This window comes from Coffea arabica, chromosome 1e, assembly GCF_036785885.1.
Source record: "Coffea arabica cultivar ET-39 chromosome 1e, Coffea Arabica ET-39 HiFi, whole genome shotgun sequence".
Lineage (NCBI taxonomy): Eukaryota > Viridiplantae > Streptophyta > Magnoliopsida > Gentianales > Rubiaceae > Coffea > Coffea arabica.
The window spans coordinates 39,450,165-39,512,051 of NC_092311.1; the positions used below are offsets into that span (position 1 = coordinate 39,450,165).

Below are 61,887 nucleotides of genomic sequence, written 5' to 3' on the forward strand. Positions count from 1 at the left end.
CCTATTGGTTGTCACAGAACCACCTCAATAGAGCCAGTGGCTGATACCATATCACTAACTGTGTAATCTGGTAAGAAATATTAACCCCTTGACCCCTTTTTGTTGCCTTTTGCATAGTATTTTTTGCTTTAGAATCTGTTTTGAACTACTTGATGCTTAATTGTTATGGCAATGTTTCAAATTTGTAATTGACATGAACTTAAGTTATTTTAGACTTTAGATTGACTACTTTGAATGTAGAAACTTGGATTTAATAGAGGGATTGTACCAATCAAATTTGTATTGTGAATTTGTGATTTCTACATCTATTTCAAATGTAGATCTAGTTGTGAAATTTTCTGAAAAATTTGTTAACAGGTTGAAACTTGGTTGTTAATAGATTCAAGTGTTCGAGCACGAGTCTCGAGCTCACTCGAGATCATTAAGCTTGGCTCGCTTTTGCAACTTGAGTTTGAATTCAAATTCAAGCTTAAAGCTGAGTTTGACGAGTCGATGTTGAACATTTTTTGAAGCTCGAACTACTAATCGAGTAAGCTCGAGCCTAGCTCGATAAAGGTTCGAGTCGAGTTCGATCATTAGATACTCAGGATTGGCTCGACTCCATTAAAAGCACTAACCTTGACGGCAAATTAAACCGGAACATTGTTTTTTCAAGTGAACTAGATAAGGAGATGAAATTTGATAAACTGATGTAATAATCATGTAAAAGATGTATATTTAGCCACTAATTCAGAGCTTTTCTTACTAAAATATGTTTGCCTATTGGCTACAATAATCTGTTAGCTATCAATGTTATTGTCTTTCCCTTTATCTTTCCTTTTAGCTTTATTTTGTTAGATGGAGTACAACCACCAACAATTTACTATTGTTTAAAGCAATGATCCATAGCATACATGAAGTATGCATCGTAACTTTATTATTAACCACAATTAGTCCATAGCATACATAAAGGTGGCAAACTTCATAGGAATGAAAAACTTTACAATTCATGCTTGGGGATACCCAAGAAATCTGGTAGTGACAGAACTAGGACCAAACCTGTTTCAGTTTCAACTGAAAAGAGAAGAGGACAGAGCAAAAATCATGAAGGGAGGTCCATGGATAATAGACAACCAGATCCTAGTTATGAAGCAGTGGAATGCAGGGTACGAACGGAACCTTAACCACTTCAGGTTTGCATACCTATGGATACAAATTTGGAACCTCCTCGTTCATTGGATGTGCAGAGCAGTTGGATTTAAACTTGAAAAAAATTTAACTCAGTGAGGGAAGTGATAATCCCAATAGGAGAGGGGAAAATGGTAGACTTATGAAGATATTAGGTGAAGTGGATGTTTTCCAATCGTTAGTGAGAGGAACTTCAGTGAAACTGGATTGAGAGAATACATGGGTAGAATTTAGATATGAACGGTGTCCGAATTTCTACTATAATTGTGGGATTATAGGACATGGGGATAAATCTTGTAATGGAGGAAGTGGGGATGGACAAAATAATAGGGAAGGACAGTTTGGAGTATGGCTGCGAGCGGGAGATATAATGACATCCCCTTTGAAAGCTTGGAAAAGACCTAGCAAAGAAGATGTTCAGAGTCAAGTTGTAGCAATAAAGGTCAAAAGCGTGGCAGAAACAACAGCAAAGAAACAATATAGCCAAAGCCCAAGCACCAATGATCCAATGACGAGTAAAGGAAGGGATATATAAGAAGAACAAAGACAAAGACCAGAGAATGATTGAGAATGAGATAAGGTGGATGGAAATTCTAAGAGAAAACATTGATTAGAACATCGTGAAGGAGAAGAAGGAAAAAGATAAAGGAAGAAGTGAAGCCAAAGTCCACAGTGATGGGGAGGAAACAAGAGGGGAAATGAAAGAACTAGTAGGACAGGAAGAAAGCAAGGAAGTGTAGAGGACAACCAAGCAGCAGACATGGTCATAGAAGAAAACTCAGGTAATGAAATGATAAATAAGAATGGCTCTATTTGGATTTAGACTTTTTTGAGAAGCAATTTTTTCATCTACAATGCTATAGTAATACACAAACAAAAACAACTCCAAAAACACCATATCCATACAATATGTCAAAAATAACTCCAAATATATAACAAAATACACCACTACCCATCACTTTTCACCACCACGCCCACCACCTTACCGCCATCACCCCTACACCCACGACCCTCTCTCATCTCTTCTCTCTCTCCGCCCATCTTTCCTCCCTTACTCCTCTTCATTCTCATTTTTTCTTCCTCCTTTTTCTCCTTCTTCTTCCTCCTTTCTTCTTTCCCTTTCCCCGCTCCCTAATTTCCTTTTCCTCAACTAATCGCAACCTTCCTAGTCACAATCAAATCTGATCGCGACCAAGATGGTCATGGTTAGAGTGGTAGGTAAAGTCGCAGCCACCACCCGTGAGCGGGAGAGGGGTTTGGGGTTGGAGGGAAGGAAGAGAAGGGAGAAAGAAGAGGAAAGAGGGAGGAGGAGGAGAAGGAGAAGGAGGAGGAAATAGAGGGGAGGAGGAGAGGAAGAGAAAAAAGAAAGGGGGAGGAACAGGGAGGGGATAGTGGTGGATTGTGTAAATTTAAAAAAAAATATCCCAAAAAAATTATAAATTATAAAAAATACTCAAAAATATATTTTGAAAATACCTTTAAAAACAATCCAAAAAACATCTATAGTAAAAGTTTTTCATATATACAGTTACAGTAAAGTTTTTGAAAAACACTCCTAAAAACAGTTAATCCAAATAGAGCCAACGTTGTTGGAACTGCGGAATCTCAAAGGAATGGAAAAGAGGAATAGCATCGCCTAGCACCTGAGAACAATAGCATGAAAGGAGACAAGAAATAAGGCAGGAGAGTGTTAAGAACCAGCTGTGCTTCCCTACAGGACATTGCCAATAGAGAAAGTACAAGGAGGCAAGGAGGGAAGAAAGTTTCCTACGTATCAACAAGGTCCTGACCCAATGGAGAAGGATACAATGGATGTTCCAAAGCAGAAAGTTCTACCATTCACAGTACAGGAGAATTGGAGGCTAACCCCTTGGCGTCTCCATTGTTTAAGTGAAGGTTGAAGTATGGAATTGTTGAGATGCAAGAGACCCCTTGACAATTTCCCAATTAAAAGAGGTTTTGAACCTCCACTCTCCTAACATAGTTTTTTTGAGTAAGACAAAAAATCAGGAAAAGTTCATGAAACAAGTACAAGAAAGAATCAAATTTGATAATAGTTTTTGTGGTGCACTTAAAGGGGAGAGCAGGTGGCCAAGCCCTATTTTGGAGGATGAAGTAAATTTGCATGAAGTGAATGTAACAGATTGATATATAGAAGCGAGAGTAATAGACCAGAGGGATAATAGTCATTGGTAGTTGATAGGTTTTTATGCAACTACAGAGAAAAGTTTTAGGAAAGAACAGTGGAAGTATACTGAGAATAAGAAGAGGGATTGGGGTGAGACCTGGGTTTTAGTGGGGGATTTTAATGACATATGTTCCAATGGAGAAAAATGAGGAGGAAGAGAGAGGCCAGAGGGAAGTTTAAGGCATTTCAATTCCTTTATTAAAGGGAATGACCTAGTTGAAGTAGTTTTCATAGGAGTTCCTTGGACATGGTGCAATTCCGGGAAGGGGGTGGGTGAAGTAAGGGAAAGGTTGGATAGGTGTTTGGGAAGTGTGAGTTGGGTTCAAAAATTTGATAAAGCAACATGTGAACATGTGGAAAAGGAAGCTTCTGATCACTGTCTTTTGATATTGGATATGAATCCACATAACAGAAAAGTGACACGAAGGTTTTACTTTGATCAAAGATGGGCCAAGGACAAAGGAACAGATGAAGTGATAATAAAAGCCTGGGAATGGAACAAGCTGGCTCACGGATGTTCAAAGTGGTAAAAAGCATAAAGAAATGCAGAATTGCTTTGCTTGAATGGAACAAGAAAGTGAAGGGCAACACAAAAGCAAAGATCCAGGAACAAAAAGAGAAACTGAAAGCAGTGAAAGCAGGAAGTGACCCAGGCAGTAGAGGGGACATAGCAAACCTGAAAATGCAACTTAGCAGAGCATATAACGAGAAGGAACTATTCTGGAGTTAGAAGTCAAGGAGTAGATGGCTTAAAGAAAGTGACAAGAACACAACGTTTTTCCACATAAGTGTAATGACCAAGAGAAAAAGGAACAAAATCGGCTTGTTACAAAAATTGAATGGGGACTGGTGTAGAAATGAGTAGGAAATTGAAAAAGAATTGTGTAATCACTATAGGGAACTTTTCACTCCTACAAAGCCTGGAGAATTTGATGAGATTCTACAAAGAATACCTTGCACTATTTCCAGTCTGATGAATGAGTAGTTAATTAAACAAGTAGAAGAGACGGAAATTCAACAAGCTTTGTTCTCTATGTTCCCAAACAAAGCCCCAGGTGTAGATGGTATGTCTCCCTTGTTTTTCCAAAACTATTGGCCCATCATTAAAGTTGATGTTATCAAAGCCATTAGCAGTTTTTTTCATAGTAGAAATTTGCTTAAATATGTCAATGAGACCATCATATCTCTAATTCCAAAAATTGATAATCCAGTGAAGTTAATCAATTTCAGACCTATTAGCCTGTGTACAGTGCTGTATAAAGTCATATAAAAAATACTGGCTAATAGACTGAAAAGGGAATTAAAGCACTGTATTAGTTCCTCTCAATCTGCTTTTATCCCAAGGAGACAAATTCTGGATAACGTTTTTATTGCTCATGAAATTTTACATTTCCTGAAAAATAAGAGAAAAGGTAAGGTAGGCTTCATGACCTTAAAACTTGACATGTCTAAAGCCTATGATAGGATAGAATGGAGATTTCTTGGGAGACTGATGATGCATATGGGATTTTGTCCCACTTTTGTTAAATGAATCATGGTTTGTATTTCCACTGTTTCTTATTCCTTTAACCTGAATGGACAATAAGTAGGACATGTCACTCCTACAAGATGGCTACGTCAAGGTGACCTCCTATCCCTATATTTGTTCATTATATGTGCCAAAGGGCTGTCTAACTTACTCAAGAAAGCTGTGGAAGCAAAAGAAATCACTAGCATAAAAATTTGTAAAGATAGCCCCATGGTCTCTCACTTGTTCTTTGCAGACGATTCTCTTTTGTGTTGCAAAGCAAGCAAGCAGGAAGCTATGAAGGTGAAGGAAATCCTTGAACAATATGGACAAGCTTCTGGATAAGCTATTAATTTTGACAAATCAGCAATGTGTTTCAGCAGGACCACTCCAAGCCAGTCAAGATTGGAGATAAGTGAAGCGTTGGACAACATGAGGGAGGCGTCCAGTGGAAATACTTAGGCCTGCCAATGAATATAGGGAGGTCAAAGAACCAGGTATTCGGATATCTTAAGAATAAAATCACTAGCAAGACGCAAGGGTAGAAGCAGAAGACTCTAAGTCAAGGAGGGAAAGAGGTCCTGATCAAATATGTGCTCATAGCAATGCCAACATATATTATGTCTTGCTTTAAATTATCCAAAGAACTGTGTAAGGAAATCTGTTCTAGAATTGCTAGATTCTGGTGAGGGAATAGAGATAAGAACAACAAGATTCACTAGGTTAGTTGGAGAAAGCTCTTATATGTCAAAGGGAAAGGGGACTGGGCTTTAGAGATTTGGAAGCTTTCAATTTGGCTCTGCTTGCAAAGCAAATTTGGAGATTTCTTACAGCTCCAAATTTGTTAGTAAGTAGAGTATTGAAAGCTAAATATATGAAAGAGGTTAGGTGGCTAGAGAAGAAACCTTCCAACTCTGTTTCTTGGTGTTGAAAAAGCATCGATAATGGTGGTGAACTACTACGAGAAGGACTATGGAAAAGAGTGGGAGGTGGAAGGACAGTGGAAATCTGGCAGGATAAATGGGTCATTGGAGCAGAAAATGGAAAAGTCTTAGCAACAAAACCTGTCCACTGTCAGCAGAGGAATGTCAATGAGTTGATTGAGGGAAGGAAGTGGAACATAGATTGTCTATAGCAATGGTTCAGTGAACATGATATTGAACGCATTGTTAGTAAACCCCTTAGTTTATACAGCAAAAGAGATAGACTTTTCTAGAAACACACCAAATTTGGGATGTACACAGTAAAATCAGGATACACTATGGCAAAAGTGGAGGTAGTTCCCCAAAACAGAACGAAGGAATCAAGAGCAGAAACTAGTTGGCAAATCAGAAAACATACTGTATGGAAGAAGTTGTGGAGCCTTAACTTGAAGATGAGGCTGAAACACTTTTTGTGGAGGAGCTTGCAGAACAGCTTACCAGTGAATGAATCCATATATAGAAGAATAGGAAAGGGAAACAGTATATACAACTGCTATGGAGAGGCAGCTGAAACCACTGAGCATATATTTTTCTTCTACACAAAAGCCAAAATGATATGGAAAATAGCGCTTGTCCGGTGGGAGGGAATAACTGAACTACAAAGTAACCTATGGAGATGATGGAAAGTAGTGATGTAATCAGCCAATAAGGACCAAGGACAAGACAGAATCAACCTCACATTAAACATTCTATGGCATATCTGGAAGGCACGAAACAATATGGTATTCCACTGGGAAAACAAGAAGGCAAAGCAGATTGTTGATAAAGCACAGTAGGAATGGATCGAGTATGAAAATGAAACAATGGCAAATGCAGGAAACAAGGCCACTCCAGAAGTTGGCAGGCAATCAAAATAAATACAGATGCAGTAATATCAGCCAAAATGGTAAGAACAAGTTTGGGGATCAAAACCAGGAACTGGTCGGGAAAGATTGTGAAAGTAAAAGGAATATCTGAACGCAAGAGAGGAGTAGCAAGCAAAGAAGAAGCACTAACAATTAGAAGTGCTCTAGTAATGGCAAAGAATGCAGGTTGGACTAATATTGAAGTCCAAATAGATTGCAAAGGTGTAGTGGACGAAATCAACACAGGCAATGTTCAAGACAACAGCATAGAAATAGTCCTGGAGGACATTGGTAACCTTAGACAGGATTTTGAGTGTTGCAAATTCTCTTTTGTTCCTAGAGCTGGAAATGGTTGTAGCCATAGCCTGGCACAATTTGGCGGTCAAACTAGTTAAAGATATCGAATAGGAAAATAACTTCCCAACATGGTTGATAGATCTAGCAAGAAAAGATATGGGGATAGTTACCTCTTTTTGTAATTAGCTCTTGTATTATCAAGTGTTAATAGATATAAAAATGTTGACGTTTGTTGGAAAAAAAATTAGTCCATTGACTGTTGTGTTTCTAATCAGCATTTCATTGACTAAATCATGTTATTTATTAGGCTTAAATTAGAATTTTTTTTTGGCTAATAAACCATTTGGCATTAGATAATAGTTCCAATCTTGTAAGTTTTTAACATTGGTTTGAGCTTTTAAGTGTTCATTGTACTTTCTTTTTTCTTTTTTTCCCTTCAAAGTTGCTTGAAATTTTGTTAAGTTGATTTTTTTTTATTTTTGGTTTCTTTTCTTTTTTTGGATTGGGATGAAACATTTTTTACTTGAAAATGTTGCTTGAAATTTTCTTAATTTTCTTAAGTTTATTGAACATTTTTAATGATGACGTTGAAGTTAATTGTAAGCTGCACCTTATCTTGATAATGAAGACATTTAGAGATTAGGATTCTCGGCATACACTAAAGTTGGCAGAGTTAGCAATATGATGATGAAAATTTTTTAAGCTTATATATAAGTTGGCAATTTGATTATGATAGTTATTTCTTGGAATTGCTTGAACATTTTGAAGATTGTTTGTGGAAATTATGATACAATATTTATTTAGTTATTGTGTTTAGTTGATTTTTTTTGGATTAGGAATTTGTAATCAATTTTTGATTCGTTTACTTCTTGTATTTAGTTGATTTTTTGGACAAGGAAGTTGTGATCAATTTTCGAGTTGTTTGTGTAAATTATGGTTATGTGTTGGTGTTTACCATTTCGGATCTTAGGGATCTTTGGATTTTTTAACCATATAACGTTATTCGCCAAAAAGAAAAATGACACAAAACCGGTGAACCGGTCGGCTGAACCGATCAAACCAGAAAAATTATAAATCGACCACATCTCCGGTTCACTTAGCCATTCGATTTTAAAACACTGATTTTATTACTATTTTTCATGTATTTTGAACGAATTAAATATAATTATTATTTAAAATTTTGTGGTATACTTTTTAATGAACTATTACTTTTTAATGTTGTGTATATTAAATTTACTTTACAATTTGATAATTATAGTAATTATATTAAAGAAATTAAAGAGTAATAAACGAGTTTGAATTAAACCTCAATTAGGCTAAAAATCGAAATATTTTATAAATTAAATATGAGTATCATATTTATCTACCCATATCTCATGGCCAAAGGTTAAAAGTGTTACTATTAATTAGATGAAATAGGTACATTAAACAAATGTTAATGCCAAACCCAATAAATGTACGGTCTGTAAATCAGAGTATCAGAAAAGTTAACCGATCAAAGCATTTGGCCTTTCACTTCACTCCACTTCACTTCCTTTGTCTTTCTGCAAAAAGCGGTTCTTTTTTCGTTTTCGATTTTGATCATATTCTCCATTGCCAAAACCTTCATCAAAATTAGAAAGCTTCGATTTTTATAGTGTAAGTATACCTCTGATCTTCTTCTCTTTCAACTTTCACTTGGGTTTTTCTGAAATTCTTTGGGTGAAGATGGTAATGTTTTGTTCTCTGGCTTCAATGGCATCTGCTTTCTGAGTTTTTCTTCCTTTTCTTTTAATTTTTTCTGGCTTGTTTTTGTTTGTGCCAAATTTGCAATGCAGTCAGTAATCACTAATAGGAAAAAATGTTTGTAACTTTAATCTACTATCTACGGAAAATTCTCTGCCTTCTTTTTTTGGTTTCATTTTATCTCTATGTTGCTGCGGAAGCCTGAAAATGAGCAAAGAAATTTGGGGAAACTCTTTAAATATCATGCATGTTGATGGTTTTCGTTTTCTTTTTGAGGAGTTTAACTTGTGGGGCTTATGGTTGTCTGGGAAAGTAAAGCCGAAGACCTTGCATTGTTGCTTGTCCTAAGAAAAATGAGGCTGCTGTATTTTATTTTAAGGTTTTTTTTAGCAGGTATTTTGATAATGTAAACTTGTTGCTTTGGGCTAGGAAAAGAAGGTACGGTTTTAGGACCCCTTTTGAGGAAAAAGAGAATGCAAGACCAAGAAGCAAAAGAATAGAATAAAATAGCAACGGCTTCGGTTTCTTAGGACCTTCTTGAAAAAATGAACAATGCACAACCTGCGATCCTCAAAAGTTAATAAAATAGAACAGAGTCGGAAAATTTTGCTCCTAAATGTGTTTTCGAAGAGCTATATTTCAATATAAGTAGATGGAAATAGAAGGAAAATTTTGGTAAAAAAAAATTAGAGGGAAAAAAGATTTTGTTCTGACTACTGGTTGAAAGATTTGATTATAATAATTTGATTTTCAACTCTGCCCTGTGTTTTGTTAGTAGGAAGACCATATTTTGCCCAATTTGGCTGATTCTACTTCTGGTTGTGACATTAGAAATTTAATCATTGTGAATGCAGAATTTGACGTGCGCTTTTCTGATTTCTTTCTGCTTTGAATTATAACAGATTTTGATTCTAATGGATGTGCCTGACGCCAGAAAAGATCCAGGAATTGGGAGCAGCAAAGATAAGTTATCAGACGAAACTTTACTGATGGATATTGATGACATTGACTTTGATGATTTCGATGATATGCTGAATTCTGTCACCCTACAAGAATTGGGTGAAGATTTTTTGAAGAAATTTTGCAAGAAGGCAGCAACTGCCTTCTTTGAACAGTATGGTCTAATTAGTCATCAGATTAATTCATACAACAATTTTGTCAAGTATGGGATCCAACAAATGTTTGACTCTGTTGGAGAGATTGTGGTTGAGCCAGGGTTTGACCCTTCCAAGAGAGGTGACGGCGAATGGAAATATGCCTCCATAAAGTTTGGCAAGGTCATCCTTGATAAGCCAGACTTTTGGACAGGCGACAAGTTCTTTGGAGATGGTGGAAAAGAGTACCTGAAGTTTCTTCCTTGTCATGCTAGGCTTCAGAGCATGACTTATTCCGCTAGGATAAAAGTGGAGACTCATGTTCAGGTTAGTCATTCACTTGGGTGTTATAATTTAATTAACTCGGATCTAAATGTGGTGTGTAGAATTTCATTTCCTCTAGTTTACGCTGTTGATCTTCCATTTCATATGTGTTGGTAGAAGTTGGTACATGTATCTTGTCATTGATGCATATCAACTAATATTTGCACCAAATTTCCAATTTGTGCCTGTTGGGTGCCATCTCAAGCTTTAATTTGAAGAATATTCTTAATATGGTTTGTAAAATTTCTTGTAAAGCAATTTCATTTTCTAATACTCTACATGTCTTTGATCCCTAGTGGTGACAGGAAATTGGAAATGGTAATTTTAACTCTTAATAGATCTTGCCATGCTAAGTGCCTAGTAACGCTTTGGTAGAGTCTCTTTGTTGATTTACTCATAAATTTTGAAGATTAAATAGCTCATAGTCCCTCACCTGTACTATGAAGAACGCAAATCTGCAGTGATTATGAAATGGCAAGGAGTTCTGGAAATAATTTATTTTTCCTTTGCTTATCTGTCTGATGACATCATTGCAGGAGTCACTTTCATTTTGTTGTGGTTTTCAATAAATGATTGATTTAAATTTTCTGCTTGTTTTGGTTTTCTTCCATGATGTTAATTTATTAATACCTAAAAGAAGATTAGTAGCTTAGACAGTGTCAGTATGACTTTTATTTACACAAGCATTCTGTATACAAATTACTTCTAAACTGAGACTATTAGTTGACTCTGCAAAGATACTAAAATGGTTCCATTCCTACTACTTCACCACAAAATTGGCAGAGGCCATTCGTCTTCAACAATAACCTTTCTTTTTATTGTAGCTCTTTGACTTTGATGTGTTTTGAATTTGGTAATCACTTAGGTTTACACCAAGAAGCTTCTAGCAAGTGACAAGGCAAAAACTGGAAGGGCAGTACATATAGAGAATGAGTGTGAGAAGGAGGAGAAGAGAGAGGTCATAATAGGGAGGCTTCCTGTTATGGTGAGATCCGACTTATGTTGGATGAATGGAGTTGAAAAGGATGATTGCGAATTTGACCATGGTGGTTACTTTATTATAAAGGGTGCTGAAAAGGTGAGTAGCATTCTCTGCTTTTCCTGTCCAGTATAGTGTTTCTAACAGTCTATGCCACTCTTTTAAATATGTAATAGTTGTCCTGCTCGACCAACTAGTTAGATCTCTGAATTTATTGCACCGAAAAATCTCACTACGAAGGAGCATGAATAGATGAAAATGGAGAAATGACAACGATCTATAGTAAATGGATCCTTTAAACTTGTAAAGGGCTGGAACAACGATCTATAGTACGGAATAGAAAGCTAGTTATCCTCATTATATAGTTGGCATTAGAAATTATAGTGAAAGATGAAGTCTTGCCACAAAAAGTATTACTAGCATGCTAAGATGTACTTGCTCTTTACTCGGACAGGGCTTGTTGTTTGAGGCCATGTGTATGTTTTGTCCTCCTAAATCTTGCTGTTCTTTGTTGACTGTTGTTCAATTTCTTCTGGGACAAAAGATTACCCCTACTGATTCCTTGTGTTTCATCTTTACTTTATCTGTTAGTCTCATGCGTTTGAGATTCTTTTGCAGAGTAAACAGAGAATACTTTTAAGTCAGTTGTGAAATCTAAAAGCTTTTCTTTTTGAGATCTTAGTAATTTCCAGTACAATGATTAGCCTTTTGTTTTGCATCATTGACCAATGTAGAGCAAAACCAACAACAACCATCTTTCCATTGAGCATTTTGGGCGAGTCTTTGAATAAAATTTCATTGCTCAAGGCCATTTTCAGCAGTTGTTTGTAGATATTTGGGTACTAGATGTCCTAAAATATTTTCTTTTAGACATTTGTTGCACAGGAGCAAATTTGCTTGACAAGACTTTGGCTCTCATGTGTCCCGTGCTGGACTGTTTCTTACCGTCCGGTTGCAAGAAGGAAGAGAGTCTATCTGAAGCTAGTTGATGAATCAAAATTTGCAAATCTCATCGGAGGACAAAGGGTTCTTTCTGTTTATTTTGTCATTGCCGAAATGCCTGTATGGATACTATTTTTCGCCCTTGGTGCATCTTCTGATAGAGAGGTGGTAGATTTGATTGATCTGAACATTGAAGACACCAAGATTGCTAATATACTAACTGGCTCGATTTATTATGCTGATACTAAATTTGAGGATGCTGATCTTAAATGTAAAGGAGGCTTCCGTAAAGGCAGGAATGCTCTAGACTATGTTCAGATGCTTCTGAATAACTGCAAATACCCTCCTGCTGAGTCCGTGGAAGAATGCATCAGCAATCTACTGTTTCCAAATTTAACTGGATTCAAACAGAAAGCCTGCTTCCTTGGGTATATGGTGAAGTGTCTGTTGGAAGCCTATACTGGGCGAAGAAAAGTTGACAACCGGGATGACTTCAGAAACAAGAGATTGGAGTTGGCTTCTGAGCTACTGGAGAGGGAGCTGAAAGTACACCTCAAGCATGTTGAGAGGTGTATGGTTAAGGCTATGCAAAGAGATCTCTATGGAGATCGTAGCCTGCAGAGCATTGAACATTATCTGGATGCATCAATCATTTCAAATGGTCTCTCAAGGGCATTTTCAACGGGAGCATGGTCCCATCCTTATAAGAAGGAAAGGGTTTCTGGAGTTGTAGCATCCCTTCGGCGAACAAATCCATTGCAGATGACTGCTGACATGAGGAAAACACGGCAGCAGGTTTCATACATCGGAAAAGTTGGTGATGCTAGATATCCGTGAGAACCAGAACTCATCTAAGATTTTTCCTTATGAATTACTTTCAGCTTCTCATCTAGTAGAAAGCATAAATGCGTGCTAAAATGTTTCTAAAACTTATAATTTGATTCAGACTCTGGCTAAGCTAATCTTTATGCACGCTGGTAGAGAGTTACTTTTATTCAATTGCTAATAGTTTTCTTGCATACTTTTATTAACATTCTAAAGCCATGCACTATTTCTATTTTCTTCTTTCTGCCTGTCCACTCTCAGGGCATCTGTAATTTCTTGCTTTGATCTGAGTTATTAATTTTAAAAATGGTTAAAACTGATGACGCAGGCACTGTTCACACTGGGGAAAGATATGCTTCCTCTCTACTCCAGATGGAGAAAATTGTGGGTTGGTTAAAAACTTGGCCAGCTTGGGTCTTGTCAGCACAAAAGTGTTGGAACCTCTTATTGAAAGATTGCTCAATTGTGGTCTGAAACAATTGGTAGATCATGCTTCATCATTGGTACATGGAGAGCACAAGATATTTTTGGATGGGGATTGGATTGGAACATGCAAGGATTCTGCTTTTTTTGTAGCAGAATTAAGGAGTAAGCGTCGGAACAAGGAGATCCCACCACAGGTAATTTCCATAGTCTAAGCTTGTTTCAGAATATTTTGGGATGCTGATAGAACAATAATGTAGACTGTTTATATGATATGCAATTGTTTCAATTTCCCTCGAGAACCTTTCATGCCACTATCTGAGCAAAAATATATTGATCCTTTGTCTTGCCTTATAATCTTACTTCTTTTTAAACAACAGATAGCTACCTAGGTAGAAATGCTAGATACTCTTAGATATTATCGCTTGATTTATGTGTTGATGCAATTACTGTCTTTCTGCTCCATTTCCCTTGTTTTGGTCAATAGTTGCTTCATCTGACCAAAGACGAAAAACATATGTATACTAATCTGAAGTATGTATACTTGTAGTCATAATAAGTCTTCTTTTCGGTCTGAATCATCTCATAGTGACAAGCCATTTAATGTTATTGAGCTTTACAATGTGCTAAGCAGCCTTTTTCTCCGCTGTCAACATAATTATACCTATTTTACTTTCATGTTGTCTGATGGTTTTTTGTTTATGTTGTAGTGTTTTTGGATTTAGACTAAGTTGTTAAGTGAACTTCATTTTATCCTTTGAATAAAGCGGGCCTAGTTTCAGTAGCCTTCTTTAGTGGCTATTTGCATGCTTTGACTGCCCACAAATCTCTCTAGTGTTTATCCTGGACTGAGCTGTTGTTTTTTATTTTCTTGCAGGTGGAAATTAAAAGAGATGAACATCATGGAGAAATTCGTATATTTTCTGATGCTGGAAGGGTTCTTCGTCCTCTCCTAGTAGTTGAGAATCTGAAAAAGATCAAAGATTTGAAAGGGGAAAACTATTCATTTCAGTCTCTTTTGGACAAAGGAATAATTGAACTTATTGGACCTGAAGAGGAAGAAGATTGTCCAACTGCTTGGGCAATTGACTATCTGTATACTGGAAACAGAGAGAACCCTTCCATGAAATACACACATTGTGAACTGGACATGTCATTTTTACTTGGTCTAAGCTGTGGAATAATCCCATATGCAAACCACGATCACGCACGAAGGGTCCTGTACCAATCTGAGAAGCACTCTCAGCAGGCCATTGGGTTTTCCACCACAAACCCAAGTATCAGGGTTGATACAAATATTCATCAATTGTATTATCCCCAGAGGCCATTGTTCTGTACAATGCTTTCAGATTGTCTGTGGAAGCCTGCCTATCCTCGTCATAGAGGAATGTTGCCACGACCTGAATACTATAATGGACAATGTGCTATAGTGGCAGTCAATGTTCACCTTGGTTACAATCAGGAGGATTCCTTGGTGATGAATCGTGCTTCACTAGAGCGTGGCATGTTCCGCTCCGAGCATATAAGAAGCTACAAGTCAGACATAGATGAGAAGCATAACTTAGGAAAGAAGCATAAGTCTGAGGACGAGGTAAAGTTTGGAAAGATGCCAAGTAAAATCGGGCGCGTTGACAGCCTTGATGATGATGGTTTCCCATTCATCGGTGCTAGCCTTCAAACTGGTGATATAGTCATCGGTAAGTATTCAGAATCTGGGGCTGATCATAGTGTGAAACTGAAGCACACTGAAAGAGGCATGGTTCAGAAGGTTGTACTGTCAGCTGATGATGATGGCAAGAACTTTGCTGTGGTATCTCTGAGGCAGGTATATAATATTTAGGTCTATCCATATTTGGTGTCATCCATATTTGGTCCATCCATATTCGGTGTCATGCCAAGAAAAGAAACAAAAAGTTGGTGGTTTAAGTGTTTGATACACAATGTCGGAGAGCATTGCCTTAGCAGCATTCCCTAGATTTCACTGTCAGCAAGCCTGTCACATGGCTTAGTACTTTTTCTCATGGCACTAGAGCTGCAGATGATGAGACTCAATGCCTTTAGGGGAGTATATAGAAGCTAGAGTAGAACTGAAATCGCTCTTTTATCATCCGTAGGGACTGTCCCTCATGAGCTTGTTTATTTCCTCTTTCTATGATCATATATATATATATATATATATATATATATATATATATATTGGTAAGTTCTATGATCATATAATTCATAATTGGTAATAAAGTAGTGGAAGATTTGTCTTTTAACACTTATTTTTTCCACTTTAACTTTGCTTGTTGGTTAGCTTCTCGACTGTTGAATTTTGAATTGCAGACGTTGGAATCAAATCATCATTTCCCTTGTATGTTTTAAATGCTTTTGAAATATATAGGGCTGGAAGACTGTGTATGATACTATATTAGCAGATGTAATTTGGTTTCGAGTTACAAAATACTCTTTTTCTCAATGATCATGTTTTAGTTTTGCATTTATAATTTGCTTTTAGGCTAAGAATGAGTACGGTTTTCAGGTTCGTTCTCCATGTCTGGGTGACAAATTTTCAAGCATGCATGGACAGAAGGGTGTTCTGGGTTTCCTGGAATCCCAGGAGAATTTTCCGTTTACTGCACAAGGGATAGTTCCAGATATTGTGATTAATCCACATGCATTTCCTTCAAGGCAAACTCCTGGACAACTGTTAGAGGCTGCTTTGGCTAAGGGAATTGCTCTAGGAGGTGTGCAGAAATATGCCACACCTTTTTCTGCTTTATCTGTTGATGCTGTAACAGACCAACTCCACAGGTAATTTATCAGCAATATAAGAAAGTTATGCACGATCATTTGCACCCTGTATTTACTTTACTCTTGGTGCGCTGTGGCCTGTTCTGAGTTGCTTTTAATATTGCACATGGCAGGCTTGGATTTTCAAGGTGGGGAAATGAAAGAGTGTACAGTGGTCGAACAGGTGAAATGATTCATTCCATGGTTTTCATGGGTCCAACGTTCTATCAGCGCCTTATTCATATGGCTGAAGATAAAGTCAAATTTCGAAATACTGGACCCGTCCATCCACTCACTCGTCAGCCGGTGGCAGACAGGAAGCGATTTGGTGGGATAAAATTTGGTGAGATGGAGCGAGATTGCCTTATAGCCCATGGTGCTGCATCCAATCTGCATGAACGCCTCTTCACTCTCAGCGATTCCTCAGAGATGCATATCTGTCGCAAATGCAAGAGTATGGCAAACGTAATCCAAAGGTCAGTGTTTGGTGGGCGGAAGATTCGTGGCCCTTTTTGCCGGTTCTGTGAGTCTGCTGAAGACATTGTTAAGGTGAATGTGCCTTACGGCGCCAAGTTGCTCAGCCAGGAGCTTTTCAGCATGGGCATATCTCTGAAGTTTGATGCCGAGTTGTGTTGAGCTCTATCCATTGTCTTCTAGGTCCTGTAAAAGTTCACGAATTTCTGTAAATTTTTCAGTTTCAGATCAAGGGTAAGGTGCAATATCACAGCTTTTGGATGAAAAATTTTGTACATAGACTGAGAGAAGTACTTCCTCTCCCAAGCACAAGCAAGCACTCATGTTCTGATTTAGAAAAATTGGTAGTAAAACAAAAAAGGTGCAGTCCGGATAAGCAATTTCCTTCTGTAATTGCTAGTCTGCAGTTGTGCTATTATATGCCTGGCTCATTTATCAAACCCTGTGCATTTGGTAGGTTTAGTTTCAGTGCATCTGTTGCTTACATGGTGGTTATAATGTAATATGGGATTGAACTTGGTGATGATCAGTGTCTATGATCACTGGTTGAAGACGTTAACAAAGAGCCACCTCTAACCTGTATTGTCTTTTACTTCTAATAATGATTTAACATCTTTCTGGTTTGATTATGTCAAATTTAAACACCTATCTTCCTGGTTTAATTATGTGAATCATAAACCCCAGCTTCAATCTTTATTACGCAGGAAGATTTCGTTGGTAGGGTAATCTGAGAGGGCATAAGATTCACGTATTTGTTAGTTGGCTGATGGATTCATTGCTCGAGACTTGAGTACCTTTGTCCAATCTTTGCCTTTCCTCATTCATATGAAACGTGAGCATCGTTTGCCTAGCTCATTCAAGCCAACACAAGTATGAAACTCATAGCAGAATGAAATTTGAGTCACTTGGAGAAAAGGAGCTGCTATTTTTTTTTTTTTTTAATCCTGAGCTTATCTATGTATATTCAACATGATTTGTTAATTTATATAATTTAGTTTCTTACCTAGTTAAACATACTCGGAGGAAAACCACTAGACGAAACAAAGATTACCACAAATTGTATATTTTCTCTCTTCGCTTTTATAAAGTCTCCATTATAGATACTAATTCTATGAGTCCCGTGCTGCGTTTCTCATGCAAAGCCACTCAAATAGGGCTAATTGCTCAGATTATAGGTGTGTAAAAAAAAAAGTCCACCAAATGTAGCTCTGTCAAATATGATGTCCTAAACTAGAGCTACCGTGCTTAGTAGCAATCAAAAAAAAATATATTTTTTTTTATCAGGTCAAGGCTGACAAGAATGAAATGAGAAATGAGAAAAGGGCGGACATTTTCTGAATCTTCTCCTTTTTTAATAATCACGAATGTGATTTTTACACCAAATCTAGCCGTTCATTTGAACGACTAGAATCAAACTTTAATTTATTTTACAAAAACCCCCTGCCATGACCCGCCAGCACGGCAGGGAACAACTTTTTTGAAAAAAAAATCGTCAACGGCTGCCACAATTGACCTGCCATTTTTTTGGAAAAAATAGTCAAATGTGACAGCCTTTGACCTGACAGATTCTTCAAGTGCAGGTTTTTTTTTTTTTTTTTTTTTTTGAATTGGTAGAATGGCTACTATGTTTAGGGATGGCAACGGGGGTGGGCACCTGCCCGCGGGGGGTCATTGGGGCGGGGCGGGGGAATTTTTTCCCCCGTTTAGAAATGGGGCGGGGGGTCGGTTGAAAAAATATATATATATATATATATGTACATAATTATATATATAATGATATTATCAATTATACTACTAATTATACATGTCTATTAATAAAAATTATTAATTATTTATACTAAATTTATTGATACATTTATGTTAAATTCCTAACCACACTTAATACAATAATACTTTTTTCTAGAAAAACACAATATTAATTTAGTGATTGTATTTGTATCAAAAATGAAAACTTGATTATTTTAGTTATATTTGTTTTATCATATTAGATTGTATTCAAATAACCTTTGTTTAATTATTTTTATGAGTTTCAATTGTGAAGTTACAATGAATAATAATTTAGTGATATGTTGATATTTTAGTACTTGATTATTTGTTCAAATTTAATTATAATGAAATTATATAATAAAATTTTTTAACCCCATGGGTGCCCCCGGGGGGAAGCGGGGTGGGGTGGGGGATGGGGCTGGGGCGGGTGGAATTAAAATGCAACGGGGCGGGGGTTGGGGGAGGTCTCACCTGCCCCACCCCCACCCCATTGCCACCCCTAACTATGTTGACTGTGTACGGTAGCCATCTAGCTTTTTTTTTTAAAAAAAAAATTGACCTGCCGTGGCCCGTCAGCACGGCAGGTATAGATTTGTACCTCCTCCCTGTCAGAGCTAATTTTGCCGAACTTTTTTTTTTTCCACATATAATATGAGGAATTAGAGCTCAAAAAAACTTCCGAGGAATCAAATAGAGCAAAAGTTGTGACTGAAACTACATTAGAAATTAGTCAAAAAGATATGTACTTGCAAGAAAAGTCCCATCCTCTTTGTTTAACTAGTAATAGTTCAGTACTTTGCATGTCTTTAGTTTTTAGATTCAGGATCAAAAGATTTTAAGGGGAAACAATTCTGTTCAAAATTCAACCTATTGGGATGTCAAAGCTCCAACTACTTTTTTCTATTAATTTGGGCAAAACACACTTTACTCCCTAGTGGTTTGGCGATTTTTCACATTACCTCCTATAGTTTCAAAAGCTATACATAACTCTCTTATAGTTTAGATTAAAATGTCAGAATGATGAAAATGATTATTTATAACGGAACCCATGAAAATGTCAAAATTACCCTTATTTAAAAACTAAAATGGCTAAATTGACAAAAATATATAAGCATGATATGCATGACACTCTAATTCTGTATGTTTAATGTTTTACTATATAACTCCCTATGATTTAGTATTTTACTATATAAACCCCTTATAACTTTAAAAATATATACATAACCCCCCATGGTTAATAAATAAATATTAACTTTACATAGGGGTACTTTTGACATTTTAGTTGACTCCATTATGTAATCCAAATTCCGTCATTTTGACACTTTAATCCAAACCGTGAGGGGGTTATGTATAGTTTCTGAAACCATATGGGGGTTATGTGAAAAAGCGCTAAATCAAACTGTATTTTGCCCATTAATTTTCTATTAAGGTACTAATCATGTTCCTGACCATTTCTTTTAAAAAATTTTTACCTTAGATATTTATGTATGGCTTCAAAGTTACAAATTTTTCCCAAATTTTGATGAATATATTTAGGCACAAGTATTAATTAGTAATAGCAGAGCTTTGAGATAGTGGGAGAAGACTTTTGAGATTCATTCTGCATAAGAACTTGTGGATTCATTGTTAAATATTGGTGATACATTGGTTATAGTTGATTTTTTATTCCCCTGGTTGTGGAGATTGCAAGGCTTTGCATCCCATCTTCGTCGACTGCAATGGAGATGTTCTTCCTCTGCTGCGGCTAGACCTTCTTCTGTGGAGTCAAGAGGCTGGTTTCCTTTTACTCCATAAATACTACTGAGTAGACAAGAATGCCCCTCTAATTCCTCATGGATCGTGCGCGATATTGTTTTCTGTCATTCTTAACTATTGGAATTGATAGAAGAACCAACTTTTGGCACTTTGGGAATCAAAAGTTTACATCTAATTATTGGAGGCTAAAAGTTCATCCGGACAAAAGTTCGAGCGCCCTTGGGACTTTTTGCCCATTCTAAAATTATCCCTAATTTTTAGTGTACAGCTATAATGGAAACAATGGTAAATTCAACTCAAGACCCTTAAACTATAGATATACTCCTAAAATTATCCTTCACATTTTAGTTCTTAAACTTCAAATATGGATGCTTTACCCCTAGAACTTGAAATTTATCCCGCTCTAATTCTTAAATTTGAGCACACTTGCTTACTATTCCATTAGTTTCGACAGTTTCTTAAGATGTATTTCATATTGTAGCGAGTGATATGTCCAAATCAAATTTAAGAACTATAATGGGATGGATTTCATACTTTACGGGGTAAAGTGTCCAAAACAAAATTTAATAACTAAATGGGAGCGCGTCAATATTTAAATAGTCTAAAGTGGTATTCAGCCGGGAGAACAAGCATGTTTCGAATCATGCCTTTATTCTTTGGCTAGCTTGCAGTATATGGCTAATTACAAATAATTAGCTGCTTGCTTGGGTGACGGAAGTAAATTTTGTCTGTCGTTAGCCTTTGGAGGCAGTAGAAAAAAATTAGCTAGCTTGTTTGAAGGCAGTAGAAAAAATGAAAGAAAATAAGTGGTGAAAATGAACAAATGAAAACAGGGCCAAAGGCCGTTTGTCTGGAGGCAGCAATACCTTCCTTTTTATAGCAGCACACGTAAATGTAAATAGGACATCTCAACTCCTAAGTCAGCCATGAAACTTAAATGGTAATAAGGAAAACATTAGCCACCAACTAGCTAGCTATAGCTTAGCATCAAGGAAAATGTACAACCGACTCACAGTTAATCATGCATTGAGTCTAGACACGAGATGACCAAATTCAAAAACCAATTACATTTAACCAATCAAATAAGCTTGATTTCAATTATGTCAACACTCATTTAGTGATTTGGTTGGGAGAACTGCCTTTTCTGCCTCAAATGTACTACTATATATTTGGAGTAGGAACAAGAAGCAATTTCAAGAAATGGTCCTGCCTCCTGAATTGGTGAATTATCAGATACGACTTAGAGACCTTAGAGAAAATACTATTTGAGTGGAGAAACCTAGCAGCAAATTCATTCAGCAACCGCTTGTTAGCTTCTGAACCAGAGCTGCCAGGTTCTATGTTTGGAGCTATATATGTTTCTGTTTGTAATGTATTCTGTCTTGTACACAGTTTTCTTTCCTTTGTATAGGTTGTAAATTGTAACCCTCAAGTATTCTTGCTTGAAGATCAGTAAAATTATGAGAGTTTACAAACCATGCTTTGAACCATGCTCTGAACAAATTAAGTTCATTCGATAGACCATTGTGGATGAAACCATGCTTTAATTTATGGTTCTGTCAAGTGTCAAGAACTGATCATTTATGGATAATCAGGTCAATTGGCTAGCTGTTCTAACTTGAATGGTGGATGAAAGTTAAATGCCCTGGAGTTGGTTTTGTACGATTCTGTGCTCCTTTTTCTTTACAAATCAAAGTCTACCAAGTACGTGAAATGTCCTACAATCTTATCATCAATTACAATTCATTCCTTTGCCCCAAAAAAGAAAAAAAAAAAAAGGGCAAATTATACTTTACCCCCTTATAGTTTAGTATTTTATTACATAACCTCCTTATGGTTTCAAAAGCTATACATAACCCCTTTATGGTTTGGATTAAAATGTCAAAGTGACAGAATTTGCAATCTATAACGGAGTCAACTAAAATATAAAAAATACCCTTATGTAAAGTTAAAAATTATTTATTAATCACAGAGGGGTCATGTATATATATTGAAAATCGTAAGGAGGTTATATAGTAAAACACTAAACTATAGAGAGTTATATGGTAAAATATAAAACTATACGGGGTTAGAGTGTCATGCATATTATGTTTATATATTTTGGTCACTTAAGTCATTTTAGTTTTTAAATAAAGGTAATTTCGACATTTTTATAGGTTCTATTACGGATGATCATTTCCGTCACTTTGATCCAACTTATGAGGGGGCTATATAAAATTTTTAAAACTACCAGAGGGTTATGTAAAAATTAGCTTTACCATAGGGGAGTAAAGTATAATTTGCCCAAAAAATATGTGACTCGTTTGAAATATTACTTTTAATGTAAAAATAAGTCATCAACAATAAAAGTATGTAAGAAGCAATTTCTCACAGTTCAATTGAGGGCCATATGTACTCCACATGTAATATTCCTGTTTCAATTTTCCACTGCATAAATGGTTGATTCATTGACGGCCTGGAATTCTTTAGCATCGGATTTATACTTATGCCATGAAGTCCAGTACAGATAGTTAACAAAGTTCAAAAAACTTAAGATGGCTAAGAACCAGTAAAACAGCTCCAACTTATTGTGGTTCAAATCTGGTGCCTCTAACCATCCCTTGTTTGCTTGGAGTAACTTTCTTGGCAATGGCAATTACTAAGTTGACGACCACAGTACTCAAGAAGTATCCAAATGAGAGTGATAAAGTTGCCGAAGAAGTTGCCAGAGATCTCATCCATTTTGGAGCCTCTCTGTAAAAGAATTCCGCCAGTCCAACCAAAGCAAATATGTCGCCAACTCCGAAGATTGCATACTGGAAAGAAAGCCAGAAAGGACTGATTGGCTTCAGTGGATCCTTCAATGCTTGATGCCTTCTCTTTACCTCAATGAGTCCTGCAATACCCATTGAGATGGACGAGAGCACAAGACCGATGCCTACGCGTTGAAGCTGAGTGATGCCTGTTGGATGACCGGTAAATTTTCTAGCTAGCGGGACGAATAAAAACTCGTAGATTGGGAGAAGAATAGCCATGAAAACCAAGGGAATCACTGGAATTGAAGCTGATGGGAACTTTAGAGATCCAATGCGAGTATTCATGGAGTATCCTTGAAGAACTGAATATGTCTGCAACTGTGCCGAGCATGTATTCATTGTAACTGTGCTAAGAAGTATTGGAAGCATCCTGATGAGAATTTTGAATTCTTCAACTTGTGTTACTGTGCATACTTTCCAGGGTTCTGGAGTCTCCCCTTCTTGAACTGTAGCAGCTTTGTTTAGGAACCTGTTAAATAGTTGGAATTATCAAGAACGTAATCTAAGACAAGTTATTTCTAGACTTTCCCTTGTTGCAATACCAAATTGATTTCTCTTTCCGAGTCATATCAATCTGATATGCAGAGATGGTGCAGGAAATATTTCAACCATCATATCTAATGCAATTGAAAGACTTGTAATGGTTGTACTACCTGAATTGGCTAGTGTGTCCAATTGCATCTCTGTCATCTGTCTCATATAACTCTTTGGGGTTTACGGGTATCGATAAATTTCTGTTTCGGGTTGCAGCCATGGTTCGCCATCTCGGCCAAGTCTGATACAACTCGGCCGAATCATAATCAGAACGGAAGGGATCCCCGAATCGTGGATAATTTCATATCCGCAGTGACTTGTTCTGACTCAGTCGAAATTGGCCGATTCGAATCTGTAATGTATGGAATAGGCCAAAATATCCAAGTCCACTTAGAGTCGACTCGAATATTTTTTCAAATTGTGTCTTTTTTGGTATTTTCTATTTTTAATAATTTTTTTCAAATTTTTTTCAAAGTTTTATATTCTATAATGTGCGTATCACCTGATATCCAACCGATATGCTGCAACCGTGACCCGCAACTGCGAACCATGGTTGCAGCAACTATAACCTGGAATACACGAACATAAAGGATCAGAACATGTGACAAGGTAAATAAACTATTAAGGGCTTAAATGGAAAAGAAACTCTAGAGAAAAACCTGAGATGTCTTGACAAGAGGGCTGGTGTTTTGTGCTGCCAAGCGGTAGAAAGGTTTTCCAAGTGCAAGAACCACAAAACCAATAGAAGCAGCAATCAAATTTATCAAAAATGCCCAGTGCCAGGCTTTATTCAAGGCTACCAAAATCACAGCAGTAACTCCGATTACTGATCCAATAGTTATACTAAACTGATGCAAGTGCCTTTGCTTCCTTTGGATCTTTCTGATCAAATTGATCAGCGCCAAGTGCGGTAATTGATCCTTTGACTCCACCAGCACCTACAGCCAAAAGGAATATGGTACAATAGAACATGACAGCTTCATCATCCTTCAGACAGCTTGATTTATAGCAAGGATCAGGCTGCAACTTAGCTGAATATGCTTGGACAAAAAGCAAAAGATAACCCTGTAGGACAATTAGACATTACATCAGTGAAGAGGAGGAAATGTGGGAAGAAAATTAAGCTGGAATGAGTTCATGTTCAAGTGTATATTACCAGTACTTCCAGGATGCCAAATGATAAGCATGTGTAGAGTCTATTGAAGTAAGTGTCTGATATGAAGCCTCCAAATACTGTGAGCAAGAAAGTTGATCCCATGAAATTTGTCAGGGTGTTGGTAGAAGCGGTCAGATCAAATTGCATCACAAAGTGGAAGTAGAGGGCTAATGATGCCACGTTCGCCACGAATCCAATGTTGTCAAGAGTTGAGAAAACTAACACAGGAAATAGAAACCATTACAACTATTTTCACATATTTACCTACATGTCTAAATTGGAGAAGCAAATTTTGATTTTCTCAGATCAAAATTGTAACATTTCATCTTTATCAGGAAAATTGACAGATTTCACTGCCACATTGGCCATAAAGATACAAATAAGACGCTTACCATATATAAACATGGAAGCTCTGAATCCGCCTTTTTGCTTTGTGGATGAACTCACTGAGCTGTGAACTTCCTCTGCATCCTGCAATATTGAGGGAGGAAAAGATCGATATTAAAGAGTGGTATTGAACTAAAAAAGCAAGAGTTTAGAATTCGTAATCTTACTTTGTTCACTCAGCAGCCATACCATCTTTCAAGTGCTACTGTACTTTTCACTTGTCAATGAAACTGGAAGAATACAAATGTCTCCTGAATTTGCTTCTCAATTAACTGATCTGTACATATGGGAGCCTGCTAGAATTTAGATTTGAGAAGTGCATCAACCTCAACTATTATTTTTAGTTCTTTTCGCTTTCGATCTCTTGCTGCCTTCCTTAATTATTCTTATTGTTCTGTTGATTCCACTTTAGACCAACGAAAAAAGGTACAAGATTCTTGAAACTCAAAACACTATCAAATGAATCATTTCTTAAATGCCAAAAACCAAATAGAAAAAATACTAAGAATTAATATCAAGAAAGTCACGGGAAATTGACATCAGTTAAGCTTCCAAACGTTCAACTAGGCTGCAGTCTGCTTTTTGTCTTATTCTTTCAGTTATTGCATTAAATTTTCAAACTCACTGAATTCAAAGAAAATGAGTTTAGTGAAAGCAACAAAATTTTAATTAATCAAGTACCTATATTTGTTGATGGAATTTAATTCTTTATGCTTAGGTCTGACCAAGAGGAAAAATTCAAAGTAGTAACAAACTTTATTGTCAATAGATGGCCCGGAAAATGGAAAGACATGGGAAAGGATTGACTAAACTTACGAATTATTCTTTATCTTTTTTAAGGGTCTCATTTAATTTCGACTTTACATCCTTAATGTCAATTTAGATGGTTTACATTCTAAACTAATCAAAATTTTCCAAATAGTTGCAATGTCTTTTCATTGTCAATGAAAGTAAACCAAAGAATTTGCTTTCACTCCTTTTTTTTTTTTGAGATTAAAGAATAATGTCCTTTTTCTCGACATCAAAAAGATCAATGTCCTTTTTTCAGCATCAAATAATTGCAATTTGTCAAGAATAATCATTTGTAAGTTATGTTAATTTGGAATGAATCAATAACTTCAGGATGCAAAATATACTGAAGAGAAAAGTTTGAGGTGAAATCTGCCAAGAATAATAACATTGAAATGCGAAATTGGTCCTTTTTAATTCCTCTCCAAGTTAAGATACTCAAACAGAAAAACTCTGACTATAGACGACAAAAATTATATAATTAGTTCATTTGACGTGGAGACAAACTACTAAGAGGTAGATATAGATTTTGGATCTACACTCTTTTGTTCACATAACTAAAGGGTTTTGCTAATAAAGTAAAGAAAAAACAGAAATGATAGAGATGTTGTAATTTGGAAAGTAAATACACTATTCTTAGACACTGGTTTTTCCAAAAATATATCGTTATTCCATCTGTGTATCCCTATATTCCAAGTATTTCTACTCTTGATTTGTAGACAGTTTCACAAATCTTTAAAATTTCAAGAGATATAATATGGACTAATTTTTAAGTTATTCAAAATTTTTTCCTTTTTCTTTCAAACCAAATATGTAACGTTATTTGTCTACGCCACTCTACAACAATTTTTATTAAAAACACATTTTTAAATTGGACCACTACTTATTCATAGTTGTCACTCTCTACCAAGACATTTCCTTTCTTTGTCATATTTGCTATGTAACTAATATTAGGTCGTCCCTTGTGATCCCTCCCAACCACTAAGGTTCGTCATGAAATTGCAACTTGAATGCTTCGAATGCTACAGGTTCTTTATATGATGGTGAATACTGGTTTATGTTAAACAAATTAGATGACAATTTAAAATTTAGAGGAGGGTTTTGTAATTTGTCCTTTCTTCTTTGTGCAAGTAATTGGTCCTTGGATTCAGTCAAAAGAATGATAAAAGGGACAACAAAGACCTGGTATGGGTTTGGAAACTCTTCTCTTTGAGTTGACCAAGTTAAAATTTACACTTCAAAAATCTACAGGCCATCTTTTTTAATGAGAGAATGGTTGAGAAATATAGAGTCCAATTAGTCCTTTTTTATCTGTTGTCTAAGTTAAGATACTCAAATTGTAAAACAGATTAACTCTTAAAATATTCAAGCTAAGATGCTCTAAAAAGAAGAACTCTGAAGGCTAAATTCCACCTTGGACCATTAGACTATAGTTGTCTTCCCACTTTATTTTTTAAATTTCAATTTTGGGCATTTTATCTCCTAAAGTATGAAATACGATCTATGAAATTGTCAAAGCTAATGGAATAGGAGCAAGTGATGCTCAAAATTTAATGACTACAGTGGGATGGATTTCTTACTTTCAGAGGTAAAATGTCTAAATTTGAAATTTAAGGATTAAAGTGAGACAGATTTCATATTTTAGAAGGTAAAGCGTCCAAAATTTATATTTAAAAAATAAAGTGCAAGTGCCTCTATAGTTTAAGGGTCCAACTCTGAAAATAGAGGACAAAAATTGTATTAAAGAATTTGTCTTAGTAGTTCATGTGACATGAAGACAAGCCATTAAAAGAGATATAAATATTTTGGTTATGGACTCCTTTTTTTCATTTAACCAAAGATTTTTGTTAATCAAGCAAAACCTGTAAATTCATGTGCCTTTTGCTTATGAAGAGACAAATAAAAGGTTTGAATATAGTTCTCAAGACCAACTTGCTGAGGAAATTAGTTAACTAGAAAATCACTAGTTCGATTTTCAAGTTCTCCCTCTTCCCTTGGTCATAAAAAAGACATGAATATTAACTCTTTTTTATATCAATTCTCAATTTCTCCCTTTTTCTTTCAAACCAAATATATAGGTGAATTGTCTGGGCAACGAGGCTGTTTTTGGATTACAACTTTTCAAGAATTTTTGAGAAAAAATTACTGTAACACTTTTTAGGATATAATGTATGTGAGATAAAAAAATGTATTCCACGTGGCTTAGAAATGTGTGTCTTAGCGTTGAAAAGGTAGAAAATAAATTGCATTCTGAATATCATTCCAAGTGTAAGGGACTTAAAAAAAAAAAAAAGAATCACTTTGAACAATTTTCTTCTGATAAGACCTACCCAAAAAAATTTTCTTCTGATAAGAATAAGGTGAATATGAGTTTGTCGACTCAACAATGATTGTGATGGCATTGCCGTCTCGAACTTCATGTTTTCTTTTATGCATTATATATATATATATAAGTAGTATCTTCTTCTTATTGAAAGTAACCAACCTCTTATTTTTTTATAGACGTTCTGAATCTATAGTATAGTAATATTGGAAGTTAGTTAAGGATTTTTTTATTTTGGTAGAAAGTTAATAATGTTGACAGTGAAGGAAAGTGTAAATCATATGCTTCTTCTTAAATATTGGTCAAAAGTCTGGCACAAGTAAAAGAAAGATTAAGTTGGCCCAAGTCAAATAATTTCTCCTATGGTGCATAAAATACCAAAAAACAGGCCACAATTTTTCTGAAAGGGGCTGTTTAGCAGCTTTGAAAGATTAAAGCCGTCAGCATGGGACCGAAAAAGGAGACAAAAAAAATTGGTCTTATTAGTTCCTACTGTTACTCCAAATCACATTCTTGCCTACATTTCTTTAAGTAAGCATCTCAATTGTATTATAGGATTATATATATTATTTGTCTTGGGACGTATCTCCTTTCTCATCATCATACCTTCTAGCAATGTGCTGTTTATTTATTTTCTTACAATATTTTTGTAACTACATGTCCAAGTTTCATTATTGCAGAAGTTTGTACGATGGGCTGTTTCAACTTTGATAGCCATAACAGCCTAAATCAAAAGAAAAACAAAGCAACTCAATCAAAGCAAACATAAAAAGGTGTCAACTAATTAGGGAGTCCTGTCATCTTTTGCCCATCTACTTCAAATTTTAAATTGCTACTTCAACAATAAGAAGTATCAAATTCTGACCCTTCAATCCATCTTCACTGTTAAAGCTGATGGATCTAAGGGTGAAATTTGACAGATCTAATGGTGGAAATGGATCGAAAGTGTAAATTTGACACTTTTTATCATCAAAGAGCCATTTTGAGATTTAATATAAATGAGGGACCAAAAGTTGACAATTGAAATAATTTAAGGCTCCTTACGTAATGTTCCAACATAAAAATTGGCTGGCACATTGAAACACAATCATAGGGAACATTTAATCAAAGTCCCATAAAATTCTAAAGTTATCTGCTAGAATAGTAAAAAAAATTAGCAAAATTTAATTTAGCAGAGGAAAGCACTGAGAAGTTCTTCAAAGATAGTTAAGACTCTAGAAATTAGAGATTTTGGATTTAAATCTTCCTGTCCACCTCCTTACTTCTTAAATTCCGCCTCTTTCTTACTAAAACTTTTTTTTTTAAAAGAGTTTTTCACAGATATGGCATGACTACTACAAGCAATGCTAAATATAGCAACAACAAATCCATCATTGAATGTTGAAAATTTCAAAAGGCCAATACACAATTGAAAAATAGAAATACGCATAATAACTAGGGATGACAACGAGGTGCCCATCCAACAGGGAGTAATGGAGTGGCGATCGGGGTAGGGCCGAGTGAGCATTGTAGACAATGGAATTTTAATTAAATTCCAAAAACTACCATTGGTCTATAAAATATTTTTATCCAATCGGATATTGCCATATGGCATGTACACTTGTAAAGTTTGGTTATTAAATAACCAATTATATTCCTCCACGTGTCAAGTTGAGGTGTTCCAAACCAATTCAAATCGCAGGGGTATCTTCACCAACCAAATCATATCATATCACATATCTATTGGATAAATATCTAAGTATTTATTTCTTATTAAAGGGATAATATTTAGAGTTATTTAATCCAAGTATATCTCTTATATACTGCAATGGCCTGGCCAGTAAAATGGCGCCACGTCACTTGTCCCCACAGGCTTGGCCAATCGGGAAATTACCTATCTCTTTATTGATAAATATAAAATGAAGAGATAATATTTGACTGGCACAGTCCTAATATGACTGCACGTCTTGCAAGGCAAGTAAAGTGGTACACAGGTTTTCAACCTCCACCTCTTGCTACAACTATAAATAGAGGTCTCTCAACCAAGTTAAGGGGACACACAGAGATATCAAGAAACATCTCATACACTCAAGTATTGAAGCTTCAAGCTACGAAGGTCTGGGTCTCAAAGCTCCTCAAGTCTTCCGCATATCAAGGCTTGAGCCTTCAAGTATTTTCAAATCCTTCAAATCTTCCATATCAAGATTTGAAGGAGTCGGTGGTTGATCCAAGAACAAGCTGCGAAGCCCTTGGATTGGTGTTCGAGGAGAAGAATCGAAGGAAACTCTCCATAAGTTCGAGAAACTTCCAGAGATTGTACCTACATATTTTTCTAAGTTTATATAGTATATATTTGTCGTGTATTTCTTTTTCTTGTCGTTTTGCAGACTTGAAATTTTATCGCTTACAAATTTTTGGCACGCCCGGTGGGACCATCTCTGCCTTCCATCTCTTCTCCTTGAATATTCAACTACGTCTATCACCAATGGCACCAAAGAGCAACAAAATCGTGATTGCACGTTCCAAGGCTACTGATGCTAAGCCTGTTCAGGAAGCTGCACACAATACCCGCGTTATTGGCCCCGTGACAAGGAGTATGACGAGGGCCTCCACCCAAAGTAGCATGGAACCCTCGGCGCCAACTCCCGTCTTCGGGTCAACATCACAAATGAGCTATTCCTCCACGATGGGGGTCCAAGACGTTTTCACCTCGATCGAGAAGGCTCTTGCCATGCTCGAATTTGGATCCGAACCCAAATTTTATAAGCATGACGATGATTCATCAAGCACTGGATCAGCCTCTTCACATGAAACTCTTCATTCAAGATTTTGTATTGAAGATTCTGCTGCTTCTTCTGCTGCAATGCCTGCCATGATGACAAATACTTTGAGTCTCGAAGAACAAGTTTCGAACATGTCCAAGATGATGGAGACGATGATGAAACACATCAAGGACCAAGATGCTCTTATCGCTCAACTGCTCACCCAAAAGGACCACGCTCCTGAAGGAATCCATATGAATTCTAAGGAGAACCAAGAGCGTGAAAATCTCTCATCTAAAGGTAAAGACAAGGTGAAGGAAGTACACGTGACCGCCGAGGGAACTATCCCCGTAGAACAGTTGAAGGAACTTGTTGAAGGCGTGATCAAAGACAAAAATGGGGGTAGTTCAAGATCGAGTTTTACCTACTCCAAACCTTACACTGCTAGAATTGACAATCTAGCAATGCCTGCTGGATATCAACCGCCTAAGTTTCAACAATTCGATGGGAAAGGCAGTCCAAAACAACATGTGGCCCATTTTGTTGAAACCTGCAATAACGCTGGAACCTATGGTGACCTGCTAGTCAAACAGTTCGTCCGATCCTTGAAGGGCAACGCGTTTGATTGGTACACTGATCTCACTCCGGGGTCCATCGATAGTTGGGAACAGTTGGAACAAGAGTTCTTGAATCGCTTCTACAGCACTAGAAGAACCGTCAGTATGCTGGAGTTGACTAACACTCGTCAATGGAAGGATGAACCTGTGGTCAACTACATTGATAGGTGGAGGAGTCTGAGTCTCAACTGCAAGGACAGGCTGTCTGAACCCTCTGCCATAGAAATGTGCATTCGAGGAATGCATTGGAGCCTAAGTTACATTTTGCAGGGTATACGCCCAAACACATTTGAAGAATTAGCTACTCGTGCTCATGACATGGAGTTAAGCATCACGGCCAATGCAACTGATGGGCTTCCTATCCAAATTCCGCGAGTACAGCCACCTCGGCAAAACAATGAAAGACAAGAAAATAGAAAAGGGGGCAAGCCTCCTTCAAGATTCAATAATAAGGAGTCCATGGCAATAAACACAGCTCCCATGAAAATTGCTACCAAAGTGAGTCGAAAGATCACTGAGAAATTAGATTCCTCCCAGAATAGATCAGTAAGAAGACCCACTTTAAAAGAGATGCAAGAAAGGGAGTACCCTTTCCTTGAGTCCGACTTACAAGGAATGTTTGATGATCTTTTCAAGGAGAAGCTCCTTGAACTTCCCGACATGAAGCGTCCGGAGGAAGCCGGTCAAGTCAATGATCCGAATTATTGCTGTTATCACCGCTTGATTGGTCACCCTCTCACTAAATGCTTTGTCTTTAAGGACAAAATTATGGAATTAGCCCGCCAAGGAAAAATCCTTCTTGAGGAGGATAAAGTATCGGCAAACCAAACAACAATAATGTTTGGATCTGTGTGTTGCCCGATAGAAGTTCTACCCACATCAAGCAGTGCTCTGTCTGTACAAACGGAGTTTGAAAAATCGTCAATTGAAAATGTTATTGAAGATGACAACGAAGGATGGACTTTAGTCACTCGAAAGAGGACTTGCAAGCCAAAAATAAAGAAGTACATCTTTTCGAAAAGCATTCATTCGACAAAGTCGAAAGTGACGATGAAACGACGAAATGCGACAAAGAAACAAAAGGGAGTCGCCACAACACCAATTTCGTCAGATTTTCAGCTTCTTCAAGAGGTTCGACAGCCCGTGACTTTGAGAGAATTTATACCCAAGGGGTATTTAAGTGACGATACTGATAATTTCACTTCTTGTAATGTCGTCAAAGCTGAAAATCCTCAAGTCACACAAATTGGCACTGAATTTGAGAAAAAAACTCAAAGTCGATGAAAAACCACCGGTGGATTGTGTAACGACCATCATTTTTTATGATGACGATTTAACTGTTGAGTTCAAAACCCACAATCGATCTTTGTTTGTTAGTGCATATGTACGAGAACAAAAGATGAATCGGATACTCATTGATGGGGGATCTGCCGTCAATATCATGTCCGTACGTGCTATGAAGGAGTTAGGAATCTCAAGTGATGAACTCTCCCAGAGCCGCCTCATGATCCAAGGATTTAACCAAGGGAGGCAAAGAGCAATTGGCCTCATAAGGCTTGAATTGCTCGTTGGTGAGCTGTCTTCAAGTGCGTTATTTCATATCATTGAAGCCAAAACCTCTTATAACATGCTCTTGGGAAGGCCCTGGATTCACGAGAATGAAATTATACCATCTACTCTGCATCAATGTTTCAAGTATTGTCGAGACGGTATTGTTAAGAAAGTCACTGCGGACGACAAACCGTTCACGGAAGCCGAAACTCACTTTGCCGACGCCAAATTTTATCTTCACAAAGAAGCAAAAAGAAAGGAATCGGTAAGGGAAGAAAGTCAAGATTCCAAAGTACCCATTTTGCGGTATACTCCAAGATCAAAGAGAGAAGAAGGTCAGTCTTCTTTTATCAGAAATGACACATTAAATGTTCCGCTCACCAAGATAGAGCCTGTCAAAATTGAGAAGGTGAGCTTGCAAGGGTTTGTCCGTCCCAAAGAAGAACCGGCAGTGGAACATTACTCGCTACCAACTAATCGGACTCAAGAAGGTTTTGATCCAAACGCCTATAGACTTCTTGCTAAGGCGGGTTATAACCCAAATGAGAAGAATACATTGGGCAAACTCCCTCCTGAAGTGACTGGCGAGAAGACTCACGGATTGACACCTACGCAGAAAATGTTGAAAGAAAAGGGCTATAATGTTGAAAGTTCATCGATGGGTCTTGGTTATCAACCGTCCTCTCCTGTTCGTATAATGATCAAAAGAGCGAGTTGTAATTATGTGAACGAAGAAATGGAGGTCACAAGCCGAAAGAGATCTGTGTTCGATAGGTTGGGAAATAAGTCAAAGCGTACTTCTGTGTTTGACAGACTTGGCCCGCAGCCGAAAAATTTGAAGTCACCTGTCTATGAAAGATTAGGCAGTAAAAAGCAAGAGTACCAGGTTGCCAAGGAAGAAAGTCTTACTCCAATAAAGAAGAACAGACCAAGAAAACGAGTCTCCAATTTCTTCGTGCACTATGCAGACTTATTCAATGTAAGAATTGAAACCATTTTTGAAGAACAGAGTCAAGAAAGTACGGCTTCCTGTCACCATATTACGATCAGTGATCCCGAAGAAGAAGAAGAAGATGCAGATGACGCTCCCCCTGAACTTGAACAAGGGGTAAAAAATACGGTCGATGAGCTAAAAGAGATTAACCTTGGCACAAGCGACGATCCTCGCCCAATTTACATAAACTCTTGTATGACTCCTGAAAAAGAAAAAGAGTATGTTGATTTGCTGCTCGAGTTCAGGGACGTTTTTGCCTGGAATTACTCAGAAATGCCTGGTTTGGATCCAAGGGTCGCCGTTCATAATTTGTCTGTCAAGCGAGGAACAAAGCCTGTCAAGCAAACTCAAAGGCGCTTTCGACCCGAATTGATTCCTCTGATAGAAAATGAGAAAAATCGATTGATTGAAACCGGATTCATACGAGAAGTAAAATATCCAACATGGATTTCAAGCATCGTCCCTGTAAGGAAGAAGAATGGGCAAATTCGAGTTTGTGTTGACTTTCGAGACTTAAACGAGGCTTGCCCCAAAGATGATTTTCCTCTCCCCATCACAGAATTAACGGTAGATGCTACAACCGGGCATGAAGCACTATCTTTTCTTGATGGATCGTCTGGCTACAATCAAATACGCATGGCGCCCGAGGATGAGGAGCTAACTGCCTTCCGCACCCCCAAGGGAATTTATTGCTATAAAGTAATGCCGTTTGGCTTGAAAAATGCTGGAGCAACATATCAAAGGGCAATGCAAAGAATTTTTGACGATATGCTCCATAAAAATGTGGAGTGCTATGTCGATGATCTTGTGGTGAAATCAAAGAAGCGGGAAGATCATATTCAAGACCTTCGAAAAGTTTTCCAACGCCTTCGGAGATACCAACTGAAGATGAATCCTTTGAAGTGAGTCACTTCTGGCAAGTTTCTCGGTTTCATCGTTCATCAGCGAGGAATAGAAGTCGATCGATCTAAAATTGATGCCATTGTGAATATGCCTGAACCGCGAAATATTCATGAATTGAAGAGTCTTCAAGGGAAGTTGGCTTATATCCGCAGGTTTATCTCTAATTTGGCCGGACGATGCCAACCCTTCAGTCGACTGATGAAGAAAGGGGTGCCCTTCGAATGGGATGAATCGTGTAGGAATGCCTTTACAAGCATCAAAATGTATCTCATGAATCCTCCAGTTTTGGCTGCACCCATCCCAAGAAAACCATTGATTCTTTATATTTCCGCTCAAGAACGGTCGGTTGGGGCCTTACTTGCTCAAGAAAATGATGAAGGTAAGGAGAATGCGCTGTATTACTTGAGTCGGATGATGACACCTAATGAGTTGAATTACTCTCCCATTGAGAAGCTGTGTTTGGCACTTATATTTGTCATTCAGAAGTTAAAACATTATTTTCAAGCACACACTATTCGACTCATATCTAAGTCTAATCCCATTAAATATGTGATGGCAAAACCTGTACTGTCTGATCGGCTCGCGAGATGGTACCTCCAGTTTCAACAATTTGAAATTATTTATGTACCTGCGAAAGCTGTCAAAGGACAAATATTGGCAGACTTTGTAGCCGATCATCCACTACCTGCCGAGTGGGAGTTGACTGATGAACTTCCCGATGAAGAAGTGTTTATGGTCGAATCGTCGTGGTCAATGTATTTCGATGGAGCTGCCCACCGTGATGGAGCTGGCGCGGGAGTTGTCTTTTATACTCCTGAAGCAGATATATTGCCATACTCTTTCACTTTAACGCGCCGGTGTTCCAACAATGTGGCTGAATATCAGGCGTTGATTCTCGGTCTTGAAACGGCTGTGGACATGAAGCAGTTGCATCTTAGAGTCTATGGTGATTCAAAATTGGTGGTAAATCAACTTCTTGGTGTTTATGATGTCAAGAAACCCAAATTGATCCCATATTATAAGTATGCAAGACAACTCATGGGATATCTGGGTAATGTCACTATAGAACATATCCCTAGAAATTTCAACCAACAAGCTGATTCTTTGGCAAGGGTGGCGTCCATGATCACTCTACCTTCTCATCGAAATCAGATTTCAATATGTCAAAATTGGGTCATACCTCCGATGTTTGATGAATGTGAGGATGGAGAGGAAGAAAATGCTTATCATATTTTTGTCCATGAGATCGAAAAGGAGGATTGGCGTCACTTCATCATTGATTACCTTAATCATGGGAAGTTACCAGAAGATCCTAAGAAAAGGGTTGATATACGTCGTCGAGCACCACGTTTCATTTACTACAAAGGGACGCTTTACCGAAGGTCATTCGATGGGGTGTTTCTACGATGTCTTGGAGAAGATGAGGCCATGCAGGCAATGGAGGAGGCTCACTCTGGGATATGTGGTGCTCACCAATCTGGCCCGAAATTACACTTTCGCATTAAAAGAATGGGATACTACTGGCCAACAATGGTGAAGGACTGTATCGATTTTGCTAGAAGATGTCAAGCTTGTCAATTCCATGGAAATTTCATCCGTCAACCTCCTGAACCATTGCATCCAACTGTAGCTTCTTGGCCGTTCGATGCTTGGGGTTTGGATATAGTTGGACCGCTTCCAAAATCTTCAGGAGGACACATTTTTATTTTGGCAGCGACGGATTATTTCTCAAAGTGGGCCGAAGCGGTTCCTTTAAGAGAGGTCAAAAAGGAGAATGTAGTAGATTTTATCCGCTCGCACATCATTTATCGATATGGAGTCCCGCGTTATATCATCACCGATAATGGTAAACCTTTTTGCAATGTAGCAATGAACAAACTTTGCGAAAAGTTTCATTTCAAACAATACAATTCTTCCATGTACTACGCTGCTGCAAACGGACTCGCTGAAGCATTCAACAAGACCTTATGTAATCTGTTGAAGAAAATCGTGGATAAATCGAAAAGGGATTGGCATCTTCGAATTGGAGAAGCACTTTGGGCATACAGAACTACTTTTCGAACTCCCATACAAGCAACCCCATATGCGCTTGTTTACGGTGTTGAAGCTGTTCTTCCACTTGAGTGTCAAATACCTTCGCTAAGAATTGCAATTCAAGAAGGGTTCAGTGGAGAAGATAATGTTCGTCTTCGCCTTGAGGAATTAGAAGCACTCGACGAAAAGAGATTGGAAACTCAGCAACGGATTGAGTGCTATCAGGCTCGCCTTTCAAAGGCATTCAATAAGCACGTTCGACCCCGCTCTTTCCAAATCGGAGAGTTAGTACTCGCCGTTCGGAGACCAATCATTCTCACTCATGGCGGACAAAGAAAGTTTACTCCTAAGTGGGATGGTCCATATGTCATTCGAGAAATATATACAAATGGCTCATACAAGTTGGTTGCTGAAGATGGATTAATGGTTGGCCCCATCAATGGCAAGTACCTAAAAAGGTACTATGCATAATCGGAACCGCGCGATGCTCCTGGCCCGCATGAGCTAAAACTGTGGATGGCAACCACCAATAGTGTAGTATGTGGTTAAACTGCTGAAACACTCCACCAAGTCTAAGGTGGTAAATAAATAGATACTCCTGGCCCGCATGAGATTAAAATGTGAACGGCAGGAACTACGTGTGACTTGATTCCCTTGTTGGGATACGTAGGCAGCTTGGAGGGCATCCTCTAAGTTCAGTTACACCGCTCCAAATCAAATCCTTGTCCTTTACAAAAAAAAATGAAAAAGAATTTTCTCTTTCCAAAAAAAAAAAAAAAAAAAGAATAAAATGCTCCATTTGAGTTCTTTTCTCTTAAAAAAAAAAAAAACAACAACAACAACAACAAGAGATAAGAAATGAAAAGCATTTTATTATTCAAAAGAAAAAAACTCATTACATGAAAAAAAAAATGAGTGATAAAATAATTCAAGGAAAAGAAGAACATGGTGGAAAGTCTAAATATCAAATTTGTATTCCACTACAGCTACTTTATATGATTCAAGTGCAGATTTCATGTCTTCAAATTCCTTCATTGCTTCATCAGTCATGATGCTAGTATTTTCAATGGAAGATAACTCATCATGCGCTTGGGTTATTTCAGCCTGGATCTCCTTGAAGGTCTCATGCTTTTGATCGATAGTCGAACTGATTTCCAGGCCTTGTTTCTCCAAACTGATGAGTTCCTGTTGCAGAACCTTCTTCCTGTCTTCAATGGACTGCAACTTTTCTTCAAGACTTTGCAAGTGACAAGTTAGTCCTTCTTCCTTTGCCTTAACTCTCTCGAGTTGGACGGTCGCGTTGGAAAGGAGTTCTGCATGTGTTTCTTTGCTCATCCTTTCCCACGATGAGGATGCCAGAACATCATATGCCTTCGCTTTGACAAATAATTCCATCAAGTGATCTTTTAAAGGGAGGCCATTGGTAGGATCCGTTCTTGTGATTTCTGCAATGATTTCCTCTGCACACTCTTTTAAAGAAGAGATCTGCTCAGTTGGAGTGTCAAGAATCTGTTCGCGAAAATCCATCCACAAACTCTGCAAGTACTTCCTTCGATGCTCCTGGATCAATTTTTGACCATGAAATTCTGAAACCAATGCTACCTTAGGTTTTTTTCGAATTTCGTGCAAATTAGTCAGCTCCTTCTTTGACAAAGCACCTCCACTGGGGGCAAGTTGCTTTGGGATGCTGATAACAACTTCGTCACCTTCCTTGTTTGAAATTATAGCATCAGTCTTAAGTTCAAGTGGTGAATTGGTACCAACATCTTCTTGGTGGAATTCAAGAAGTAGGGGCTGAAAAAAAAAAGTGTTATGAAGGTTTAAAAAAAAAAAAAAAAAAGGAAGATATGATTACCTTAAGCGGCGACACTCCAACCGACGGTGGTGAAAAGGAAATTTCCTCCAAATCAGGAGATGTCCTTTTCTTCGACCGGTTCCAATGACGGTCTTGGCTACTACTGCCACTCGCCAACGAATGGGCTCCTCTTTGGGTAGATTCGATGCCCTGAGCTTGAGTTCCTTCTTGTTCTATAGCCTCGAGAGAATCACGGTCGTCTATCGTTTCAATTTCGACGTCTCCTTCTGTGTGAGTCACTGATGAAGATTTTGAAACCTTGGGCGGCATCTTCTTTACTGGAATCACTGGTTGCGCCTCTTTGATGGCCTGTCGAGAGTCCTTGGAAGACTTATTTCTTGTAACAACGTTTTCCAAGGGGCTGCTAATGGTTTTGTTCTTCCGCAAGGTGGATGAGGTAAGACCCGTTACAATCTCTATAACTCCATTAGGATGCACTGACTCGTTGGCGGAGGTAACCTTACCCTTCTTCACTGATTGCTGAGGGATCTTAACGGTGAATTTTAAGGGAGTTGAAGAGACACTATTTGACCGAGTCGACCACCAGGCATCATAGTCTTTTGTGATCAATGGATGCTTCCTGTGCATGGGTATAGTCATCCGAGACCGCGTCTGCGTGCGAACTGAGGAATCCCATAGTTGAATAGCTTCACCTAAGGTATAAGTGTGAGTGATCTCTTTCAAGTTGTTGGGGATGTCCTGACAAAAACCGAATTGCCTGCTGAACCTGCAAGGATTATATTTTTCAATAATAAAAGTATTGTTCTTACGTAGAGTTAAATGGCAAGAGCGTTGACTAATGAAGTAGCTCGTGAGTCTCGATGATAAGGATCCGTCATCGATCAACGCCTTTTCTCCGTTCTCAGTCCAGCACAATTTAGGAAGCATCAAAGGATTCGTTTCTTTGAAGATTTCCTCAGCTTCCAATTGGCCATAAAATATTGCCATTTTCTCACCACTAAATCTTGTCATGCGCGCGTGGTGGCTACTTACTTGATGATTTTCGTAATATACATCGAAGTATTGACCAATCCAAGCATAAACGTAATGGATTGGAAAAGTTACCCCACATTCTCCAAGGTTAGGGGCGTGGACGATCTCCCTCAACCCATGATATATGCTCGCGAGGACGGGAATTGCAAGACAAAATCTTTTCCCTGTAGCCATTAAGCATGCAACCTTGAAGACACTCGGGCGAATACGATCGACCTTTTTGCTTGGCAAAAGGAACTTGCAGATCCAACACGCTATGAATGCCGCAATATAGGTCTCCTTTCTTAGAGACCCTGGGATACCCAGGGTGTCAAAAGGGACATTGAAGTCATTCGTATCGACAAGGTCGTAAGGCTCCACGCTTCCAGAAGGGTTGTAAGTCATTTTTTGGTTTAGATGTGGTCTTCCTTCTATTCGCTCTATTCGGAGGAGCCCTATACCTAGCCTCTGCTTTGAACCAGAAGCGAATCCAGTCCTTCATCCATACCCCTTGGTCGTTCGTCCAGAGGTGGTAGTAAGCCGAAAAAAGATGCCTGCAACTTTCAGGGAGAAGTGGTTTCCCTTCTTTGTCACGAGTGAGGAGCTCCCGCGCCGAAGGAACAACTTCATCGAAAAACGTGCCGTCAATCGAAAGGCCACCGAGTCGATAAAGGTCCCAAAGTGTGATGGACAACTCCCCAACGGGCGTATGAAGTGTGTTCGTCGAGGGACATCAATATTTGAAGAAGGCTCGCAAGATATTTTCACAGCGGTCGTAGGAGTATCTCGACGCGTAGACAGCTTCAAATATGCCAGCGCATGTGAGTACGTCTTTATACCTTCCAAGCATGTCCTCAACCCACTCCCAATAATGAGAAGTGAAGCACGCCTCACCAAAGAAGGACGAAGGGGTTTTCCATGTAGCTTTGTCAACATTGAAACCCACGAACGGAAGCGTGAATTTGGCTATTTCTGGATCTCCATTGTGAAGTGACGAGTTTAATACGACCACTTCTTCTTCCCTCGATGTAGTGGAGAAAGTCGACGGTGCCACCACTTTCTTGGTCCACTTGCTAGTCCAATCTTCGAGATGAAAGCACCCTTCAAGGGGTATGAAGGATTCAGCAAGCGGGCCGATTGCTGGTTTGTAAACATGTAGTGACAAGCTCTTTGATTGAGTTCCTCCCCGTTCATCCGTCAGTGAAATATGCGGCACTGGCACGGCGTAGTCCTTAATTTGCATGATTGCTGGAATTTGGTAAAAGAAGATATCAGAGGATACAGGAGTTTCGTGCAAGAAGTTTGGTAATTAAATTACCTAATTGGTTGCCTCTTCTCAAATCCCCGGAATTGTTTCAAACCCCTCTTCAAGCGCAGCTTGAGTTGTCTACAAAGAGGTAAGTTGACAAAGTTTAGATCAAAACCATGTATAGTAGGAATATTTGGGGGGCAAAACAAAAAAAAAAAAAAACAAAAAAAAAATATTTTTTTAAGGTCAAAGTTCTAGCAAAAAGAGGGGGAAAATTTGTGCTCAAATATCATATTTGGGTATTATCCTAATAGATGAGGAAAAAAAAAACAAAACAAAAAAAAACAAAACAAAAGACAACAAAAAAAAAAAAGAGAGAAAAAAAGGATGGTACGAAAATTGAGATTAAATTTTTAGCCCCAAGGAATAGCTCAAAAAAAAATATTTTGAGCCAATCCTCATTCTCAAATAATATTTGAAGGGCATCTCAAATAATATTTTAGGTCAATCGTCATGCGGTTAGATTCAGCCTTCCAGCCGAAACCCAAGCTTTTTTTTCAAGCAATATTTTGAGAAATTATTTGGTAAAATCGTGGGACTCTAAGCATCTCAATTGACTAAAGCTTCTTGTAATAAGTAATTATTGCAAGTAAAGATGGTGGAGCCGCAAGTACCTGGGAAGCGAAGGACTTTTTTTTTCTTCTTTTGTAACCAACAGATGGCTACTAGCTCTGGCGGCAGCGGCAATTTGTTGATGCGGCTGAAGAAAGAAATAAAATTCGATGAAAGGAAAGTGTCCAAGTGCGACCAATGGATGGCGATATATATTAAAGGTATCAATATGTATGAAAAGTGAATGAGGGTTGGGGATAATCACCTAAATCAACGCGATATCAGCAACAGGAATTCTACACTAGTAGCGATAAACGCCAGCTATAGTGACCGTAGCAATTCCGGATAGCAGTTTTCAAGTTGTGGGCAGCGAAAACAAAAAAAAAGCAGCAACAGTGAACGAGCAAAGGGGCAGCAACTCTTGCTGGCCAAACTGCAGTAGTAGCCACAGCTAAACTCTGCAGCGGCTCCCGTCTGATGGCATAGCAATTCGAAGACTACACAAGGGGAGAGGTCTACAAAGTTCAAGCGGCGGTCGCTTGATTGTACCAGTATGAAGGGAAAAAAAGAAGAGAGGATTGGCTCTTGTTTTTGATTAAAAGTAAGCTCTTGGTCCTAAGTATTTATAATAGACGCGCGCCGCACATTCAAGGAGAGTCCAGGTTGGAATAATGGTCTAATTTGAGTCCAAGTAGGCCTCCTTTCCCACGGGAATTTAGTTAGTACGCTTGGCGGGTTGATCTTCTTTTATAATTGGAAGTTGATCTCTTACCTGTATGAGTCATCACCGAAGTATTTCCCCAAGTCCTCAAAGGCTGGATTTGATTGAATTCATGAAGGGCAAGGAGTCTTGTGCGTATGATAGACTAACAAAAGGAATACTACATGGAATCTGGCCGCAGGACTTTCTTAGTAATCATCAATATCAAATGCTACTTGGAAATCGCATGCCACTTGGAATCTGGCCTCGGGAGCTGGCTGCCAACTTCTATAGGCTGAGTAATTCCCTGAGGAATTGCATTGGGTTACTCTTCAAGCTTCGGCCTCATCCAAAAAAAAAAAAAAAAAAAAGGGAGAGGATTCAAATGTTTAAGTTCATCAAGGATACAAATCCTAGAATTGCGACAAGAAGCTGACTGAAATTGAAGCTCTTGCTCTTATGACGTTCAAGCCAAAAAAAAAAAAAAAAACTGAAACCAATTCGGGAATGCTAAAAAGAAATTTGAGCAGATCTCAACGAATGTTTAACGCAATTTGTATGGGACTTCCTCTTGAGTTTTCGGGTCTAATTTAGCAACAAGATTGTGTAGCTCACCAAGGATGCAAGTGCTAGCTTTGAAAGGTTTGTTTGAGCCGTGCAAGGAAAAGGATTTTTTGTGTGCGTAATGCTCAAATTCCTGCAAGTAAAAGGCGATTTATACGAATCACCGACTTGAGGATGTTGCATGGTATGATCTGGTCTTGGGAGTTGAGATCACTGGTTCACCAATCTATATGCCAGAGACATGCGTGGCATTTTGCATGGCCTTATTACATAGTTGAGTCATTGATTCAAAAAGCCAGGCACTGCAAAGCTTTGGATAAGGTCAATGAATTGATATTTAAATTGCAAAGCTTTGAATAAAGCTTTGAGTAAAGCCACGGCATTGATAAAGTCCATGAATAGACTTCACTTGGATTCCTAGGATTTCATCTTTGAAATGGCTTGCACGTGAATGATCAGGCATGTAATATGCAATGTCCCACAAATCAATACATTGGGCTTTCTTGAGGACAAATGGTTATAATTAAAATTGGTGGCTACTTTATCACCAATTCAGAGGTCACGGCATTGCTCCTGGAGTTGATGGTCCGACAAAGCCTTGGCATGATCCTGAAATTGATATAACTAATGTTGCATGAATTGGTGGATCCCACATGGCCATCTTATAAGCAAAGCTCACGAATTGATATACCAAGTGCAAAATTTTGAGTAAAGCTACGGGATTGCATTGGGAAATTGAAAGCTAGCAATTGAAAGCTAGCCATGCATGACACTGGACTACGGGATTGCATTGGGAAATTGATATAAGGTGGTCCGGTCTCGGGAAATTGAAAGCTAGCAATCTTGGAAATTGAGCTCAATAGGGGATGCATTGTTGGTATTCCACGTAACTATCATATGTGATACAAGTAATTGATATAAAGTTTGCAAAGCTTGAAGTTTAGCCCATTTATGGGTTTCACTTGAAAACTAATATGTCAGTGGTGTTCAAATTGAAGCAAAAAAATATGTGTCAAAACTTGTCCGTTCAAAATTTGCTCCGATATCCAGCATTCACGCTCAAGTTTCGAGGGGGCATTTGTAGACAATGGAATTTTAATTAAATTCCAAAAACTACCATTGGTCTATAAAATATTTTTATCCAATCGGATATTGCCATATGACATGTACACTTGGAAAGTTTGGTTATTAAATAGCCAATTATATTCCTCCACGTGTCAAGTTGAGGTGTTCCAAACCAATTCAAATCGCAGGGGTATCTTCACCAACCAAATCATATCATATCACATATCTATTGGATAAATATCTAAGTATTTATTTCTTATTAAAGGGATAATATTTAGAGTTATTTAATCCAAGTATATCTCTTATATACTGCAATGGCCTGGCCAGTAAAATGGCGCCACGTCACTTGTCCCCACAGGCTTGGCCAATCGGGAAATTACCTATCTCTTTATTGATAAATATAAAATGAAGAGATAATATTTGACTGGCACAGTCCTAATATGACTGCACGTCTTGCAAGGCAAGTAAAGTGGTACACAGGTTTTCAACCTCCACCTCTTGCTACAACTATAAATAGAGGTCTCTCAACCAAATTAAGGGGACACACAGAGATATCAAGAAACATCTCATACACTCAAGTATTGAAGCTTCAAGCTACGAAGGTCTGGGTCTCAAAGCTCCTCAAGTCTTCCGCATATCAAGGCTTGAGCCTTCAAGTATTTTCAAATCCTTCAAATCTTCCATATCAAGATTTGAAGGAGTCGGTGGTTGATCCAAGAACAAGCTGCGAAGCCCTTGGATTGTTGTTCGAGGAGAAGAATCGAAGGAAACTCTCCATAAGTTCGAGAAACTTCCAGAGATTGTACCTACATATTTTTCTAAGTTTATATAGTATATATTTGTCGTGTATTTCTTTTTCTTGTCGTTTTGCAGACTTGAAATTTTATCGCGTACAAGCATATCCCCACCAGATCTTCCGTCCCATTCCCCACATCACTTAAATAAATATAAATAAAAATTATAAGTATAACATAATAATTACAAATAGTTCTAAGTAGAATAAAACTATTGATTAACTACATGCAATTGTAATTAATTAGTTTTGTATATAATTTTATATGTTACTAATTTGGGAGCTATAGTCATTATTTTTAACCGTAAGCTTAAGTAGTTACTACCAAGCATCCGTTCAGACAAAAAAGTACTATAGATAATAGTAGTAGAATACTAGACTAGTAGTGACTGTAGTAGCAGTAGCAGTAGCTGTAGCAGTAAAGTGAGTAAATATTAGAAATTAAAAATAGTAAATAAGCAGAAAATATGTAAAATCAAGACGAAAACCCTAAATTTTGTAATATCTTCAAGAGAAGATTTACTGATCTAGTACCTTCTAATCCATCCACCAAATAAAAGAAAAAAGTATTTCATAAGAAAATTAATGAATCAATAAAATCATGAACAAATCTGTCCCATGTCTTAAATTAAACAAAGAAGAGTCAATAACAAATCTGATAGGATTTGTAAGATTAACTCCAAAATCAAAAAAATTTGAAAAATAAGATAAGTACAAAAAAACCATGAATATGAAACAAAAGATAGAAAAAGAAAGGGAAAACATGTTTGCTTCCACCATCAATAATGTAAAATAGAAGATTTAAAAGAAGAATTTTTTCTTTCAAAGGGGGATAACTGGACATTGGAGAATGCTTCTCGAGGTGACAATTCTCAAAGGAGGGAGAGAATTGCCTGTTTCTTTAGTTTTTAATTGGATGAGTCATTTTATTTTTGAGTTGGGCCAGCCAAGATTGTTTTTATTTGAGAAAAATATTGGATCATCAATTTAACCAACCAACTTAGTAGTTGTTGTTCCAAACAATTAGATGAAGTTATTGGGCTGTGACTAGAGCCCAAAATGCTCACAAAAGTGAGCAGCCCACGAAAAAAATCCAAGTCCCAGGTTAAAAGTCCAAAATTGAACTTGACCGCTTTGGACTTGTAAAATCATAGACTACACCAGTTTGTTGCTAAAAGTCAAAGCTGACCTCACAAATAATTGGCTCTTAATTTTCGGCAGAAGAGCAAAAATGGCAAGAAAGTGCAAATATGTCTAGACAATTGAGCAGTTAAACGTAAGATGGAACTTGGCCAATAGTTTAGGGGGTTTAGTGCAATTAACCATTTTATAAAGTTTTTTCCTTTTTTTTTCTTTGGATAGAAAATCTTTTACTTATTTGCATTACTTCTGCCCAGGAACATCAATCCGCTCCTTCTTCATCCCCTGCTTTCTTCTTGTTCTGTAATTCTTGATTTCATAAGAGGGTCTATTTGTGGAACTATTACAATACTATTTGCAGAACCTAAATCTGATTATCTGGTAGAGGCGCTGCTTTAATACAACCAGAGCTGGAAAGTCTACATTGCTGTCTGTTGTGTGTCTAGTGACAAAGGACGCAAAGGCAATGTATTTTCGTAACAACAAAAATATGAAGTAAATCTGACCCTTTTTCTTCTGATCAATATTACTTATATTTATCTTCCCAGTTTGATCAGCATTTTCTTCAAAATGCACAATGGAAAACTTAATGGAGAGGGCTCCAAGCTATCAAGTTAATGAACAAGGCAAATTCTTACATAATTTAAGTATAATTCATGTGGAAAAATGGTATGTATGTGCATTGTCTTGCTATTCTTGTTTACTTTTGGGGCAGCTGAAGCTTTTCAATCTTTCTTTCACATTTATTACTTCAGCATAAGATACGAAATAACTGCAGGACTAAACTTGTGTGTTGTTGTACCTTGATGGAAACATAGGTTTTGTAGTTTTTAGTAGAGATCAGATATGCTAATTAGTGGGAATAAAGGCCAAATTTCTTGTCAAGCCAAGAAAAGGCTTTCGATGACAATTTCTAGCAGTTTGTCTATGAATTGGAAATAGCAAACAAACCTTTTCCTAGATTCAAGAACTATGAGGACAGCAAAAGAAATGGTGATCCCTTGCCTGACAATCACAGCCTGCTGTTGTTAAAAGACACTTGGGCTGAACAGGAAACCTCCAAGTAATATAATCTGTCTTTAGCATTAAGCATTTCCTACGAGCCAGTCCAAGATAAAGGTAGCATTCTGGTTCTTGTCACAGACTTGCTTCCGCAATCAGTCAATAGGATTATGCGAGGAAAAGTTAGTCCAAAATTACTGTGCCAAAAGTCACATCCATTGGTGTGTCCATCCCATGCCACTTGGATGCCACCAATCAGACCAAAGAAAAGTATGATCCCCATTTGGGAGAAATATCCATTACACGCTTTCTAGCTAACAACAGCTCCGATCTTTTTCATTACGTTCCTTCTTATAGAATTGGAAAAGCAATTTTGAGTGATGGGAGTCTGTAGTCTTGTGAACCATTTTCATCTGCTTATAGCTCTCTTGTTAATATCCACGAATAGGCAGTCAGAAAAGCAAAATGTGTTGTACACAGGGTTCAAAGTCGCGGTCGCGGTCTGGACAGTTTCACATCGATTTCGGCATATTGGTCGCAGTTTTGGCGAGACGAAAATTTTTGAAATATTTAATATTCTAAAAATTGTAAAAAATATGATAAATAAAAATAATTACAAAATTAGTAAAAATAATAAAATTCGAGTTGACTCGGGATGACTCGGAGTGATTCGTTGTGACTTGATAGTTTCAACCATTCACGGTGACGTCTCGGCGAGTCAAGTATCTCGAAATCGTATCGTTCCGGTATCGTATCGGGAGGGCCCGAGACGGTGACGACTCGGCCGAGTCCGAGTCTTTGAACCATGGTTGTACAGGACCTTCAACAACCTTTTGTTGGAAGTTGTAAAAATGGAGTTCTGAAGCATTTAAGCCTAAGGTTCTTGTGAGGAGAAATTGGAAGCTGTCTAGCTGTTTTAATCTGTTTGATGGAAAACTAAGGACAAGTAGACTTGGTCTTCAGAAAACGTATATAAAATGCCTGTGAACCTATTAATCAGAGTTGCTGAGTACATGAAAGAGTATATTATCCTTCTTATCATCAATTACAACTTTCACTCTCATCGCAAAACTTACAGAATAAAAAGTTACAGCTGCAAACAAATGACTAGCAAATAATGCTATTCTGCACAATTTTGTGTAGCACATAATGCAAATAATCCTAAATGAGAAGAGGACAAGAAAGGGGAAAATATCTATAGCCTTGATCGATGAATGAATGCAATCGCAGCTCAATCCTGCTGAGTGTACTGGAAGTAGAAATTCATGCCCAATTTAATTTTCAGCAGCAACTGCAGATGTTCCTTTCACAGCCTTGCTTTGTGTTTCTTCATCATTTGCATCTGTCTTGTACTTGTACCATGAAGCCCAAAAGAGATAGTTAAAAAAATTGAGCAAACTTAGGATGGCTAAGAACCAGTAGAAAAGCTCCAACTTATTGTGGTTCAAATCTGGTGCCTCTAACCATCCTCGTTTGCTTGGAGTGACCTTCTTGGTTACAGCATTCACGAGGTTGACAAAGGCAGTACTTAAGAAGTATCCAAAAGAGAGTGATAAAAGTGCAAAAGAAGTGGAGAGAGATCTCATCCACTTGGGAGCTTCTCTGTAGAAGAACTCTATAAGTCCTATCACTGTAAACATGTCCGCAACGCCAAAGACTCCATATTGGAAAGAAAGCCAGAAAAGACTTATAGGATGTAATGGATCCTCTAGTGCTTTATGTCTTCTTTTGACCTCAACAACTCCGGCTATACTCATTGAGATGACAGAGAGTACAAGACCGATGCCTACGCGCTGAAGCTGAGTGATACCTGTTGGATGACCAGTGATTTTTCGAGCTAGTGGGACAAAGAAAAACTCGTAGATTGGTAACAGAATGGACATGAAAATCAGGGGAATCACTGGAATTGAAGCTGATGGAATCTTGAAAGATCCTAAATGTGTATTCATGATGTATCCTTGAAGAACTGAATATGTCTGCATCTGTGCCATGCATGTATTCATTATAATGGTGCTAGCAATTATTGGGAGCATCCTGATGAGTATCTTGACTTCTTCTACTTGTGTTACCGTGCAGACTGTCCATGGCACCGGATCCATCCCTCGTCGAACACTGGCAGCTTTGTCTAGCAATCTGTTTAAAAATTGAGATTATTTGAAAATTTTAGTGTAAGAGAAGCTAATTTTATATATTATTCTAATACAACTGTAATAAACTCCTAGTTTCTTGCTTCTTTTTCATGTTTCAGTCTTTAATTGTTTGACTACCTGAATTGGCTAGTATGCGAGATTGCATCGTTATCTTCAATCTCATATAATTCATTGGCATCTTGTGGCAGGGGTACATTTCTGTTTCTAATTGCAGCGACAATAACCTGAAAACACAAATTGATAACGGATAAGAATATGTGGAACAAAATGGAAATTTCAAGCACATAAATGAGATAAAAGAGATAAAAAGTACCTGAGATATCTTAACCAGAGGGCTGGCGCCTTGTGCTTGGATGCGGTAGAAAGGTTTTCCAAGTGCAAGAATTACCACTCCTATAGAAGTTGCGATTAGAGATATCAAAAATCCCCAGTGCCAACCTCTGTTCATAGCTATCCAAACCACAATAGTAACTCCTATTATGGATCCAACGGTTATACTGAACTGGTAGGAGTTGAAAAAACTTGCAAGTGCCTTTGCTTCCTTTGGATCTTTCTGATCAAATTGGTCAGCACCAAGTGCTGCAACCGATCCTTTAACTCCACCAGCACCTAGTGCCAAAAGGAATATGGTGCAGTAGAACATGACAGCTTCACTGCCTTTGACACAGCTTGATTTGCCACAGGGGTCAGGCTGCAACTTATGTGACTTTGCTTGGATGTAAAGCAAGAGCAGTCCCTGTAGTGAAAACATGGATTAGTGAGGAGGAAACGAAGAGGGATGTAAGTACTAGAAATGCTAGAATTCATTATGTTCAACTCCATTACCAGAACTTCCAAGATGCTAAACAATACGCATGTGTAGAGTCTGTTCAAGTAAGTATCTGATATTAAACCTCCCAAGATTGTGAGCAAGAAAGTTGATCCCAGGAAAATTGTGAGGGTATTTGCAGAAGTGGACAGATCAAATTGCATCACCAAGTGAAAGTAGAGAACCAATGATGACATATTCGCCACGAATCCAATGTTCTCCAGAGTCGTCAAAACTAACAGAAACAAAAATCACTTCCATCACTAAATTTGAAGTTTGAACCCGATGAAAGCAGTGGCTCAGAGCCAGGAAATAAGAGTTGGGGAAGGAGGATAGTGGGGAGGTGTTTTCCATTGCCTGTGTATCTCCCAGTGATTTTAAACCATGAAGATATATGCATATGTAAACACTCACCTAATACAAACATGCATGCCTTGAATCCACCCTTTTCCTTACTCAATGGGTATGAACTAATTGGAGATTCACCATTCTCTACATCCTGCATGAATAACCAAAAAATTTGATGTTATGGAGAGATATTTCACTAAGAAAGCAAGAGATGGTTGTGTATTTTTATTTCAATTCTCAGCATTATACCATTTTTCCAGTGATGAAGTGCAATCCAACTTGATTCTGAAGCTGATGAGTTCAAATGCTTGATGAGTAATCACTATGGATGGGAATGTCTATTTATAGTTTTATACAGGAAGCAGCGTCAGATTTTCGAAGTTCATACGGTGGCTCAGTCTTGGATTCTATGTTCCTTTGACTTTCCTATCACAATCTTGCTTCCTTTATTTATTGTTTGTTCAATTTACCTAGACAATAACACACACACTTATATATTCTTTAAATCCATCTGGGCCACAAAAAATACAAAATAAATTGGTTTGTATTTGTTAAAAGCAACTAGGATCATAAGAAATTATATCTCTTTCATTCAAAGTTCAGGGGATTTATTTGGTGCTATATTGTATAAAGTTTGGCAACTTTAGCTAATATTATTTAATTACTGTTGAATATGAATACTCTGAGAGTAAGAAGTGTTAGATTATTAACATTAGTGGTCCAGAAGGGACAGAAGTACTGAGGAACTATTTATTTACTTCCTGACCCAAAATTTTCTTTTGAGATATTGCTATTAGCACAAGGAAATTAGTTGAATTATCACAGAAATTGACTGGATACTTAATTATCTCACTATTAGTATATATCCTTCTTGTTATTTCTTTGGGTCAACTAAGGCCTAGTTTCTTAGGAAGACAACAAGAAACAAGATTCCTGTGTTTGAATTTTTCAGTTTTGTGCTACTAAGAACCATTAATAGCCGTCAGTTTAGGGCTTTCACATTATGATCCTTTGTCAAAAATTTTGGACTTGTTCTCCTTTTCTTGATGAATCCATTTTGTGCATGGAAGAAAAGGAAAACGAAGGGCTATAAATTCTAGACTTGTGAAGAAGACTTGACCATGTCTTTTGTTGCTTTCATTTATGCTGCATTGTAATGAGTTGACTTTTCCTTGCGGAATGAGTGTTATAGACTTGGTGAAGATGTGGTTTTTATGAAACTTGTACACAGGTTTGACGATAATAATTTATTCAAAAAAGTTGCACAATATTTTTTTTTTCAATTTTTTATTGACAATGGAGATATGGTATTGATACTTTGATATTTGTTGATGATAATTTCCTTAACTTTTTAATCATATCCAAAGAGAAAATTTTCGCCATCTTTTGACCCTATTACAACATGATAGCACTTTAGTGATTGTAAGTGTGATTAGAAGTTAAGATATTTTAAAATATTTTCACATGATTTAAAATATAGAAAGATATACCATTAAAAAATGTGAAAAGTGTCAATTCAATTCCCTTAAAAAATGCAATACTAGTCATCTATAATTTCCTAATTCTGTAACTGTAAAAAGTCTTTTTGTATTTGGTTATTTACTAATTTATTATCAAGTTCTTTGATAGCTTGACTCTTTCTTGTTCATTCACATTTCCAATATCCTGTGCCAATTTCAACCACTTTTAAAGGAACAAACACGGGACCCTTGTGTCCATCTCTCAAATGCTTTATGAATTTGCTTCCAGTTTGTTTGCTAAAAATCAAATTGCTTATTCAATTTCTTTTTACAGGACATTTTCCCTATATCTGCGGTAGTTTTTTTGTTTTTCAATGTATGGCTTCGAAAAGAAATATTTCCTTTCATTTGGAAAATATTAATTTCTAACTACATGGTAAAACTAATATCAAAAGGTGAATGTTTTCCACCATCGAGATGGTAAGTAATGTTTTTTTTTTTTTTGGTTCAATCCATCATTAGAGTTGGGAAATTCAAAAGGGCTCACAATAAGGTTTAAGATCACATAATTACTCAATCATTGGGTACCTGATTTCTTATTACAGCTATTACCGTAGAAAACTTGTTGTCTTGTCAATGTTTGTCAGTTGTTTTGCAACTTCAAAAGCTTAAAAAGAACTCTACTACTACTTTTGCCTATAATGCTTAATGAGGACTCTACTGCATACACAGTTCAGGCACTTAGGAAAAGGAAAAAAAAAATTTGTTCGCAGTGGAAAGAATTTGATTTTACTGACAAAGAATGTGAACCAAAATTATGTTATACTTTTCACGATTTCTAAACAAAATGGGCAATTATCATTATGATTGATTTTGTATACACTAACAATATAATATATGTCACATCATCTCAATTTAAAATTGAGTCTCAAATTATGCATATGTGATATGCGTGCAGATCCTTTAGTATATACATTGTAAGTGTATAAAAGATATGTCCAATAAATTAATCGATACTCCTTTTTTTGGATAATAAAAAGTTTGGGTGGATTCGATTCTGGTCACTACCATAAACAAGAACATGGTTCTGGGACAATAGGTCATCGCTCACAAGGATTTTTATTGATCGTCCACCCATACAATCTTTACATCGGAGCGGGATTCAAACACACGACTTTTCGTGAGAGAATGATCCGTATTAACCAACTTGTATTGGCATTTGAATATTCCATAAAACATTTCAGGTACAAATGCAAATGTAAGTGGGGCATTAGGCATTCATTTCTTGCAAGTTGGAACTTACTAAGTCAATTCTGATCTTTCCTTCGTCAACACCTTTAATTGATTTTTCACTTTCACATTAATTGTGGTTGGGTTGTCGCAGTTAAGATGTTTGATCCAATTTCTTGCTTTCCAACTAGCAATTTCTCTTATTCCACCGAAACCCAAACCCAAATGGTCCTCCCTTTAGCAGTCAATACGGCGGGGTAATGATCGGCAATTAGCTAACATTTTCTTCAATTAATGTGGTCACTTTGGTCAATTAATATTGACCAAAGCCAGTGTTTTTGCTTATAGAAATGATCAAACAATTGTTTATCCATTAATTTTGCTAGCCAAGTCAATTTATCATAATACATGGTAAAAAATGGTCCAAAGTTACCTAACTTAGAGAAGGGGAAATTAGTCATGATACCCTATGTTTTTGCATTATACCATATGAATCTCTTAAGGATTTAAAATATCTACACGGCCTCCTGTAATTTTATGTAAAGTGGAATTTGATGGGAAATAGTACTAAATGAAATGAGGTTCTGACCATTTTTTATAAAATCACAGGAGATTATGTGAATGGATACAAAATCATAACGAGTTAAGTGGATAGTTATACAAAATCACAAGGTGGTTAAGTAAGTTTTAATAATTTTATCAAACGCATTTTTGGAGCATGTCTTGATAAATCAACGTAATTGGCAATGCTTTCTCTCCGTTGTGTCCACTTTACGTACAATCGAGAAAGGTTATGTGGATATTTTAAAACTTTAAGAAGGTCTTGTTGTATTACACAAAAGTACAAAGAAGTTATGAGTATTTTCTCGAGCAAAAAACCTTTGATTTGATGCAACTTAAGTATCAGCATCAAGAAAATCTCAAAGAAAGAGGCACATTTAGGCAGCAATTTTTCCACTATACCCCATGAATAAATGACATTATCAATCATATATTAACGAATATTACCTGAAACATAGAAAAACAGGCTAAAGGTGACCCACTAGAAAAATTTCTTTTGCATACAGATATTTCAGAGCTAAAAGGCATGCGCTGGCATGCAATTTATTCTTGAATCTGTTCATCCAGATTCAAGACTATGTTGATTTAGTCCAGTTTTTCCACTAATAACCAGAATGTAAACAGAATCAAGCTAAAATAACTAATCGTCAAGTGAATCTACTGAGTCAAAATTTGTGGATTATATAAACCTACTCTGATAATTGAGTCATTAACTAACTAAATTAAGTCTCGTACTATCTCTCTCTTGTGCTGCCACCAAACAAATATGTCAAGGCAGGAAGATAAGTCTAAAACATGCAGAAGAGCTAACGCAACCATTTCAAAGAAGAAACCTATTGAAGTCAAGAATTTCATCACAAGATAACGGGGCATGACCTCCGCCAACATTGAAAATCATCAATAGAAATAAAAGTGTTTTCTTTTGTATTGATGTAAATAAGTACCTTGACTACATGATGAGCGTAAATTAGGTATGCAATGAATACCAAGCATAATTATTGGATAGATAAAGAAAATGGCACTTGCATAGAAATGGATATTATAATGTGCTTATTTTTTTAAAGTAGGCTTTGAAAAATTCTCCTTTGCAGTACAAAATTTATTTTAAAAGCACTAAATTTAACGCTAAAAGTTCTACTCTTAATTTTATGGAATGATATTTATCAAATACCTTAAAAGTACTTCTAACATCCAAAAGTGCTTTTTCACCAAAAGTACTGCAACCCCAAACAGGCTCTTAGACTTTTAGTGGTGGTTATTCTCTATTCGTAGTTTCAGTCTTTTTTTTTTTTTTTGTTTAATTTCGAAATGCATGGCACTCTCAAAATCTTTAGTATCCCAACTGTTAATATTTCTCCATCAGACTGGATTAATTACAAACAGCTGCCAATGAAGACTTCCATTCTTATTCTAGTTATCAATTCACGACTTTCCAATCTCAGTGTCCACTAGAGAAATTTCTTTTACGTACAGATACTTGATGCCTAAAGGGCATGCACTGGCATGCAATTTATTATTGAATCTGTTCGTCAAGACTATGTTAATTTAGTCTACTTTCTCCACTAATTAGCAGCAAGCTAAAATAACTAATCGTCAAGTGAAGTTATTGAGTCAAAACTTGTGGATTGTAGAAACTGGCTTTGATAATGACCCGTTAACTAACTAAATTAATTCTCCCTCTCTCCCTCTCTCCCTTTCTCTCTCCCTCTCTCCGTCAAGGATGGAACTAGGATTTGAGTTTGGGGGGCTAACAACGTACATAAAATTATAAAATAATGTAAGAAGTACAAATTTAAACTCAAAATTTACAAGACAATGATTAGCATTCAATAATTTTAATAATAGTCTTAAGTAAAATACAAAAAAAAAAGTTAGGAAGTTAATGAATACTAGCGAGAGCAATTCTGTACAACGTATCCATAGTACTTAAAATCAAAATAGAATCTACCCTATGATTGAAAAGCTAAATATTTGATGAAATTGCAATACCATAATTAAATTTATAATTTTCTTTAGAAAATTAATGGCTCGGATGTAAGATAGAACAGAAAACATTCGAAAGCAAAATATTTTTTTTAAAAAAAAATTCTTAGTTTGGAGAATTGGAAGATAGGCGATACTTGAAAAGAAACTACAAAGACACAAAAGTTGGCATCCCTTTTAATTGATGGACTATGAACAAAATTCTAATTATATTTTAATTAGTTAGCTAACCGATATAATTACATTATTCCCTTTTATCATTAATTACTTTATTTGCATTTTACTAATCCTATAGACTAAGAGATTAGGAGTTGTCTTAATATGGGAGATTCATTCAAAAAGGAAAGAGAAGATTTATTTTTCCTTTTTTTAAAGAAAAAAAGTTTGAGAGGACAGAATTAGTATAGGCAACATAAAAGTTTTAAAAAAACTAAATGATTAGTTGGTTATGGAGAGAATTTTGGGAGGCTGCCCCTTCTCCCCCCCCCCCCCCCCCCTCCCTCCTCCTCCTCCCTCATTCTGTCGTTGTTTGTGATGCCACCAAACAAATATATCAATGCAACCATTTCAAAGGAGAAACCAGAGAAGTCAAGAATTCCATCACAAGATAACGGGGCACGACCTCCGCCAACAGTGAAAAACATCAAGTGAAATTGGAAAAAAAAACCGTTCTCCTATTGGTGGATAGAATGATAAAGAAGGACCATTGACTGAATATAAATAAATTTTTTTTGTATACATACAATTAAGTACTTTGACAACGTGATGAAAGTAAATACTAAGTTTCACTGAATATAAATAAAATAAATTTTTTTTGTATAGATACAATTAATTAAGTACTTTGACTAGATGAATAGTTCTTTAATAGAAAACGAAAACGACACTAATACAGAAAAAGATATCCGAATGTGCATGAGTTATATCTAAAGCATGCATGTTTTGAATAATTCTTCTTTGCTATTCCTAATATTGCTTGGGGCTTGTTCTCCACAGCCTAAAATAAGCTATGAGATGAGCAACCTATTGGGAATTGAAAAACAATAAGTTAATTTTGAAGGGTTGTTGAAAAGGTTGATGTCATGTTTTCCAAAGCATAAAATAGCAATTTTCAATTTCTATATGCGTGTGAATTTATATCTTACTATCAGCTGTTGAAAACATCAATACATATAATCAGTCTTAACATGTCATCCACTGCATGGATTGAAACATCTGCAAATGCATTGAAACTACATAAGCAAAAGCCCTGGATAGATATAGTCATATAGATGCAATAGTTTGATCTTTATTTTAGACTGATACAAGTTGAATTTTACCATGCGCATTTACTATTTACTTTATTTATTATCTATTTCTAAATCTGTGTGATTTTGACCTTACTTATCAGTCAATTTTACAAAGATTATTGTTTGGATAGTGGATTATTTACAAAAAATTTATTTACTTGTATCAATAACATATTTTTCAGTTATCGTTATATTTCGTATATATCACATCGAAAAAAGTATTACAGTATTTTTAAAAAAGATTATCCCAAACGATCTAGTATCCAACCACACTAAGCACTCTATCTCTTTTGAAATTTTTACAAAATCATATGACAAAATAGAATACCGTTGACAAAAATTAGATGCCAATACACTAGCCTTTTACTCATTGTCCCCCACTAACTTCAGTAACCTTCTTCATTCTTTCTTTCTTTTCATATTTTCGATTTCAAAATGCATGGTAGTCTCAACATTCTTTGGTATCCAACTAGTTGTATTTCTCATCTTACTGGCTTAATTACAAGTACAGCTAGCTGCCTATGAAGACTTCTATTCCTATTATTTCTAACCAATCACGTGTTCTCAGTTCTCCACTTTCCAATCTCAATGGAGATTTTGGCAAAGAAAAATCTAAGTAACTAAGAAAGCACCCAAAATAATGGTGCATTGGGCCATCAGACTACTCCAAAATTCCCCCCAAATCGACTTCAAAGACTTTGCAAGTCAAGTTTTGTTGGTGACTTTTCAATGGTTAAAACGTCAAACGGATCAATTAGGGTTCCCATTTGGGGAATTGTTGCAATACCATTATCCAGAGTCAGAATGATGCCGCTTTTTCTTATAATGGTACAAGATGTGCGGAAAAATGGAATCCAGTTAATGAGTAGAGATTTTGACTTCTGATTTAGCTATCCAGGTATTGTATGCCAAACAAAAATCCAAAGTCCAAACATTATAGACCATTTGCATATTACTTTCCTCGTCAGTTTACTATCCTATGTTGTATGTCAAATTATTCTTGAAGATATTGTGAAGATGACGAAGAGCGGAGCTTTTTGGACCTTTAGAAATTCGGCAACTCCATTCCTGCCCATTTCATAACGGGCTTTATTTTGCCCACCATGCCCATATTATAGCAAATGGAACATATAAGGGCTTTCTTGTCTCATTCAAATGTTCGTTAAGCTTAATTGATCATCTCAAGTATCTTTCAAAACCAGGAAATCGAATCTGTCCAATTCCTTTGGTTTTAAATTTTTTTTTTTACTTTTTCCAACTTTTGAATATTTACTTCTATTGACATGTGTTTGATAATCAAACTTTTGTTATATTTGTTTTTGATCTTTGGATAATTTGGATAAATATAAATGCTCTCATAAATATATTTTAAATCCAATTGCAGTCTTATATTCTATATTTTGTCAATATATAGGTCTTGTGAATTTAGTAATAAATTCATAAATTTCTATTTTAAAATTTGAAAACAATATAAGATATATTTGAATAGGTATTCTTTTTGTAATTTATTATGCATATAATTAATAAATAAGTATGATATTTGTCGATTCTTAGGTACTTTTTATCTCGGTTCAATTGATGATACCCACTAACCCTTGACCCCTAGCTTGATCCAGTCATTGGCTGCTCCGAGTTTCAAAACGCTGATTTCAACTAACATTATTTCATATTCTATTGAGGGAAATAATGTCACAACTTTTCACCTATTCATTGCATGGCATAATGGTGGGATGCTCCTCAAGAAGATCATCAACTGAGACAAGGTCATTCACTAAGTTAAGCATGATCTGCAACTTCATTAGACAGTGACCAACAGGTATTAATTCTGTTGTATAAGAGCATAAAATGGGGATTTTAGTAGCTTAAGGAAACCATCAAGGACAAAAGATAAAGGCTCCCCACAAAACAAAGGCACAACTTTCTTCTAGAGTTTGTTTCTGTCAGTCTCATGATTATGGTCTAATATCCATACAAAGACAGATGATTTTCCATGAGATAGGATTCAAGAACAATTAAAAAAAAAAACCCCAAAGTACTGGATGAAGAGTAATAGCAATCCCTCTAGCGAAAATATTGATTAGATGAATAGGAAAGAGGGATGTTAATTGCTAGAAATGTTTAGAATTTATTACAGTCAAGTATATTACAGAACTTCCAAGATGCCAAATAATAATCATGTGTAGATTTTATTCAAGTAAGTATCTAATTAATATGAAACCTCCCAAGATTTATCATTTTCAAGAGGGTACGGATTTGGGAATATCCCTTGGCAAAACCGAAGCCTTCATTGATTCGCCTATGGCATGAAGGGGACCTAAATTTTCTTTATATTTGTTTTCCACAAAGTTAGTTAGACTAGTTACCATATTGCATGTATAAATATTCCTTTTCTGTTTTGGATTTCTAAGATATCAATTTAAATGATTAAATTTACGATAAGTTTCCTTTCAGAATGTTTAAGTATTCATTGCAAATAAAACTAATTTAAAACATAAAAACAAGCCAATAGAGAGTTAGGAATGTATAATCGTAGTTTTTCTTTTCTATTACTCTTTCATAAGTCAACTATCTAACAAAGGATAACACTTTTTTCTTCAACTCCTTTTCTCGTTCACCTATCTCTTTTCCTTCCATAACCAAAGAAGACAAAGCCTAAGTTTCTTGCAACGTACTTTTTTATCCTTTCCTTGTCCTTCAGTTCCCTAACCAATGGACTATGTGGAGAGGAAGTGGAGCCAAATAGGGGGGCGGGGGTGTGGAATTTTGAAGGATACGAGCTTTGTGACATTATCTAAAGTGTTTTAATGCTAATATGCCTAATACTGCTCAAACTTATTACCCTTCTTTGCTATAAGATGCACCCTGTAGTTTTTGCCATTGAAATATTGGGTATCTACTTCCCCTACTGTTTCAAATACTAAGTTGGTCTTGGCCTGTTTGTTGTGCAAATCGACTGCCAATTTTCCAACTTCAATCCGACGGGGTCGTTTGGGTCTAGACTCTGCCAACGAGTACCGAATCTAGCTTCTGTGTTAATGCTGGCCACCAGCACTAGTGCTAGCATTGCCAGGACTGGATCGTTAGAATGAAGAGCCATTTTTGCTGTGATTTTGGGTCTGTCTGTGCTTATGAGAAAATGAATCCCCGTGGAGAAAGAAGTTTGTTCTTGGAGTAATTTATAGGGGTGAATTTGAAGAGGCTACTCTGCATTTGTTTGTGTTATTCTCTTGTTCGTAATTGAATGGTTTTATCTTTCATTTAATAGCCTTAAATCTCATACACATTAAATTGATGTCTCAACAAGTTTCACTTTTAAATTTACCATTGACCTTCATTTATTGATATCTTATGCATTAATTCCACTGCATCCATAAATATATTAGTGTTCTATTTGTAGTGTGTGCATGTTAGGGGTGTAAACGAATCGAGCCGCTCGTGAGTCAAGCTCGACTCGAACTCGATCAATATCGAGTTCGAGTCGAGCTCAAATTGGCTCGAGTCGAAATTGAACTAGAACTCGAGCTCAAAATATTAAGTTCGTTAGCTTGCGAGTCGAGTATAAATATATATATTATTTTTTTTATTTCAAGTATATATTTATTTTTTTATTTCAAGTATATATTTATTTTTTTTATTTTAAGCATATATATTTTTTATCTTTTTTATTTTAATAATAAAATTACATATATATTCTTAATATTTTATTATTTATTAAGAAAACAATATTATTTATTTATTTTTTAAAAATAAAATAATTATTTTTTATTTTTTTTCGAACTCGAGCTCGAGCTTTAAATTGTCAGCTCATCGAGCTCGAGTTCGAGTTCGAGTTCAATAAAATTAAGTCAAGACTCGGCTCAATTATGCCAAAACTCGACTCGACTCGACTCGTTTACAGCCCTAGTGCATGTGCATGCATGCATGTGTGTGTATGTATGTATGTATGTATATGTGTGTATCTATATATATATAGACACACACACAAATACACACAAATACTCTATCATAAGCACATATATATATATATATATATATATATATATAGACACACACACAAATAATCTATCATAAGCACAAATGTGAATTGAAGAGACATCCGTAAGCACAATGATAAAAAATTTCTTGCAAGCACACTTGGCTGACCGTAGTACTATTTATCTAGAGTATTTCAGGGTTGAACTTACACGAACGAGTCAAATTTCTCTATTTTAACTATTCTCACAAAAGATTAAACGAGTAAAGAATTGGTAGTATCACAGAGGAACTAGCAATTAATTTGATTAAACTAATGATAAGTATGGAAACAATAGTCAAGCAAATCTAGGGTTCAAGCGTTAATTCAGAGTTTGACTTAATTCCCCAATTATTTTTTCCTGTCAAGCTATGAACATATCACATAAGTGTATTTTAGATTATCTCTCGATACATCTAAATTGTGCCTAATCAAATCCTGCGTCTCTCTCGAAATCGTAAGTGTTCAATTAAACCCTTTAAAAATCTTGGTGATATAAGTGTGTTATACAAAATTGATCTTCATTTATTACAATCAACACATTAAATTGATGTCTTACCACATTTCACTTTTAAATCTACCATTGACCTTCATTTATTAATTCTCTTATACATTAATTCCACTTCACCTATAAATATATGGATTAGTCTTTACTATATGACAGCGTATATACTATCAACATTGGATAAATGATAACTATGCAAAATTTGAATTTGAAATTTAATTTTTATACATATGTCATGAATTTAATAGTGATAGTGTATATACTGTCAGTGTATATAAGATTTATTCCAAAATTTTGGTGCCCTATTTTTTGTGTGCGTGTATGTGTGAGTGTGTATGTTGGACACACACATAGTCTATAATTTTGAACCAATAATGATAAATTATTGTTCATCTACTCATGTACTAAACGAATTTTAAAGTTCAAAGGGATTTATTATTTAAAAGTCCATTGTTTACTTCAAAATAATCTCTAGAGTCCATCGTTTACTTCATATCAATCATTGAAGAGTATTTATTATTTCATTAAAGTTTCCCACATCTCAATAATATAAACTACAATAATTTTAGCTTCATTTCATATTCTTCAGGCACACAATTGAAAAACCCTTTTAGCAGAACTAGAGAAAATATGGTAATCATATCTTCTTGTTCATATTCTTTTTGATCCCTAAACAAAATTGAAAGAAATAGTAAAAT

General features: G+C 36.7%; 3 protein-coding genes and 1 pseudogene across 4 annotated transcripts; 1 reads left to right on the forward strand and 3 right to left on the reverse strand.

Moving 5' to 3' along the window:
• The first annotated feature begins 8,489 nt into the window (after positions 1–8,489).
• On the forward strand, positions 8,490–16,742 carry LOC113694190 (DNA-directed RNA polymerases IV and V subunit 2). The gene is made up of 8 exons (XM_072055877.1): positions 8,490–8,625; positions 9,615–10,133; positions 10,996–11,208; positions 11,980–12,884; positions 13,205–13,496; positions 14,177–15,124; positions 15,824–16,095; positions 16,209–16,742. Exons 2-8 carry the CDS (start codon positions 9,627–9,629, stop codon positions 16,708–16,710), a joined length of 3,639 nt encoding a protein of 1,212 aa, XP_071911978.1. The 5' UTR covers positions 8,490–8,625; positions 9,615–9,626; the 3' UTR covers positions 16,711–16,742.
• A 5,742-nt stretch (positions 16,743–22,484) lies between these two features.
• LOC113694199 (protein NRT1/ PTR FAMILY 4.5-like) lies at positions 22,485–28,772 on the reverse strand (annotated as a pseudogene).
• An 8,974-nt stretch (positions 28,773–37,746) lies between these two features.
• Positions 37,747–42,952, reverse strand: LOC140009683 (uncharacterized). Its single transcript, XM_072055881.1, has 5 exons — positions 41,848–42,952; positions 41,645–41,730; positions 41,040–41,108; positions 38,750–40,969; positions 37,747–38,688 (listed from the first exon to the last, which is right to left on the reverse strand). The coding sequence occupies exons 4-5, from the start codon at positions 40,124–40,126 to the stop codon at positions 37,852–37,854; spliced, it is 2,214 nt and encodes a 737-aa protein (XP_071911982.1). The 5' UTR covers positions 40,127–40,969; positions 41,040–41,108; positions 41,645–41,730; positions 41,848–42,952; the 3' UTR covers positions 37,747–37,851.
• Positions 42,953–47,852: 4,900 nt separating this feature from the next.
• Positions 47,853–50,469, reverse strand: LOC113703754 (protein NRT1/ PTR FAMILY 4.5). Of its 2 annotated transcripts, XM_027225235.2 has the most exons (6): positions 50,402–50,469; positions 50,219–50,303; positions 49,822–50,039; positions 49,310–49,732; positions 49,114–49,220; positions 47,853–48,979 (listed from the first exon to the last, which is right to left on the reverse strand). In XM_027225235.2, exons 1-6 carry the CDS (start codon positions 50,402–50,404, stop codon positions 48,121–48,123), a joined length of 1,695 nt encoding a protein of 564 aa, XP_027081036.1. In that variant the 5' UTR covers positions 50,405–50,469; the 3' UTR covers positions 47,853–48,120. The 2 variants fall into 2 exon arrangements, with proteins under 2 accessions (XP_027081036.1, XP_071911985.1); XM_072055884.1 differs by lacking the exon at positions 50,402–50,469 and having other exon boundaries at positions 50,219–50,343.
• Positions 50,470–61,887: the final 11,418 nt, after the last annotated feature.

Bases quoted from the DNA above. Each gene is read 5' to 3' on its own strand.
- LOC113694190 (XM_072055877.1), top strand. From the start codon at position 9,627: ATGGATGTGCCTGACGCCAGAAAAGATCCAGGAATTGGGAGCAGCAAA. The intron at 11,209-11,979 runs GTGAGTAGCATT...ATTTTCTTTTAG, and splicing joins TTATAAAGGGTGCTGAAAAG to ACATTTGTTGCACAGGAGCA. The intron at 13,497-14,176 runs GTAATTTCCATA...ATTTTCTTGCAG, and splicing joins ACAAGGAGATCCCACCACAG to GTGGAAATTAAAAGAGATGA.
- LOC140009683 (XM_072055881.1), bottom strand. From the start codon at position 40,126: ATGACTTACAACCCTTCTGGAAGCGTGGAGCCTTACGACCTTGTCGAT. The intron at 38,689-38,749 runs GTAATCATATCT...TTTTTTTTTCAG, and splicing joins TTGGAGTGTCGCCGCTTAAG to CCCCTACTTCTTGAATTCCA.
- LOC113703754 (XM_072055884.1), bottom strand. From the start codon at position 50,309: ATGCAGGATGTAGAGAATGGTGAATCTCCAATTAGTTCATACCCATTG. The intron at 50,040-50,218 runs GTGAGTGTTTAC...TGTTTCTGTTAG, and splicing joins GGCATGCATGTTTGTATTAG to TTTTGACGACTCTGGAGAAC. The intron at 49,221-49,309 runs GTACTTTTTATC...TTGTGTTTTCAG, and splicing joins CTCTGGTTAAGATATCTCAG to GTTATTGTCGCTGCAATTAG.